Genomic DNA, 54673 nt, shown 5'->3' on the forward strand with positions numbered 1-54673 from the left:
CATTCACTAATCTATACTGGAGGCATCTGGAATACTATTGTCCTGATTTCTTTTTTTTGGGGGGGGGGAGTAATTCTAATACTGACTTATCCTGCAATCATTGCAGGGACTCCAGTGTACAATGTCTAGGATTTGTTAGATGACATATTATGTAATTCTGATTAAATAAAATACACCATAACCATCTAGAGCAAGGAGGTCATTGGAGCTGAATGAAGCATTTGTGCAAAGGATAGCAATGTACAATTTCCGCAGAAATGGGAAGTTCTGTTTATGTGAGCAGGACCTTTGCACGCTAAGTAACCGACTGGCATCAGCAAAAAATATCTGAGGAGTTGCCAAATCAAGTTTGCCCAGGCAGCATCATGGAAACTGCAAGGTGCATCTACGTACCTATTGCATTCATGCAAAATTTTACATAAATTAGGATGGAACAAAGATTGGCTAGGGCTTTCCAGTTCACAAAAAAAACCCCACATTTCTACTGTAGCTCTTGCTTTCCCTGTGATGCTCTAGCATGCATAATGACACTCACTTCACGGCATGCTTTTAATTCTTCAAACTCTCTAGTTGTCCAGTGCCTGTCCTTGAAAAACTTGGTGCTGTTCCTTTTGTAAAACAGATCCCAGTTCTTCTGTGCTTCCTTCTCTAGTTTCTGCTGTTTGAAGTCAGAGACAAAGACCTGTTCTTTGGCCAGTTTTTCGGCTTCTTCGGGGCTAAGAATTCTTGTTTTGTGCCCTCTCTTTTGGAATGCCCCGTCTTCACAAGCTGAGATGGTCACATCAAGCTGAGCAACAGGCGATTCACCTTGCTGAGGCCTGGAGTCGGTCATCTTAATTAAGGAGAACTCTGGAGATTCAGAGTTGCTTTATTCTTCAACTACAGCAATTCTCCATTCAGAAAAGAACTACTCTGAGAAGGACAATAAGGACAAGGTTAGCATTTTTCATCTTTCGCTGGACATGTTACAAAACGATAAAGGGGCCCTTGAAATGTGTTGTTTCCCTCTAACATCACCTTTGGAAAATGTAGTTGAATTCTTTTTTAGACAGAATGGACAAGCTCCGAAAACCCTACCAAGGTACAAGAAGAAATCAATCCCTAACAGGATAGATTGGTGTACAACTTTTAGAAGACATCTGAAGGCAGCCCTGTTTAGGGAAGTTTTTATTGTCTGACGTTTTATCATGTTTTTAATATTCTTTTGGGAGCTGCCCACAGTGGCTGGGGAGACCTGGCCAGATTGGCAGGGTATAAGTAATTTTAAAAAATTATTATTATTACTATTATTATTATTATGTTTGAAGGTTAATCCATGCCACAGACATATATATTGTAAACATTTTCCAGCTGCTTCCACCCTGAGCTGTTGTATGTTTGCATATGTCTGGATCCCACCACCAAACCTAATGCCAATTCTAAATGGGAAAGGACATCAAGGTCCCAGAATTCATTTCCAAATACCCATATAATCTCACTGTTTTCCTATCATCTGAATGTAGTTTCCCAACTTTCATGTGAAACTGAAGATCAAGGTGCTTGACACACCTGGAAGATGCTCTCTTTCCTACTACTACTACAACAACTAGCAGGCCATATGATAAAATATTTCCCCCCCTTGATCTAGGAATGCAAAGGGAAGAGTACATTGAAGGAGTCCATCAGAGCCACAAAGCAGTTATGGAAGCAAATGAGATAACAAGTTTTTAGGATTTGGTGGGTGGGCATGTGTATTTTACAGTAACACCAGAGGGAGCTGGCTAGCCACAGTGTGTTTAAAGATTTCTTTCCTTCAAAGAGGGTCTTTGCAAACCACTTAACAATTTCTCCGTCTGTTTGCTGCAGCAGCTGCACAGCACAGGGTGAGTTTTTTTTATTGTATTTTGATTGCTACTTTTACTCCTTGTAGTTATCTTGCATTTTATAGCATTGCAATTTGCATTCCACAAACTGTAGCACAATAAAATACAATGCAAAAAACAAAACAAAAGAAGCAATAAAAATAAAATAATTAAAAACCTGGATGTGTTTTTGATGCCGTGGATGTGCTGTTGCCTGTCTTCAACTGCAAAGTCATGGACCACCTGAATGAAACAGACCATAGCTTGGGAACCCCTGGTCTAGGATAGGGGTCTGAAACCTGTGGCCCTACAGATATTGCCAGACACCGATTCCCCACTGACAGGGCTGCTGGGAGGGAGCCGGAATCCAACAACATCTGGAGCCTTGCAGGTTCTCCATTCCCTTCCAGTATTTCTCAAACTTGGCTCTCCAGCTGTTGTCGGACTACAACTCCCATCATCTCTGACCACTGGTCCTGCTAGCTAGGGATGATGGGAGTTGTAGTCTGAAAAATAGCTGGAAACACAAAGCTAGGTGGATCCATGGTCCCGACTTGGCCCCGAACAACTGCCTACTGTTCCACTTCACAGGAAAACACATCCCTGTTGGTGGTGGGCACATGAAGCTCACTTGCGGAGCCTTCCCCACCCCCCAATTTCTTTTCTTTTTTTACAGTAATTTTTATTTGGTTTTGCAAGTATTAAGTTTATAGCAATCCAAATAGCATCCATATTTCAAGATTCCACCAAATCTCTTGACTTCCCACCTTCCACTCCATGGGTCCTATTGTACACCCTCTCAACTGCATTTTATTTCATAACGCCTAATTTGTATCTTTCCAAATTGTCCATGATATTCGCTACGTTACAAGTGTTGTTAAAATCCTGCTAATGTTTTCATCTGCTTACAGTGGTCTCCTAGACCCATTCCCCAATTACAGCCCACTTCACAGGAAAACACATCCCTATTTCAATCCCAAGCTGCTACGCTCGGCGCGGCTACCGAATCACTGAATCGTAGAGTTGGAAGGGACCCCGAAGGGTCATCTAGTCTGACCCGCAGCAAGGCAGGCATTTCAACTAAAGCACCCATGACAGGGGGTCCAATTAGGCAGATTCATTACAGTATTGCGTTTTTAACCCCCCCCCATCTCCTTGGGTGTTGAGTGCCACCCACCAACCTACCGTCAGGGGTCCAAATAACGCTGCGGGCGGTCCCCCCCAAAAAAGGACGCAGAGCTGTAAGGGCGCAATATAAGAATAATTTCCTAAGTCTGGGGCACTCTGGACATGCTCAGAGGCCGCGTTCCTCCCCAAGCCGTAAGGCGCAAAATAATAAGAATAATTTCTGAAGCCCGTGGCGCTCTGGACATGCTCAGAGGCCGCGTCCCTCCCCGAGCCGTAAGGGCGCAAAATAATAAGAATAATTTCCTAAGTCTGCGGCGCTCTGGACGTGCTCAGAGGCCGCGTTCCTCCCAAGTCGTAAGGGCGCAAAATAATAAGAATAATTTCCTAAGTCCGGGGCATTCTGGACATGCTCAGAGGCCGCGTCCCTCCCCGAGCCGTAAGGGCGCAAAATAATAAGAATAATTTCCTAAGTCTGGGGCACTCTGGACATGCTCAGAGGCCGCGTTCCTCCCCAAGTCGTAAGGCGCAAAATAATAAGAATAATTTCTGAAGCCCGTTGCGCTCTGGACATGCTCAGAGGCCGCGTTCTTCCCCAAGCCATAAGGGCGCAAAATAATAAGAATAATTTCCTAAGTCCGGGGCATTCTGGACATGCTCAGAGGCCGCGTTCCTCCCCAAGCCGTAAGGGCGCAAAATAATAAGAATAATTTCCTAAGTCTGGGGCACTCTGGACATGCTCAGAGGCCGCGTTCCTCCCCGGGCCGTAAGGGCGCAAAATAATAAGAATAATTTCCTAAGTCCGGGGCATTCTGGACATGCTCAGAGGCCGCATTCCTCCCCAAGCCGTAAGGGCACAAAATAATAAGAATAATTTCCTATGTCTGCGGCGCTCTGGACGTGCTCAGAGGCCGCGTTCCTCCCAAGTCGTAAGGGCGCAAAATAATAAGAATAATTTCCTATGTCTGCGGTGCTCTGGACGTGCTCAGAGGCCGCGTTCCTCCCCAAGCCATAAGGGCGCAAAATAATAAGAATAATTTCTGAAGCCCGTGGCGCTCTGGACATGCTCAGAGGCCGCGTCCCTCCCCGAGCCGCAAGGGCGCAAAATAATAAGAATAATTTCCTAAGTCTGCGGCGCTCTGGACATGCTCAGAGGCCGCGTTCCTCCCCAAGCTGTAAGGGCGCAAAATAATAAGAATAATTTCCTAAGTCCGGGGCATTCTGGACATGCTCAGAGGCCGCGTTCCTCCCAAGTCGTAAGGGCGCAAAATAATAAGAATAATTTCCTAAGTCCGGGGCATTCTGGACATGCTCAGAGGCCGCGTCCCTCCCCGAGCCGTAAGGGCGCAAAATAATAAGAATAATTTCCTAAGTCTGGGGCACTCTGGACATGCTCAGAGGCCGCGTTCCTCCCCAAGTCGTAAGGCGCAAAATAATAAGAATAATTTCTGAAGCCCGTTGCGCTCTGGACATGCTCAGAGGCCGCGTTCTTCCCCAAGCCGTAAGGGCGCAAAATAATAAGAATAATTTCCTAAGTCCGGGGCATTCTGGACATGCTCAGAGGCCGCGTTCCTCCCCAAGCCGTAAGGGCGCAAAATAATAAGAATAATTTCCTAAGTCCGGGGCACTCTGGACATGCTCAGAGGCCGCGTTCCTCCCCGGGCCGTAAGGGCGCAAAATAATAAGAATAATTTCCTAAGTCCGGGGCATTCTGGACATGCTCAGAGGCCGCGTTCCTCCCCAAGCCGTAAGGGCACAAAATAATAAGAATAATTTCCTATGTCTGCGGCGCTCTGGACGTGCTCAGAGGCCGCGTTACTCCCAAGTCGTAAGGGCGCAAAATAATAAGAATAATTTCCTATGTCTGCAGTGGACGTGCTCAGAGGCCGCGTTCCTCCCCAAGCCGTAAGGGCGCAAAATAATAAGAATAATTTCCTAAGTCTGGGGCACTCTGGACATGCTCAGAGGCCGCGTTCCTCCCCAAGCCGTAAGGGCGCAAAATAATAAGAATAATTTCCTAAATCCGGGGCATTCTGGACATGCTCAGAGGCCGCGTTCCTCCCCAAGTCGTAAGGCGCAAAATAATAAGAATAATTTCTGAAGCCCGTTGCGCTCTGGACATGCTCAGAGGCCGCGTTCTTCCCCAAGCCATAAGGGCGCAAAATAATAAGAATAATTTCCTAAGTCCGGGGCATTCTGGACATGCTCAGAGGCCGCGTTCCTCCCCAAGCCGTAAGGGCGCAAAATAATAAGAATAATTTCCTAAGTCTGGGGCACTCTGGACATGCTCAGAGGCCGCGTCCCTCCCCGGGCCGTAAGGGCGCAAAATAATAAGAATAATTTCCTAAGTCCGGGGCATTCTGGACATGCTCAGAGGCCGCATTCCTCCCCAAGCCGTAAGGGCACAAAATAATAAGAATAATTTCCTATGTCTGCGGCGCTCTGGACGTGCTCAGAGGCCGCGTTCCTCCCAAGTCGTAAGGGCGCAAAATAATAAGAATAATTTCCTATGTCTGCGGTGCTCTGGACGTGCTCAGAGGCCGCGTTCCTCCCCAAGCCATAAGGGCGCAAAATAATAAGAATAATTTCTGAAGCCCGTGGCGCTCTGGACATGCTCAGAGGCCGCGTCCCTCCCCGAGCCGCAAGGGCGCAAAATAATAAGAATAATTTCCTAAGTCTGCGGCGCTCTGGACATGCTCAGAGGCCGCGTTCCTCCCCAAGCTGTAAGGGCGCAAAATAATAAGAATAATTTCCTAAGTCCGGGGCATTCTGGACATGCTCAGAGGCCGCGTTCCTCCCAAGTCGTAAGGGCGCAAAATAATAAGAATAATTTCCTAAGTCCGGGGCATTCTGGACATGCTCAGAGGCCGCGTCCCTCCCCGAGCCGTAAGGGCGCAAAATAATAAGAATAATTTCCTAAGTCTGGGGCACTCTGGACATGCTCAGAGGCCGCGTTCCTCCCCAAGTCGTAAGGCGCAAAATAATAAGAATAATTTCTGAAGCCCGTTGCGCTCTGGACATGCTCAGAGGCCGCGTTCTTCCCCAAGCCGTAAGGGCGCAAAATAATAAGAATAATTTCCTAAGTCCGGGGCATTCTGGACATGCTCAGAGGCCGCGTTCCTCCCCAAGCCGTAAGGGCGCAAAATAATAAGAATAATTTCCTAAGTCCGGGGCACTCTGGACATGCTCAGAGGCCGCGTTCCTCCCCGGGCCGTAAGGGCGCAAAATAATAAGAATAATTTCCTAAGTCCGGGGCATTCTGGACATGCTCAGAGGCCGCGTTCCTCCCCAAGCCGTAAGGGCACAAAATAATAAGAATAATTTCCTATGTCTGCGGCGCTCTGGACGTGCTCAGAGGCCGCGTTACTCCCCAAGCCGTAAGGGCGCAAAATAATAAGAATAATTTCCTATGTCTGCAGTGGACGTGCTCAGAGGCCGCGTTCCTCCCCAAGCCGTAAGGGCGCAAAATAATAAGAATAATTTCCTAAGTCTGGGGCACTCTGGACATGCTCAGAGGCCGCGTTCCTCCCCGAGCCGTAAGGCGCAAAATAATAAGAATAATTTCCTAAGTCTGGGGCACTCTGGACATGCTCAGAGGCCGCGTTCCTCCCCGAGCCGTAAGGCGCAAAATAATAAGAATAATTTCCTAAGTCTGGGGCACTCTGGACATGCTCAGAGGCCGCGTTCCTCCCCGAGCCGCAAGGGCGCAAAATAATAAGAATAATTTCCTAAGTCCGGGGCATTCTGGACATGCTCAGAGGCCGCGTTCATCCCCAAGCCGTAAGGGCGCAAAATAATAAGAATAATTTCCTAAGTCTGCGGCGCTCTGGACGTGCTCAGAGGCCGCGTTTCTCCCCGGGCCGTAAGGGCGTAAAATAATAATTTCCGAAGTCCCCGGCACTCTGGACATGCTCAGAGGCCGCGTTCCTCCCTTTCCCCTCCCTGCTAAGCGTCTCTTCGGCGGCCACGAGGGAGCGCGGCCTGTGCTGGGCCTAGCGGCGGCTGAGGCCTACCTTCTCTCTCCCCTCAGGCGCGGAGCGCTTTCCCGGTCACACGCCGCCGCCGCCTCCTGGCAGCCCGGAAGAGGGAGAGCAGGAGGGGAAGAAGCGCAAGGGCCCGGGCGGGCCTTGGTCGTCGTTGTTGCCGGCGAAGGAGCCGCCGCGCTTGCTTTTCCGCTCGGCGGCCATGAACGGCTCGGCGAACCCGCTGCTGGACAAGGACGAGCACCCGCTGCAGCTGGGCGAGAGCTTCGAGAGGCACCCCAAGGCCTCCTTCCACACCATCCGCTGTGAGTAAGGGGGCGCCGGGGGGAGGGACGGACGGTCGCCCAAAGCCCCCCGGGCCCGAGGGAAGCGGCTTCTGAGGGGGAAAGGAGGCCTACTCGCGAGCAAGCGCCAACGGGGGAAGCGAGGGGGAGCCTGAGGGGGAATGGCAGCCCTTCCTTCCCTCAGGACGGGCCAGGGGGGCTTAGTCCTAGTGGAGGGGGCTGAGGGTCGAGGGTATAGGCCGGTATACTCAGTGCCATATTTACGTATAAGCTAAACAAGCTATAGCTTGGGGGGCCCTCTCTTGCGCGCCCCCAAAAAATTTAAAGGGAAAAAACACCCTGGATGTACATTTCCAAAATATAAGATAAAACCTACATACAGCAACAGTGTTTTGTGTTGTGTATTGTCCTATGATGTAAGTAATGAGCCCCGCCTGCTCCCTAAAACATCACTGGTTTGCTCATTTCTATATATAGGCCCCCCTATATATCCTGCACGGGCTGGTTGCATGGCAACATGTGCAAATGGCTTAATAATAATAATATTAATAATTTTTATTTATACCCCACCCTCCCCGGCCAGAGCCGGGCTCAGGGCTGCTAATACCAATAAAATTACAATGAAAATTTGAAATACTTTATTGTCACTTGTACAACTTGTGTACAGTGATATTACACTATTAATTAAGGGGGGGAAGCAACCCAATTGTGGAGGGGGCTGAGGGTCGAGGGTATAGGCCGGTATACTCAGTAATGAGCCCCGCCTGCTCCCTAAAACATCACTGGTTTGTTCATTTCTATATATAGGGTCCCCACATTTTGCATGGACTGGTTGCATGGCAACATGGGCAAATGGCTTTATGATGATGATGATAATACAGTGGTACCTTGGGATGCGAATGGGATCCGTTCTGGAGCCTCGTTTGCATCCAGAAGCAAACGTAACTAGCAACGGCACGTCTGTGCACGTGCGTGTCGCTTTTTGCCGCTTCTGCGCATGCACATGACGTCATTTTGAGTGCGCGAGCAGCGAAACCCAGAAGTAACGCGCTCCGTTACTTCCAGGTTGCCGCGGAGCGCAACTCGAATGCGCTCAACATGAAGCATATTCAACCCGAGGTATGACTGTAATAATAATATTTATACCCCGCTCTCCCTGGCCAGAGCCGGGCTCAGGGCGGCTAACACCAATAAAATTACAATAAAAACATAATTAAGGGGGGGGGACACACAACCCAATTTAAAATATGGGTTAAAATACAATTTAAAATGCAGCCTCATTTTAAAAGTAGCCCATAGATCAAAACCATAAGGGGAGGGAAACATAAGGGTCAGACTTGTGTCTTGGAGGCCCTGAGGAAAGATGTCAAGTCCCGCAGGGCCCTAGTCTCTTGTGACAGAGCGTTCCACCACGTTGGGGCCAGTACTGAAAAGGCCCTGGCCCTCGTTGAGACCAATCTAACCACTTTGCAACTTGAGACTTCCAAAGTGTTGTCATTTGTGGACCTTAAGGTCCTCCGCAGGGCATACCAGGAGAGGCTGTCCCGTAGGTACGTGGGTCCTAGGCCGCATAGGGCTTTAAAGATACCTTTTAGGTCCATAAATTACCACATAGCACATATTCAACACAAAAAACAGTGACAATTTATTGTTGACAGCTGGACATATAAAGGGCCCCATTACCGTCAGTAGCTTAGGGCCTCATCAAACCTAAATCCGGACCTCGGCATACTGATAATAATTATTCATAATTTTGTTATTTATATTGCTTTTCCCCAGCCACTCTGGGCGGCTTGCAACATATCTAAAAATGTAATAGAAACATCCATCCTTGAAAACTTCCCCAAACCGGGTTGCTTTTAGTTGTCTTCTAGAAGTCAGATAGTTGTTTCCTTGATATCAGAAGGGAGGGCGTTTCAAGGTGGTGTTGGTGGTAGTAGTAGTAGTAGTAGTAGTAGTTGTAGTTGTAGTTGTAGTAGTAATAGCAGCAATATAAATAATTCATTGAATCTGGTAGGATCAAACAACAACAACAATCCACTAAATTTGGTGGGGTCGTCCCAACAACAATCTAAATAATCCACTGAACTCGGTGAGGTCATACAACAACAACAACAACAACAACAATATAAATAATCCACTGAATTTGGTGGGGTTGACCTTCTCAGTACTAGGCATGTGCAGGATTGCTCCATAAAGTGGTTTTGGGAGTTCAGAAAAACAATCTCAGCATCTCCTCCTCCATCTCCCTGTTTTCAGTTGTCAGTATTTCTGTTCTGTTCTGTTTCTTAATTGGTCCGGGTCTTCCTGTGCCCTTAAGAGCAGTTGCTCAGCCAGAAAAGCATCAAGAGAAGCTTTTCTCCATAAGGAACTACATAACTTTAGAAGACATCTGTATCAGGAAGTTTTAATCAAAACAAAAAAATTTTTTCCTTCCAGTAGCACCTTAAAGACCAACTAAGTTAGTTCTTGGTATGAGCTTTCGTGTGCATGCACACTTCTTCAGATACACACGAAAGCTCATACCAAGAACTAACTTAGTTGGTCTTTAAGGTGCTACTGGAAGGAAAAAAAATTTTTTTGTTTTGACTATGGCAGACCAACACGGCTACCTATCTGTAACAGGAAGTTTTAATGTTTGATCTTTTACTATATATGCTGTAAGCCGCCCAGAGTGACTGGGGAAACCCAGCCAGGTGGTCAGAGTATAAATAATAAAATTATTATTAGTATTAAGGAGTTGCAGTTGCAGGAGAAATACTCGCCTGCTAAATTTCTGTATGTGTGTGTGTTAGGGTCACAGGCATCCAGGAAATAAATAAAAATTCTTAACTAAAAGTAGAAATTGTAGAAGGATTTTGGCAGCTTTTTCTTAGAGCACGTGGGGTCAAAAGAAAGTGATTTGCAACAACTGTTGTTGAGACATTTGGTTCCAAAGCTGCTAGACTAGTGTTTCCCAAACTTGGGTCTCCTGCTGTTTTTGAACTACAATTCCCACCATCCCTGACCACTGGTCCTGCTAGCTAGGGATAATGGGAGTTGTAGTCCAAAAACTGCTGGAGACCCAATTTGGGGAAACACTGCTAGACAAAGTTAGACAGAAGTTGATGACGGGTGGGTGTCCTGTCCCCCCAAAACATATATCCTGATTACGCCCATGGTCACAGGGGCAACCCCTACTTCTTGTTGGGGGGCAGAGTTAACTGTCCTTCTTACGCTTTTTACACATATTGTTTGTTGGCCATAGCATGGCCAGAAGAAATGCTTCCTATAACCTTTCCTTCAAAGTTTGAGATGCAGACATCAGGAGGGAAAGCTTCCTATATCCTGGAACTGAACACAATCCCTGACTAATTGCTATGGAATCAAACAGTTGTTAAATGGGCCGAGACAGGAGCAAGTTAAGAAGCTGGCAAACTTTTCTGTGCACAATCGGGGACAGATTCGGACTGGGCCATTTGCCTGTGGTCAAAGCCTATTTACTCTCCTCTGTGCCCCATGATGAATGCTTGGGAGGGTTGCCAGCTATTTCTGCAGACAATAGGGTGTGTGTCCTTAATAGGAGGCACAGCGAGCAACCAGGGGTTGCCAACTCTTTCTGCTGTTAACAGTAGGTTGCAAAAATCAGGGCATCGCGTTTTTTCCATACCGTGAAATGCTTCAGCTGATGATTTCTGCACATCAAGCTGTGTTAGAGGTACAGGCCAGGCCTTTGCCTTTCATTTAAGTTGGGAACCCTACAAGCAGATGTTAAAAAGCACAGAGCCTTTGTCAGTTAAAAAATACTATTTTTCTTAGCCAGAGGAATCTTGCTAGCAGGTTTTTAACAGCATTTCCAAAATAATGCAGAGATTGATAATGGATACATCTTTTTCCAGCCGTGAAACATGCAGCAGGTTGTAATTTGCCTGCTTGGTTTGGACCACTTGTTGGTTGCCCAAAGTAAGTAGGTAGTGCTATTCCCCCACTTTTTTTACTGGTTCTGTTACAGTAGCAACTTTTTTGACGTGAATAAATTAAGTAATTGAAGCTTCGTAGCATATCACATTACTGTTGAAAGAGACAAGAGGCAGGGACTATAAAACAGCCAGGGCTATTTTATTTCTTTAACAGCAGACAGGATGCTTGAAAAGCTACTTTTGAAGTTTGGAAGGTTTATTTAAAAGTGTGTTACAGCATGATTATTTGCTGCTGGGTGGGTGGAGAATTAAAAGTTTCTCGGGGCACCAGCAAAAGGGAGCTTTGTAGATTATGCAAAATGACTGGGGCGGGGGGGGGAAGCTTTTAACAACATAAAATATTCTGATGCAGTAACTGTTGGGGTTTTCTAAAGCTTTTAAGCTAACCTTCACGGTTCCCTTATTCCCTTTATATCCACCACAATAATACATTTCATCAGTAATAGCAAAGAGGGAGTGAATTTGTCCCAGATGGATGTTAATCAGGAAACCTTTAAAGTCCAATAGATATTTAATACTAACTATTGTTCTCTCTAGATGACTTCAAACCAGCATCTATTGATACATCTTGTGAAGGGGAGCTTCAAGTTGGCAAAGGAGACGAAGTCACAATTACATTACCACACATCCCAGTAAGTTTACTGTGTGTCCCATTTTTGCTCCTCCTTCCCCCAGCTATGCTTTTTTGCTCTGAACTATTGAATTTGTGGCCAAGCAGAAGACTGTATGCATTTTTCAAAAGAACCTGGTAACAGCTAGTGGTGATTTAATAGAAGATGCTAACTTTACCTGTTCTGTGTTGCCTTATCTAACACCAATAATGTAGTGTGTCTGGGATGTGAGTATATATTCTAAAATTTTGTGTGTGTGTGTGCGCGCACGTTTCTATTCCCCTCCCCTCCCCAGGTAGCCTCTTTCTATGTAGATTTTAGTTCTACAATTGTGGACCCCTTCTTTCATAGCCTATGTTTATTATTTTAGTTCTAGGTAAACTTCAGTGTATGCCTGGAACCTGCAATTGAAAGTCTCTTCTGACTGAGTTTTATAGAATGTTCTTTTACATATATAGTGGTACCTCGGGTTAAGAACTTAATTCGTTCTGGAGGTCTGTTCTTAACCTGAAACTGTTCTTAACCTGAGGTACCACTTTAGCTAATGGGGCCTCCTGCTGCCGCTGCGCTGCTGTGGCACGATTTCTGTTCTCATCCTGAAGCAAAGTTCTTAACCCAATGTAATATTTCTGGGTTAGCGGAGTCTGTAACCTGAAGCGTATGTAACCTGAGGTACCACTGTATGTGCTTAGGTCATTGCCTTTAAAAATGCAGATCACCATTGGATATAAAGGATATACTGATCTTATATATGAATTGCTTCAGGTGATAGTTTACCTATAGGCGTTGCTAGAGCTCTATTTTCTCTTTGACTCCTTACTGTACTACCAAGAAGTATCCTAAAACCTAAAACAAAAAATCTGCAAGACTGCACATTTTGCAAAGAAGCATAAAGAGGGAGATGTTAAATATGCAGGCATTTGTTTTTCCTTACATCTATACAGTGGTACCTTGGGTTACATACGCTTCAGGTTACAGACTCCGCTAACCCAGAAATAGTGCTTCAGGTTAAGAACTTTGCTTCAGGATAAGAACAGAAATCGGGCTCTGGCGGCGCGGCGGCAGCAGGAGGCCCCATTAGCCAAAGTGGTGCTTCAGGTTAAGAACGGACCTCCGGAACGAATTAAGTACTTAACCCGAGGTCCCACTGTAAAGGCAAACTGTTGGAGTGCAGTTCAGTGACCACGTATTCAGAGGTAGCCTATTAAAGCATCCAAATGCAGCCTTGAAGATGAGTGACTAGATATGGCATTTTAGTTAAGGAGTCAGTTTTTCTTGGCATGAGCTTGTGCACTTGTTCGGACTTCTGTGTATGTAATCTTCTTTTCTTGACAACCAGGGTTCTACTCCTCCAATGACGGTGTTCAAAGGAAATAAAAGACCATACCAGAAGGACTGTGTACTTATTATCAATCACGATACTGGGGAATATGTGCTTGAAAAGCTAAGCAGCAGCATTCAAGTCAAGAAGACAAGGTAAAAACGGTTGGCACAAACCCACAGGGCCGCTTCTAATTTGGAGAAAACAACACACAGCATAGCCCTATCTCACACTGCAGGTGGCATATTTCAAACCCTTGGCTATGATTTCTTTTCTTTTTTTAACATAATTTGATGAGTATATATGACAGTATATACATGGTGCTTGTTTGTTATTTAGTGGTATATAAATAAAATGCATATATAAATACAAACACCAGCATCTCAGACAGAAGGCAAGAACCCTGGTTTCTGACATGTACAAGGAAATTTTAAACCTGGAAAATACTCCTCTGCTCCAGAGGTAGGCAGTTTGTTAAGGGTGCTCCGAGTTGTTGTTGTTGTTTAGTCGTTTAGTTGTTTAGTCGTGTCCGACTCTTCATGATCCCATGGACCAGAGCACGCCAGGCACTCCTGTCTTCCACTGCCTCCCGCAGTTTGGTCAAACTCATGCTGGTAGCTTCGAGAACACTGCCCAACCATCTCGTCCTCTGTCGTCCCCTTCTCCTTGTGCCCTCCATCTTTCCCAACATCAGAGTCTTTTCCAGGGAGTCTTCTCATGAGGTGGCCAAAGTATTGGAGCCTCAGCTTCAGGATCTGTCCTTCCAGTGAGCACTCAGGGCTGATTTCCTTCAGAATGGAGAGGTTTGATCTTCTTGCAGTCCATGGGACTCTCAAGAGTCTCCTCCAGCACCATAATTCAAAAGCATCAATTCTCCGAGTTGTTAGGAGTTGTTAAGAGACCCCTATTCTCCTCACGGAGGTACAGCTCTCAAGGGTTCCCTGGGAAGATCGATTGACTGTGAAACCACTCTGGGAACTGTAGCTGTGTGAGGGGTATAGGGCTCTAACATCCGTCAGCACTCTTAACAAACTAGGATTCTTTGAGGAAAGCCTTGACTTTGAAGTGGTATGATACTGCTTTAAATGTATAGTCCATATGAGACCCAATGCAGTTACAGTGGTACCTCAGGTTAAGAACTTAATTCATTCCGGAGGTCCGTTCTTAACCTGAAACTGTTCTTAACCTGAAGCACCACTTTAGCTAATGGGGCCTCCCGCTGCTCCCGAACCGCCGGAGCACGATTTCTGTTCTCATCCTGAAGCAAAGTGCTTAACCTGAAGCACTATTTCTGGGTTAGCAGAGTGTATAACCTGAAGCGTATGTAACCTGAAGAGTATGTAACCCGACGTACCACTGTACTGTTCTGGAAAACAAATGAAAGTAATTCCTTTCTTACTTTAGTGTGACACACACACATGGCAGAAGCCTACCAATTAATAGACAGCCGTGGAAAAAGCTATTTTCCCCAAGGCGTACAACCAGGGAAAATGGGTTTTTTAAAATCAGTTTTTACTAATCAATTAAAAAAAACTGCAGCCTTGTTCTGAAATGAAATACTGTAGAAGGTAGGGAGCACACTTCAAAAGCCAAGAAAAGAGTAGGGAGGGAGGAATTCTGATCAGATACGGGAATTGATCAGCTTCAGGTGTTGAGGGCTGCAGAAAATGAAGTGTGGGCTGGAGCTCTATTTTTTAAAAAAACCAGTGCCATATTTATTGAGTTTATTAACAAACAACATACCCAAGGACAAAAGGAATATATTTTTGTATATAACCGCAGGCGCAAGAATACTTATGGCAAAATCTTGGAAAACAGAAAAAGTACCACAAATGACTGAATGGCAAGTTAAGATTTGTGAGTTTGCCGAGATGGCAAAAATGACTGCAGCAATCAGGGGCTGCTCCAATCAAAAATTCTATACAGAATGGGAATGCATAGGGGAATACATGAAGAAATATGGTGTTAAAGCAGAACTCTTAATAGGCAATTGTTAAGCATGTAAGGACAAAAGAAGTCATTATAATTTAACAGTTTTCTTGTTATTCTATTTTATTAAAGCAACTAGAAAAAAATGTTAGGATGGGAAGATCTCACACAGGTGAAGGGAAGCAGTGGGGGGGGGAGAGGGTTAGGTTGAATTTGGGAAATAAAATATGGGACAGCAAAGGATATAATAGATTCTTATAGAGTAGTAATATATTGTAACCAGAATAGAAGTTCAAAAGGGGTAGTAAATGTATTTTTAATATTTTCATTATTGTAATAGTTATTATTATTTCTTATCGGTAGAAGGCAATGTTAATTTAGGCTTCTTCGTTTTGCTGTCTGTATGATTTTCTTAAGTCAATTTTTAAAAAATGAAGCATGGGCTGCAAGTTGCCTACCTGTGATATATACAATCCTCAAAGTGATACAGTCTAAGAAAGAGCCATGTCATTTGCTATTGCTACATATTTGAATTTGGTCCACTCTGTAGATAGGGGGGCCTTTAGAAATTAGTAGATGCAAATGTTACATCCGGACAGTGTTTAGTTTTGTTTCTTCACTTTTTAAGGGACCATTTATTTCCTTGGTAGATTTGATCAAGCGCTTACGTCTCATTCTCTCCCTGAAAGTGCTGACATGTATACAGGTCTTAAATTTGCTTGGATCGTACAGTTACTGATTTTACACCATCCTGATAGAATTTGGGGTTTTTCAGACATTTTGGAAAGGATGGAAGAGGGGGAGGGGGAGAGAGGGAGTTGAGAAGATGCATAGGTGTTGTGTTTGAGGTGTCATTGTATCTGTGTGCTCAAAATCCTGTTTCAGAGCTGAAGGCAGCAGCAAAATTCAGGCGCGGATAGAACAGCAATCGGCCCGAGCCTCACAACCTTCTTCTACCCAGTTCAGAGCTCCTACAAAACCAGTAGCGGGTCCCAAGACCTCCCCACTGAAAGAAATTCCTTCCCCAGAGCCTCAGCTGGATGACATTAAGAGAGGTATGGTTTTGTAACTTCACGGTAAAAATACTTGAGAATTCTCAATGGATTTGCTGTGAATCCAGTTTTCCTTATTCTTTGTGTCCCATTTCAGACAGATTTGTGGAAATTGATTTGTTTCTCACTCTGAATAATGTGGCAGCATCCACAGTAGACCTTACAGCAGCAATTTCTTTTTAGCTAAAAATTGGCAGCAGGGGGCCTCGCTCCAAAGTGGCGAGGCCAAAGTTGCATTTCTCAGTCTACAGAACTTTGAAGTCCTTGCATAAAGTAGGTGAAGGTGGGTCCAGTGATTTCTCTTCTGTTTGTCGAGAGAATAATTGGGTTACATGTTCTGCGCTGGTTTAAAAATGATCACCTAGCTTTTTAAAATACGCTTCGTGTAAAGTTAATTCTGCAAAAAGTTGAAAAGGCACTGAACTTCAGTTGTGTCTGAAAGAAGGTATAAAAAGTCTTGCAAAACTCAAAAGCTTGGTAGAATATTGACAATAAAACGATCACTGTATGTTTGCCCCTAAATAGTAGCCTTCCAAATAAAATTTTATGCTGTTGTCATGATACATCACCTATATTTCACAGGTTTAAAAAAACAAATAAAAATGCTAATTTATTGTACTGGTTTCACCCAAAATATCTAGCTGCGCAATGAAGCTTCTGTTACTGATTTGCCTATCTAGGAACAAATATTGTCAGTGTGAAACTAGTGGCCAGGCCATGGTAAAATCTAAGTCTCATTAGTATTTCGGGTCAATCGACATTTCCTAAGACAAGCTCTTCTTAGTAAGCCAGTTTAAGTGCTCAGAGCAAAACAAAATGCAGTTCACTCTTATTTGAACTGCAGACAGTGGAAAAAGCATATAATCCTATTTTAGACTCCCCATTACATAAGAATTCAAATTCCCTGATACACTGGAGTATTTGTCAGAGTAAAACAATTAGGTAAGTAGACGACAGATCTATTAGAATCCTGTAGAAATGTGACTTGAAATACTTGCCTAGTCCATCTTTTTGCAGTGCAGGGAAAGAGCTATCATGTGTAATACATTTCTTTTCTAATATATTTTTTCTAATCAGTGGTTGGCAGACTACCATATTCTGGTATATCCCTACATTTTTTTTATTTAAAAAATTGCATTTTTTTGTTAACTGCTCTTCATTAAAAAGATTCCAAGGTAGTGTGCAAAGGTGTAAATAAAACCTTTACATATATACATAAATACAAAAATAAAGCTAATAAATAAGATTTGTATAAACAATTTACAGCACAAGCAGGTTAATTAAACATTATGACTAAGGCAGTAATCCTAAAGGCAGCAATCTTATAATAATAGTAATAACAATAATTTATTATTTATACCCCGCCCATCTGGCTGGGTTTCCCCAGCCACTCTGGGCGGCTTCCAACAAAATATTAAAATACAGTGGTCTGTTAAACATTAAAAGCTTCCCTAAACAGGGCTGCCTTCAGATGTCTTCTAAAAGTCTTGTAGTTGTTCTTCTCTTTGACATCTGATGGGAGGGCGTTCCACAGGGTGGGTGCCACTACCGAGAAGGCCCTCTGCCTGGTTCCCTGTAACTTGGCTTCTCGCAGCGAGAGAACCGCCAGAAGGCCCTCGGGCAGAACGATGGAGGTGGAAACGCTCCTTCAGGTATACTGGACCGAGGCCATTTAGGGCTTTAAAGGTCAGCACCAACACTTTGAATTGTGCTCGGAAACGTACTGAGAGCCAATGTAGGTCTTTCAAGACCGGTGTTACGTGGTCTTGGTGGCCGCTCCCAGTCACCAGTCTAGCTGCTGCATTCTGGATTAGTTGTAGTTTCCTGGGCACCTTCAAAGGTAGCCCCACATAGAGCGCATTGCAGTAGTCCAAGCGAGAGATAACTAGAGCATGCACCACTCTGGCGGGACAGTCCGCGGGCAGATAGGGTCTCAGCCCACGTACCAGATAGAGCTAGTAAACAGCTGCCCTGGACACAGAATTGACTCGCGCCTCCATGGACAGCTGTGAGTCCAAAATGACTCCCAGGCTGCGCACCTGGTCCTTCAGGGGCACAGTTACCCCATTCAGGACCAGGGAGTCCTCCACACCTGCCCGCCTCCTGTCCCTCAAAAACAGTACTTCAGTCTTGTCAGGATTCAACCTCAATCTGTTAGCTCCCATCCATCCTCCAACCGCCTCCAGACACACAGGACCTTCACCGCCTTCACTGGTTCTGATTTGAGAGAGAGGTAGAGCTGGGTATCATCCGCATACACCCAGCCCAAACCCCCTGATGATCTCTCCCAGCAGCTGCGTGTAGATGTTGAAAAGGATGGGGGAGAGGACAGAACCCTAAGGCACCCCATAAGTGAGAGCCCAGGGGTCTGAACACTCATTTCCCCCCGCCCCCACTTTCTGAACATGGCCCAGGAGGAAGGAGTGGAACCACTGTATAACAGTGCCCCCATTTCCCACCCCCTCTAGACAGTCCAGAAGGATGTTATGGTCGATGGTATCAAAATCCGCTGAGAGATCCAGCAGAACTAGCAAACAGCTCTCACCTTCGTCCCTAGCCTGCCGGAGATCATCGACCAGTGCGACCAAGGCAGTTTCTGTCCCATGAATCCCGACTGGAAGGGATCCAAATGGTCTTAGCCTCTCTTACCTGAGAGTAAGCCTCATGCGGTTCACTTGGACTTCTGCATATACGTGTCATCAAAAGTGCATGGGCAAACAGGAAACAGCTAGCATTGTGCTGAAAAAAATGCAATGTCTGTTTAGGGAGGGCATTCCAGAGTCAGGGAGTCACCACAGAAAAGGCCCTCTGTTAACTCATACCATATCTCTGCTAAAGTCAGTATTTGGAGAAAGGCCTTTACAGAAAATCTTCAGACAGGAGCTGCCTGATATGGGAAGAGGCACTCCCTCAGGTATTTGGTTCTTAAGGGCTTAAAGGTAAGATAAACATCTAAAATTGGGCTTGGAAGCAAATAGGCAGCAAACATACTGCTGAAATAATGGGTATGACATGTGTTAAGTCCTTCGGTGCAAGCCAAAATGCTGGCAACCACATTCTGCACTAAGATCTTCACAATATCTAAGATGCTTTTAGATTTTGGGGGGCAGATCTCAACATTCTGCTATGGTTTGGTTTGGCTGTCTGTGTCAACGGCCCGTGGAATCCTTTATTGACCTCCTTGCAAACGTCCCTTTGTTCCAGAGTTGAGAGCCGAGGTTGAAATAATTGAGCAGATGAGTAGCAGCAGCGGAAGCAGCTCGTCGGATTCAGAGAGCTCTTCTGGGAGCGATGATGAAACCTCGAGCAGCGATGGGGAGGACGCTGCACACCCTTCCCCTTCCCAGCCGGGTAACAACAAGAACTCTGTTGCCAACGGAACCGGCAGGCCACAAGGAAGCAATCAGCTCATGAGCACGCTCAGTAAGTTTCTTGTCTTCTGCATGTATTTATTACAGCACATGCACTTTCTATGGGTCTAAATACACATTAGACACACAGGTGTGTAACTGAGACGCAGTGCTGGCTTTTAAAAGCGGCTTTGAGAGAGAAGGGGATGTGGTACCCAGCCCCTTTCTTTCTCATAATTTCCTTCTTTCTTTTTAAATTGCTCTCTCCTGAAGCTAGCGTTTCTGTTTTTTAAATAAAACATGGTGTCTGGTTCAGTTACATGTATGGGTGTGTATTTAGCCCACAATTGAATGCAGATCATTCAGCAAGTGGTCAAGCATGATCTACACAGATGGAGGTCTTTGGGGTTTAACAAAATCAGGTTTGTTTCTGTTTCATTCATTCACATTCTAAAGAGGCTTAGTTCAGAAGTCCCCTGGCAACCCATTGACTTTACTGAGCTGCATATTAGGGGTGTGAGTGGATAGAAATAACCAGACTACTTCCTGCCTCTTTTATGGTGCCCAAGTGCTGCTTTAAAAAAAATAAATAAGGAAATGCTTAATAATAACTAAGAATTAACATAGATTTCATGGCCCCTCTCTGCAAATAGTGATATGATTTCACAACTTGGCCTCAAAGCAAACTCGGTCTAAATTCTTCCAGCTGTGAATGAAACTGGTGCCAGCAGTTGCTACAGAAAATGGGTGCTGCTGTTCCAGTCTGTCATCTGCTGGGCCAAGTCTGTGATGAGACAAATGAGCTTATTCTTTTTTAAATGTTAAACGCTACATGAAGCCAATAGGCAAGTAGATTGAAAGCTACCAGTTTGCAGGGCAGATGAGTCACTGCCACCTCCAGACTCCTAGTGAATCTTAAGCCAGTGAATGCTGAGCAGAGGTCAACGACAGTGGCAGTCCTGTACATAAATTTCATTAAAATAAATATATTTATGATCTAGAAATAGTGTGTTTCAGCCTCATGCCCTATTTTTCTCCCCAGTGTATTTGAGGTCAAATACAGCAATTTTTCAGTGTAGATCACAGCCAACAAGTAATTCTAACTTCCTCTTTTTAAATACAGGGAATGACTTGCAGCTGAGTGAATCTGGAAGTGACAGTGATGATTAGAATGAGGTTTCTCCATTGGTTTTCTGTTGCAAATACGTGAAGATGTAAATCTCCTGAGGAGTAAGAATGATGCAAGTATAGAAGCCGGCTCACAGGACACAGCTGTAAGTGGCATTTGAAGGTGAAGGTGAAGGGGGCAACAAATATTCCTGAAGCAAGGCTTATACTCTGTTTATTTATGTATAAATTGTGTATGTTGTGTATATCTTTTTGAAAGTTTTTTAATGGATGTGAATATACCAGTCTTAATTCAGTGACTTGTGCTCTTAACGTGCTGACGCTCTGTAATTTTGGTGTACTCCAGTATGATTCTTGCTGTTAGGAAAGGCTGTGTACCCCAATAAGATAAAGCAAAAGCTGTCTCTGGGGTAGATGTAACTCAGGTTTACCATTTTAAAAACAAAATAGCAAGCATTTGTATGCAAAGATGTCAAATAGCATTAAGGCAGGCGTTAATTGTCAGTAGTCTTGTCACCTGTAATGAATACAAATTTCACCCAGGCAAGGGAATTTAAAGAACTGGGATGTTTTTTCTTTGTTTTTTTTCCTTTTGAGGTTCTCAGTATGACACAAGTGATTGATAGAGGTATGTGTAGGCAGAGAGTTTAGTAGAACTATGCATAGGCTAATAACTTGTGGACTCACTTGTAAGGCTTTCTTACTACTGCTGAGAGATCGTATGCCGATTAAGTTTTTGCGACTGTACAAATAGGAAACCTAACAATGCCTTTTATTACTTCCCTGTAAGAAATTCCACATACCTGTGCCCCATCACACATAGGTCTGCTGGCCAATATGCACTGTAAAAACCCACACCACTCACCACTAAGAATGGAGGAATGGTTTTGAATGGTTTTATACACTGATTTGGGCAGTTCCAACCCCATTCAGTTTTGCTCGTCATGGACTGCCTCTTGCCTTGAGCACCCACTTATGCCCAAGCCAAGCCCAACTAATAATATGCCCAAAAAAAGGTATATCAAAGTATGATGTACATAAAAGCATCAATCTCTATGCTTCAGTATACTTATAATTATAATTTTACAAGTAAATTAATGCATTTGTATTTCATATGGTTATATGCATCATTGTATGTACTTGTTTATGTGCTGCTTGCCTTAGGAAATCTGGAGTGAATATACATATAATAATGCATATAATGGACAAGAATTGTTGGCATTTTTAGCAAGACAGGCGCAGGGGCAGGGGAACCTAACCCCATCAAGATTAAAGAGCAAGATGAAAATTAGAAGATGAAAAATCTGTGCACATAAACTTGATATTGAGATTTTAAGAAAATCCCATCCCTATCCAATGCTTTATGTTATGTGAGCATACTGTATAGCGCAACAGATGTGTACATGTGGGGGACTTTAATTCCCACTTGTAGAAGTGATACTCATGTTGGAAACTTACCTCATTTGGTGAGGTTCCTGGATTGTTGAGACCCATAACTTTTCAAAATGAGAAGCATAGAATCCCCCAGAACAAGAACTACCCATAGCATACCAGATTTAGCCTCTCCAAAGTTCCACCTGCCAGTCTGTGTGGTTTAACAGAGAACAGTGGACACAATCCTTTCTGTATTTGTTCCTAATAAGTGGCACGCATTGTGCAGAAGAGTTGCCTTGCAAATGGTACAACGGTTGCAGTGAAAAGCAGAAAACTAATTGTATAAAGCTTTTCAGATTTGTCCAGACTTAGCTTTGGCATTATCAGAAGCCAGGTGCCCAGTAGTCAATGGCTGTCTTCATTGTTGGAGGTAGCATACTTCTGAATCCCTGTTGCTAGAAATCACAGGTGGGGAGGGTGCTGTTGTGCTGAAGGTGTGCCTAGAGGCTGTTGCCATCTACACGAGAGGTGCACTTGGGGCTTGGGTTCCTTGTGAATTGCTGCTTGCCATATCTGGCAACCCTTGTTCTAGCTTGGCGATGCTACAACTCATTGAACTCAGTGGGGCTTACTCCTCAGTAGAACTATATCATGTAGGATTGCACTGTAAGCTATTTATACTTTTGAGGCTGCGTACCTGGGAGTAAGCTCTGCTCAAAGAATGGGTCTTCCTTTTGAGTTAACGTGCATAGGATTGCTGTTCGAATTTAATAAATGTGTCAAGCAGTACCATTTTAGATGCTAACTACCTTCTAAATGACACATTTTATCTTGTTAAAGCAGTAAAGTAAGTTTGGGTTTGATAGGAAAGTATCGTGTATGTTTCATTCCACATTCCTTCCATTTCTGCTTTTGCCCAGGGCCTCAAAATTTCCAGAAATGTTGCATCTCCAATTCAGCCACCTCCGTCTTTGAATAGGCGAGTCCCTAAACATTCTCTCAAAGCAAGGCAGGAAGCCCCTATTGTGAGAATCAGTAGGCTGATCATATTGCTAATAGGTAGGAGAAATTTTGAGAGACAAAGAGAGCAGAACCATCTAGGGTTGTCCTTCTTGCCTCGCGTGGAAAGACGCTATAACCTTTGTTGCAGCTACAACCAGGGGTGGGATTGGGTTGCAAGTTGTTCTTTTGAATGCCTTTCTTGTAATCTTTCAAATGTGATGTGAATTGGAGGAAGATGGATGCATCACTTTAAAATGTTACACAACTATAAAACAAATTAAATCCACTAGGAGGAAGATGAGCACTGTTCACACGTTTGGCTTTCTTATGCATTTGAGAAAAGAGGGCAGAAAAAAAGCATTCATATGTTTTTGGAATGAGGACTGTGCATGTACCACAATTTCTGCAGAAATTAGAAACTTAGGTACTAGAAGTGGAGTATGCTACGTGGCAGAACCTTGCTTTGCTAGTTTCTAGTTTGTGGCCTGCAAAAAGATAGACTTGAAAATATGCAGCCACTGCTTGAGATGAAACCTTAGGTGTACTTCAGAGTGTCTTGCAAAGCTTTTGTCCCTCTTTGTGACTAACAGAAGAAAAATAAAAAAGCAAACAAATTGAGGCTGCAGTCCTGTGTGCACTCACATGGAAGTAAGTAAGATTCAACTTGGCTGGGCTCGTGGCCGAGTTGGCTTAGATATGGATTCTGCTGCAAGGCGTAGGATTTGGTAATGGCATCTAGTAATCTGAAGGAATTGAAACGACTGTACTCCCAAAGCTGGAAAGACTGAGGGACTTCCAGAGATTTTATGGTCCACACCTTGTGCACAAAGGCTGTTGTACTGAATAGATCCCTAATGCTTCTCATAAGCCACGTGTTGGCCAACTGAGTTAGCAGGCAGGACTATGTAGAGAATTGAGAACTATTTCAAATGTTACTGGAATAAAATAGGAATGAGACTGAACTCAGATGTATGATCTAATATTTTTGATGCAGTTTGTGCCTCAGATTTATCTGCATCATTAGTTTAGACATAGTATGTTTACATTTATATGTAAATAATATATATATATATGCCTTGTAAAATTTTGTAGGGTTTTTTTTCTTTTTAAAGTGTTATTTAAATAAAAAATGAACTTCAGCCATGCAAGTTGTTTGCTTATTTCTGAGTAACAAGAAGCTTCCCCACTTGTCCATCCCAAACCAACAACTCGCATATTTCTAATATATTGCTGCATGCACACCACACTCCCAAGTGGCAAGGGATCTCAAGGGTGCCAGCCAACACATAACTGGATTTGGTTTTCATAGAATGAAGGCCACTGGTGTCAGTATATTTGTGATACATTGTTTTTAAGGACTCTGATCACTCCCAGAAATCTAGCTACCCCTCTCTCTGAGAGGAGATACCCACATAGCAGAAGTTGCCGCTCGTTCCAGTCACCAAACAGAGGCAGCTTAAGGTCCTAAATCGTTTACTGCTGCAGAAGATCAGGCTTCAGTAATACAGTTCTGGACACTGATTATATACATACAGCTTGTAGTCTTTGCAGATACAGATATATGCAAGTAGAAAGTTTTTTCTGTTGCTCCAGCAATTCAAAGACATAGCACAAACTCCCAACTCACTTCACAAGACTCAAAAGACTGACTAATGAGCTGTCATACATCGCTTACTTAAGAGGTTTTCAACCTTTTTGAGTCCACGGCTCCCTTGACCAACTACATTCTTTCTGCGGCTCCCGTGTGGGAAAAGGCACCCGCCATCAAAAATGGTAAATGGTATATTGATACAAAGAGTGCTGAATAAGGTTGAATGTGATTCTCCCCCCCCCCCCCGCCCATATCTATACCTCAGTAGTTGGAAAATAGATTGCAGCTATCATTCTTTTCAGTTTTCTTTGCTGCTAGAATTGGGTGCCAGTTCCTTATTCAAGAAAGAGCTGCATGAAAACCTGGATAGCTCAATCAGTAAAGCATGAGACTCTTAATCTCAAGATCATGGGTTCGAGCCCCACGTTGGGCAAGAAGATTCCTACTTTGCAGGGGGTTGGACTGGATGACCCTTATGGTCCCTTCCAACTCTATAAACTTTCTATGATTCTATGAATAGGCTAAATACACTAGTTTACCTGACCCTACACCTCAAAAATACAAATTATAATACCCTATTTCATACATCACCAAGTATGAGATGGGATACCATCATACTCTGGGTGTTGTTTTAGCGCAAAGCACATTACTGTGCAATGACCTCAGTCTGTAATTATGAATAAGGGAGTTGTGCACCATAAAATAAGCATTGGGTCACCCCAAATGACATCCATAGCACCAGGGGAACGTCCCCTACGATGCATCATCGAGTTGTCTGGCCCACTGCTTCCTTTTTGCACAAGGCACTGTCGGGCTCACTGCCCCGTGATGATAATGGCAACAGTTGCCATAAACGAATAAGGGAACTGTAGATGTGCCACACCAAATGGCGCATCCCCAGCAATGTGCAAATGCAAGGACTAAATGGCGAGAGAATCTTGTGGGATTTAAACTCGCAAAATGTGCAGCGAAGTGTGGAAATATAGGCTGCTGGCCTATATAGCCTTCCAAGTGAGTTATGCCCACCCCCCGCCCCAGGCAAAGTGATGCTTTAGTCTGCCATCTTGATTCAAAATGGCGGAGGGTGCCTGAGCATCAGCAAAGACCGCTGCCCCCACCTCAGGAACTCTTATTCCAAGTTAGCAGCAATATCTCTAGAGGCAGCCAAATCTGTAGAGAACTAATGGATGGACAGACAGAAAAATCCAATATATATAGCAGGTACAAACATACATATATACATAGTTTGAAGTTGCTAGCCCAGAGGTACCTTAGGTTGTTTCTGATGTGCCCATGAGAATCTGAATGTTGTGAAAAGGATGTTCAAAATAACTTTTATAAAAAAAAAACCAAACCCAGAAGCTTTTCCTTTGGGAATTACAGGGATAAGTAAAGGTAAAGGGACCCCTGACCATTAAGTCCAGTCATAACCGACTCTGAGGTTGTGGCGCTCATCTCGCTTTATTGGCCGACGGAGCAGGCGTACAGGTCATGTGGCCAGCATGACTAAGTCGCTTCTGGAGAACCAGAGCTGTGCACGGAAACACTGTTTACCTTCCCACCAGAGTGGTACCTATTTATCTACTTGCACTTTGACATGCTTTCAAACTGCTACGTTGGCAGGAGCAGGGATCGAGCAACGGGAGCTCACCCCGCTGCAGGGATTCAAACCGCCAACCTTCTGATCGGCAAGTCCTAGGCTCTGTGGTTTAACCCACAGCGCCACCCGCATCCTTTTTATTACAGGGATAGAACTACCTAAATTATATGGAAATTTCTTCATGTATGCGACTACAGCAGCAAGAATGTTCCTTGCCCCAAAACAGAAAGAAGCAAAAGTCCCAGTAAAGGAAGAATGGATACAAAAACGTATGGAATGTGCAGAAATGGTGAAACTTACCAGAAAAATAAGAAATCAAGATAACAAACTTTGTTATAAAAGAATGGAAATGGTTTATGGAACATTTACGGACAAATTGTAAACAGATAAGAAGATTGGCAGGATTTAAATTATTGAAATGTATAAACCTGAAAACCATAAATAAAATAATTTTTTTTAAAAAAAGACAATTGCAAGACTTGGAAAATGAGTGGGAGCAGGATCCAAACACCTTTCCTTTGGAAAGCTTCCCCCTGGGGCTAACACTGAAGGCAATGAGGAAAAAAGGATAAATTGTAAACAGGTGAAAACATTAGCAGGATTACTGTAACAACCTGCAGTTTTATAAGAGTATATATTTAAAGTTGATAATTAAATGAGTAAGTTAAATGAATTTGGATATGCAGAAGATATTAAAAAATAAATTTAAGGAGCTGCAGAAAGAGGGGGAAGAAAGTCAAATTTTGAAATATTAAATGGATGGTAAAACTAATGAAATGTATAGATAAAAAACTTTTAAAAAGAAAGAATCTGAACTCATGTATCGTTAGAGAGGTCCTGGTCAAAGAAACTATGGAAGCACAGAGAACTGATAGTCTGGACTGTGGAAGCTTCTAGGTTCCTGTGTCAGCTGAATATATTGTTGGGTCGTGCTGGCCCAAGCCGCTATAGGTCTCTGCACCGGTGCCTTTTGCATATCCCAGAAATATAATAGAATTTATCGTGCGTCAAGGTTGGACACAACTCACCGAATGAACTAGGAATAGTCTTTGTCATGAATCATGCCATGTCCTAAAAGCATGCTGGCTGTCCAGATTTTTCTTGAAAACTTCCAAGGAAGCCAATGCCAAATTAACCTAGTCAATTTATTCCTGAAGTGCTTTGCTTCCCAACCTGCTTGTCTGTAAATTGGCCCTTTCTCGGCCGAAATTTTGTGGGGGCAACTGAAAGCAACACTGCGCACTGGCGCCTAAATGGCTCCTTGTCAGCTGTAAGAGCAGTTTGGTGTTGGAGTAAATTGGCTAAGTGTCCTAACTAGCACATCTTACTACTTGAATTTTTATTTTAAGTTCTGCACACATGTGCACCAACACACTTCTAGAACTGTGAGGATCTTGGCCAGCCAACACGGGGCACTGCACATTTTAACACATTCTTTCAACAGGGCAGAGCTCATACTGCTTCCGGCAGAGGTAAAGGTAAAGGTAAAGGGACCCCTGACCATTAGGTCCAGTTGTGGCCAACTCTGGGGTTGTGGCGCTCGTTTATTGGCCAAGGGAGCCGGCGTACAGCTTCCGGGTCATGTGGCCAGCATGACTAAGCCACTTCTGGTGAACCAGAGCAGCACACAGAAACGCCGTTTACCTTCCTGCCGGAGCGGTACCTATTTATCTACTTGCACTTTGACCTGCCTTCGAACTGCTAGATTGGCAGGAGCTGGGACCGAGCAACGGGAGCTCACCCCGTCGCGGGGATTCAAACCGCCAACCTTCTGATCGGCAAGCCCTAGGCTCTGTGGTTTAACCCACAGCACCACCCACGTCCCTAATGTGTCATTAAGGTAAAGGTACCCCTGCCCGTATGGGCCAGTCGTGTCCGACTCTAGGGTTGTGCGCCCATCTCACTTAAGAGGCCGGGGGCCAGCGCTATCCGGAGACACTTCCGGGTCACGTGGCCAGCGTGACGAAGCTGCTCCGGCGAGTCAGCACCAGCGCAGCACACGGAAACGCCGTTTACCTCCCGCTAGAAAGCGGTACCTATTTATCTACTTGCACTTAGGGGTGCTTTCAAACTGCTAGGTGGGCAGGAGCTGGGACCGAACGACGGGAGCTCACCCTGCCGCGGGGATTCGAACCGCCGACCATACAATCGGCAAGTCCTAGGCACTGAGGTTTTACCCACAGCGCCACCCGCGTCCCTACTGTGTCCATATTTATTCCCTATTTATTCCCAGCTAATGTGTCATTAGCTGGGAATAAATATTATTCAACACAGAGGCAACTGATTCTGAGAAGACTGGGCGGGCTGCATATGTTCCACATATTTATACGTAAAATCATAGAATTGTAGAGTTGGAAGGCACCTCAAGGGTCATCCAGTCCAGCCCCCTGCAATGCCAGAATCTCAACTAAAGCATCTATGACAGATGGCCATCCAAGCTCTGCTTAAAAACCTCCAAGGAAAGAGTCTACAACCTCCTGAGGAAGGTGGTACAATGCACATATATTGCCAGAAATCAGTTCCAGGACCTTTCAGGTGGGCACCATTGCCATTATAAGAGAACAAGGTATTCATGGTGAGTTCCAGCACCTCTTTCTCTAGAAAAATAGCAGTGTGTGTGTATTACAGATTCTATTATATACAGTGCTGTCAGAGCTGCCCGAGATCCCAGCTCACAAAGGACCAACGCCGCTTCGTTGTTAAGTACGAAAGTCTTTATTGAAGTTCAGTTTCACTTCCAGAGCCGCAGCATGCAGCTCTACGTCTCAAACTCTAGACCGCTGAAGCTCCGTCTGAATCTCCTCCCCCCAGACACCAGTTTAAGACTCTAGCCTTACTCCACCTCTTCCTCTGCTCTTTCCTCCTCTGGTTCCGCCTGTCCGTCGGGGTCTCGCCCTTTCTAGACTCTTCTGACGCTGAATCCCCTGAGTCTTCCCCCTCCCTCCGGCGGGCTTTAGGAGCTGGTTCCCCATCCGGGTCTCCTGCTGTCCCCCGCGCCTGTACATTTGAACTTGGCGCGCGCGCCCAGCCAGCAACTTTCCTCCTGACCGTTTCACTGCTGCTGTCACTGCTTCCCCCTTCGGGGAGGCTAGCTGCAACTGACCTCCCCTCCGTTCCCCCACTCTCCGATGGAGGCGTGGTCAGCCCTGACTCACCTTCTCTCCCCGCTGGAGGAGACGCTGGCCCTGACACATGTGACTCTTCCCCCCCACTACGCTCTGGTGGGGAAACTGGTCCTGATCCCCCGCTGCTGCTTTGGGGGTCCCCACTGGCTCCTTGTTTCTGGTGCGTCCCCCCTGGGACCCCCCTTGCCCTGACCATCGGCGCCCCCTTCTGGGAATCCTCCGATTCGCTGGAGAAGCTCATGGAATCTCTCGGGTCACTGTCATACTCCCTTACGCTGCCCTCGGATTCTTCCTCTTCGCTCTCCATTTCCTCTCTCCCCTGTGCTCCTGCTCCCGAGCCCCTGACAAGTGCTTTTTTTCTTTTAAAAATGTTTAGGGGTACTGTCATTTTCCTACTCATTGAAATACTGCCCCTCAATGAGGCCAAACTTAGATTCAAAAAATGTTTAGCGGTATGCGTACCCCTGCGTCCCCCCAGAAAAGAGGACTGATATGTGCATATATTATATGTATATTATATAATATGTAATACACATATACACTGCTTTTTTCTGGAGAAAATATTTTAATCCCACACCTATATATATATATTTATATATATAGCTGTGGGATTAAAATACTGTTCTGTGTGTCTCTGTGTGTACACCCACACCCCATATGTGTGTGTGTGTGTGTGTGTGTGTGTGTGTATACACACACACACACACACACACAGTGGTACCTCGGGTTACAGACACTTCAGGCGACGTGATTTCTGGTTGCGCACCGTGCCGAATCTGGAAGTACCGGAACGGGTTACTTCCGGGTTTCAGTGCTTCTTGTGTATGTGCAGAAGTGCGCAGATGTGGTGCTGCGGGTTACGAACGTGCCTCCTTCACAGATCACGATCGCAACCCGAGGTTCCACTGTATATACACACCCACGCCACAAAAATCCCAGGCCTAGGTTACTTTTTGTTTCAGCTATATATATTGTTTCAGCCATGTGTGTATATATATATATATATATACACACACACACACACACACACATACATACATACTGTGCGCATATATATATATATATATATATGTATGTATATGTATGGCTGAAACAAATTGACCTATAGATCAATACACATATACACACACACACACACACACACACACACAATCTCTCTCTCTCTCTCTCTCTGTCTCTCTCTCTCTCTCTCTCTCTCTCTCTCTATATATATATATATACACACACACACACACACACGGCTGAAACAAAAAGTGACCTAGGCCTGGGATTTTTGCTGTTCCGCTCGCCTCTGGATTATTTCCAGCCCCTGCCTTAGCAGAATTCGGAGCGCGGCTTCAAAACCCCGCGGTGTTTCTGCAGGATCGCGGCTGCTCCGCCTTTGCCCGGATCCACCGGGCTGCCGCCCTGCGCGATATTCTGAGGGCGTCTCCCGTTTCAGGCGGCGAAAGACATCCGTCGAGTCTCGCGTCGCCGCCGAACGGCCGTTCGTTCCCGTTATTTCCCCCTATCTGCGCGTTTGCGCGTGCGCACCGCCAGGCTCCGAACCCGAAAGGGGCGAGCGGGGTGGCTCATTCTCCTCGAGATCCAGCAGGATCCGGCCGCATCCGGCCGAGGCGGAGCGACCGAGGAGCCCTTATGCCGGGCTGCTGAGGCGGGAAAGGAAGAGAGGAGGAAGAAGAAGAAGAAGAAGAAGAGGAGAGGGCGGGTGGCGGGGGGAAAGCGGCCGTCGTCCCCTCAGCATGTAAACCGGGAATGCGAAGCCCGGCGGCCGCAGCAGCAACAGCAGCAGCAGCGCCTGAGGGAGGAGCAGCTCCGGCCGAGTAAACCCCGAGGAGGAGGAGGAGGAAGCGGGTCCCGTCAGCCCCACACCCGGCCTGAGGCGGCGGCGGCGGCGGCCTGAGGCGATGGCTTTCCAGCAGCTGGCGGACGCGGCGGACAAATGGTGCTCGCGCACCCCCTTCGAGCTCATCGCCACCGAGGAGACGGAGCGCAGGATGGATTTCTACGCCGACCCGGGCGTCTCCTTCTACGTGCTGTGCCCGGACAACGGCTGCGGGGGGGACAGCTTCGTAAGTAGCCACCGGCGGCGACGACCCCCCTCAGGGGGTGTCCTTTCCCTCCCCCTCCCCCCCCCACAACTGGAATAAAATATTGAGGTGGGGGGGGGCAGGCCAGGCCAGCCCCGCCCCATCAGGTGACGCGACACGCTTTGAATGGCCACGGACGTCAACTTTTTTTTTTCCTTTTGGCCCCATGGAGTTGACCCCTAAGACGCACAAAAAATGGTGGGGGGGGGGGGAGAGAAAGACCAGGGAGCCCCTTTCTGTTTCTTTCCCTGCTGTGTCTCTTTTTTTTTCTTTAGGGGATATTTTTTCTAATACTACTACTAATAATAACAATAATAACAATTATTATTATTTTATTATTATTATTCTCCTCACCTTTTGGTGGGGATTCTTTCTTAAGAGTGGGCACAGGAGCCAAGACCTAGGGGCAGAGGCAACCTTTTTTGGGGCCATGCCCCACCTAAGCATCTCTAAAATCCTGATGCGTTCCCCCCCCCATATAATTCTTTTTATTCAAGAAGTGAATTGTTCACATGGAGGAAGCCTAAAAGGCCGTTCACTGTTAATAACTCATTCTCAAATTCCCCCCCCCCCAAAAAAACCCAAATCAAATTGTCCCCTCTGTGGGGCGTGTGCCCCATGTTGGAAACCATGGGGCTGAGGTGTCTTTGCTTGCCCCCCCCAAAAAAATCTGAAATATTGTTGATGGGCATTGCTATTAGAGTGGTGTCATGGGACCAGTTATGTGGGGCGGGGCTTCCCTGCGCCCCCAATATTTAATTCAAGTTGGCACCCCTGATAGTGAGTGGGGGGGCACAGAGAGAGAAAAGGGGGTCTTGGCCTTTCTGGGCCTTTCAGCCTTTTCAGCCTTCCTCATGGTTCCAGTCTGGCCATCCACACTCACAGCACTTGGGATTTCATCTGCTTTTGGAGGTGGGGGGGGGAGCTTAAGTCACCAAGTGCATTTGCGCCTCACATTCATCTTCGCCTGGGCCGGGAGGTTAACATTGGCTCCTTTGCCTGGGAGTGATGGATTTTCCCACCTGGAAGGAGTCTCAGAGCTGGCATCATCTGCCTCAAGGTGTGCATCCTTTTATTCTGGCAAGCACTGGCCCCTCGCTTAATTTATTTTCATATCTCATCCTTGCTCCCAAAGGAACCCCCCAGGCAGCAGAACAATTAAAACATTGAGGCTTCTTTTGACCCCTAGGCCTTATGTTTATTTATTTCAATTCCAGCCGGTATTTTTCTCCAAGGAGCTCAAGGAAACCTGCGTTGTTATTCTCCCCTCCTAGAATCATGGAATTGTAGCATTGGAAGGAACCCCAAGGGCTGTGTTAGAAATGGAGCTATGAAAACTAGGAGCCCAATGGCACCTGAAACCAAGGTTACGGGCGCAACAACGGAACGTCTAGGTGTGCTTTTTTAATAATAAGAATACAAAGCTGAAAATGAATGAAATGCAGCAAAAATACTGTGTTTGTTTTTCATATGGTCCAGTCCTTTCCCTGTCCACTCCTCTAATATTCTTAAGAGGGTCTCATCTCCAGTCTTCAGAGAGTAGCTGGAAGTGGGGAGGCAGAAAAAGGTCCTCCTTTCCTTCCACTCTGCAGTTTTAACCTGAAATGTTAGGCACAGGACTGTGCCCAGAGCTCAGAAACTGATCTTCTGTTGTAAACAAGAGAAGAGCATCTCAGAACTTGTGCAGAGTGTCTCTCCTCTCAGCAATGTGTAACCTCCTAGGTATGAGGTCAGGCGGTTCCCCTTTCATCTTAGACAATTCTGGAATTTACCTATAGGAACTGGTCGGCAAACCAGGAGTCTTGAGTCCCGTGGTTGGGCTGTGTTTGGCGGATCTCACGTGATCCATTGAGGGCATCTCCATCTTTCAGAGCGTTGAAGCTTCAGAGATCTGATAGTGAAGCTTAAGGTACTCCTTTTTCTGAAAATGTTGCACATCCTTCTCACCCCAGAAGAAACGCCAGGCCTTGAACGGTACAGTTCCCATGATGTTCCTGCCTTGCATTTACCCTGGGAGGGGCTGGTGGGAAATTGCAAGCGTCGCTCTGTGCATGGCTTGCTAGAGGAAAGGACCTCCTAGCAGGCCTGGGGTTGCAGCAATGTAAGCAAGGATGGGGTCACTTACTACTACTAAACAGGAAGAATAGAAACTGTGGGTGTGTGGGATGATGATGTAGGAGGGAAAGGGCAGAGAATGCAATCCTTAGGATTCCTATTGCTGGGAGCATCGTCCTTTCCAGATCATATGTAAAATGGAGTCTGCTTCCCGTGGTCACTGGCAGGTTGGCCAGAATTAAAAGGCAATAGGTAAAGGATCGCTGGACGGTCCAGACAAAGGAGACTGGGGTGCGGCGCTCAATCTTGCTTCAGGCTGAGAGAGCCGGTGTTTGTCCACAGAAGTAATAGAAAGGAGTAAGTTGAGTGATGTTGGTTTGAAATTAAGAGCCAGCCCTGTAGGTAGCATATTCAAAACCTCTTCCCAGAATCTGCTGTTTTTCTCTCAGAAGGCAGGTACCAAAGGATGGGGCAGCAAAGTGTAGGTCTGCCCTGTTTCACCTCCATCAGAAGTTTGGCTAATAGCATGGGTGAATTGCTATCACCCTATCCAGTGGAGAATGTGTTATGAAAAAATGGAGTCAGTAGGATAACTGCCCTCTCCCCAAGGGGCACCCTTGTATCATTTAGTTCCACGAGGGGCTTCCTGAGAGGAATATCTTAAATTTGTTACTCTGGAGGATCTAGAGAAAATTCTTTTCTGAGGGGATGCCGCTGCTTCTTCTTCCCTTTTGGCGGCCTCTTGGCTGCAGCAGAATCCAGGCAGGTGGTGGCTTCTTATGATTTTCCTGGCAGAAATAATGAATAGGCCTTCACTAGGACCACAATCACACCATACATTTAAAGCACTGTGATACTGTCAGGGCTCCCCCCAGAGAATTCTGGGAGCAGTAGCCAGTTATGAGTGCTGAACTTAGGACCCCCTATTCCCCTCACAGAACTACAGTTCTCCAAGTCATTTTACAATAAATCCCTCTTTACAGGGAACTCTGGGAGGAGACTAGGGGTCTCCTAACAACTCCCAGTGCCCTTAACAAATAACAGCTCCCAGAATTCATTGGGGGAAGCCATGACGGTTTAAAGTGGCGTCATAGTGCCTTAAATGTATGGCATGAACGTGGCCCTTTGAGTTGGTGGCGCCAGACTCAGTTGTGCATAGAAGAGACCCATTGAACTCACTAGGCCTTAATTTAGCAATGGCTAATGCAAGTCTCCTTGATTTCAATGGGTCTACTCGGAGCATGGCTTAAGTCTGCATCGAATCTATTAAGGGGAATTACTGGGTTTTTATTTCTAGCTCACCATCTCCCATGGGCTTAAGGTGGGCCACATCAATTTCACTGGAAAAGCTTTGCTGTCTTAAGTACATTCCTGTGGGGGAATAGGGCTTGCCACTCTGTAAGTATGCCCATGACTCAGAAGCCATGCTGCACCTCATTGCAATTTCTTTTCGCGACAAGCTGATCATTGAAAGCCCCTTTGTGGAAAAGGCCAAAATAATTAAAAGAGAGCTTGAGACTCAGAGAACTAGCATGGTGTAGTGTTGGTCTTGGGCCAGATCTGTGGAACATTGTACAGTACAGCACAGTTGGGGAAAGGTTGTAGCTCATGGTAGAGCATCTGTCTTGCATGCAGAAAGTCCCCGGTTCGATCTCTGGCATCTCCAGGTAGCTCTGGGAGAGTCCACGTGCCTGAAACCCTGGAAAGCCGCTGCCAGTCAGTGTGGACAATATGGGGCTAGATGGACCAATGATCTGATTTAGTATAAACTAACTTCCTATGTTCTTGTGACAGTCTGAGATGGGAGGTCTCTCGTGCGCCTGCCCTTGGCTTTTTAGTGTAATTGGAGACTTTGCCAATTATCACAGCCTAGTTTCTTGACCTCTTCTGAATTCCCAAAGAGAGGAATTACTCATAGATGAAAATGGATAATAAAATTTATTTTTTTGATAATAATAACTGGCCCCAGGACAGCGTTCTCAATGACACTAGGCACTTTGCCAGGGCTTTTGCAGGGTAAAAATGGAGAGCAGGCGAAAACGTTACTGCTATGATAATGCAGTTCTGTCTAGTGGGTTATGCTTTGTAAAGTTCATTTGAAAGTTTTGAAACATTGGATCTGCTTAACGGAAAGCAGCCTACAGTTGATTTCCTTAAGAACTAGGGCTCCATATTTGGCTAGGGTTGCCAGATTTTGATATAAAAAGTTGTGGTTCCTGGGAAGGTTCAACCACTAAGTGGACCTTTGGGATTAGGGGGCAGGGCCAAGTGTGGGCCTTGTTGGAGTTGGGTGAAAGCCTAATGGGAGTTTTGTGAATCCAAGGGTGATGTCGTGGTTTTGGAAGGTCCAAAGGAGTTCACACAAAACCTGTCTCTATCCTTTCCAAGTTATATAGTTTTGTTGTGTGTTTTTAACTGCCTGAAGGGTGGAAAACCAGCCTTGCCTGTTGCTTTTCTGGCAACTGGAAGCAAAAACAAACAAACAAACCCCACAACAGCAGCCAGGCCAAATAAATATTTGGTTGATTAACAGTCTTACAATAAAATAACCAACTGAGTGGCTAGAACGACATCTGGGCTGCTTTGTGCCTTGTTTCTTAAAGACATGGATTTGAAGGCTTATGTCTCGTTGCCAATTCACACAACCATTCTGTACATGTTGAAGCCATGAAGAGCTATTCCTCTTCGTCCCTGAAGCATTGTATGTGCCAAACTAGATCAGATGCTGTTTTTAGCACAAGTACCCTCTAAAACGATCGCATGGTCGGCGGTTCGAATCCCCGCGGCGGGGTGCGCTCCCGTCGTTCAGTCCCAGCGCCTGCCAACCTAGCAGTTCGAAAGCACCCCCGGGTGCAAGTAGATAAATAGGGACCGATTACCAGCGGGAAGGTAAACGGCGTTCCGTGTGCTGCGCTGGCTCGCCAGATGCAGCTTGTCACGCTGGCCACGTGACCCGGAAGTGTCTGCGGACAGCGCTGGCTCCCGGCCTATAGAGTGAGATGAGCGCACAACCCTAGAGTCTGTCAAGACTGCCCCGTACGGGCAGGGGTACCTTTACCTTTACCTTACCCTCTAAAACAGGGATGTCCAACCAGTAGACCCCGGGATCCTTATCGTGTACAAAAAGTTATGGGTGGAAAAGCTTAAAAACTCTGTACAATTCTCCTTAAAAAAAAGCTCAGCAACTCTGGGCAATCCACCCACCCCACCCACGATCCTCCTCCCTCCAGTGACAATGGGTAGATCACTGTCAGTTTTTTTAAAGACTTGGAGTAGATCGCAGTCTCTTGGGAACTGGACATGCCTGCTCTAAAACATTCCATTCTTGCAGCATCTTGGGTCCTGTAATGGCTTTAGGGGTTGCTTGTGCGTAAGTTGCCATCGCTCTGGGCTAGGTTGGCTGGTTAAACCATTTCTTGCTGGACAGCCATCCACTCCGTGGCTGTTCAGTCACTGGCAGAATCCGTCAGTGGGCGTTTCTTAAACCTTTTCCAACATAAAAGTTGTTTGACGCCCAGTCTCCTCCTACTCTCCCTGCGCGGAAATCTTCTGCGCAGGGAGGGCGTGGGTAGCGGAGGACCTGTGCTCTCCCCGCTGGTGTCCAGTGAAGAGTCCCGGAGCCTGCTCTCTGCTTCCCCCATTGGCCCCCCTCTATCCCTGGTGTTGCGCTGATTTTCTTCCCCAACAGGAGACCTGCCTCTCTCCCTGCTTGGCCCCTCTCCAGCATCGCTGTGGAGCCTCGCCTCCTCCTCTAGTTCCGATGGCAGTTCCCTGACAGGTCCTATGCACACTTGCATGTTTAGATCACTCATTCTCTCCATGCTAGATCTGTCTTCTTGCTCACTGGTGTCATTGGGACTTTGGCCCGCACTTTCATAAACCATGGCTTGTGAAAATGTAGACGGGTGTTGCTATTGACCCTCCCATCCCAAGTGTTTCCATTTGAGAATTTCATTCTTCCCCCTGCCAAGATGGGATAGTGATTGTTGCTGGCCCAACTCTGCTATTCCTGCCCTTGGCTGGGTAGTTAGCTGCATCACATTAGTGCTTCCAGACAACAACAGCAGAGTGTGGCTTTGTTTGTTTGCATTTTTAAGTGTGCATTTGCAACATGAGAGTTGATATAGAAACACTGCCTTGTGAATAATAATAAGTTTCAGTAGCTAAGTATACAAACAAAATATAAAACTAACAGGATCAAGCATAGAACACCAACCAAAAATATAAAGCAGTATAGAAATGAAATGAATAATAATAATAACCAAAAGAAAACACGGACTAGGTGTCTACCATCAAACGCCAGCATTGCAACAGAAGCAGGGGTGTTGGAAATCATTTTACAGATTCGCAATAAAAATTAAAAGCACATTGCAAGCCTCATGTGTTGCTTATGTCTTGGCAGCTGTAGTTTTCAAGCCAATGGCCAATAATGTTTGGAGTTCATATCCAGCCACACACATTTCTGAGAGGCAGGTGGAAGATTCTGACCCTGCTGTTGGGTCACATAAGTTATGAAAGGTTATCATGTACCACCCAATTTTCAGTTTGACTCCCCTCAAGTGTCTAGGCCCCCCCCTTACCATTTCCACTGGCAGTTAAAGCTTTTGTACAATATAGACTATACAGCTGAGTTATTGGCATTCATGAAAACACCAATTTTTATTTCACACAGCATTTTCTTTAACTTAAGTCCTGTTAATTTCAATAGCTGTGTTTCAAACATAAACTCTGTATCCAGCCCATGTTCTTTGTGCTGAACCACTGGTATCAGCATGTTCTTGCACAAATGCTCTAGGAACCATGAAGAGAACTCTGCTGTCTGCAAGCTGGATAGGTGGGCTTAAGAGAAATAAGTAATCAGATAAAGAACAGCACTCAGGAGTCCTGAATTGGTTGAGAAGAAACCTTTAAGCTGCCGGGTTGTCTTTAAGCTGTCTTGGTCTTGTTTTCAGAGAAGAAAAGGAAGATTTTCTATGGAACACAGGCATGCACCACTGATTATTTCAAATTTCAGGTCGGCTGAAGTTAACAAGACGTGTAGTCTTGCAGAGTACACTTCATCTGACAGCTTGTAAGAGGAAAAGCGATCTCATAAAGGACCAAAAGTTGTGTGTGTATTTTCTCACAACCCTCATTTTATTCTCACTTTGCTGTTGCAGTTGTGTTCAGTTTTCAGTGGGTTGCTTAGCAAAACTGCCTCCTGTTACATCCGTGTACGATTAAGTCTTTCTGACGCTGGGTTGACAGTTTTCCTTTGTGAATTGGACGTGAATGAAGCTAAACTCCCTTTGCACACGTCCCCCAGGTGATAGATGAGCCAGAGAGCTTAGACTGGGACATGCAATGGGCAAAGACTTCAACGTAGCATGAAGCTTGTCTGATTCAACATGTTAACAGAGTTCCCGCTTCTGTTGGCACTTTGGGATCCATTTTGTTTTCTAGCAGAGCTTCTGTGCCACAGGTGGTCAGGAAGCAAACAGCATGAAGAATTCTAACTATCTCTAGGTATTTCAGGGTACTTAATATGGGTCATTGTTAAGGCGTCTCATAAACTTTTTGTACAATAGAGAACCTAATTTGTTTACCTAATTTATTTCACCTTGGGCACAGTGTAGTGTGAGTCTTCTAATTGCCTAGCCATGGTTTGCAAAGCAGAGGTGGTCTGTGGGGTCTCATACCTCTCCACCTTCCGTCCTCCAACTTTGTGAATTCCCTTTCTTTCCGTTTTTAGAGCTAAGCATGGTTTAGCATTGCATAATTTGTAGACCCACTTCTAACCACGTTGCAAACTGTGGTTAGAGCAAACCATGGCTTGCAAAAATGCCATTGCAAATGCATAAGAATGTTAGCTCCAAAAAATAGGATGGAAATACTTTAGAGCAGAGGGAGAACAAAGAAATAAGACTACAGTAAAGGGCATTTCTTGACCTCCAAACCATGGTAATCTAGGGGTGGAGACTGAGTGGCATTTGTTGTATTTCATAGTTGTGTGGGTTTGTGTACTCTGCTAAATAATGTTTGCATATGATCTTGTATAACGTGCTTTCAGTTAGGTCTTTGATGTGATCCTTGTGTAATTTTCTTTCTGTTCTTTGGATTTTGCTTGAGACATGAAATTGATTTTGCTCGTATGTCGCAGCTGGCAAACTTAAATGTTCTAATATTCACAATGAAGTATTAATAAAAATAGCTTGACACCTATTTTTCCTTGTGAAAAACTGGAAACTGAAAAAGTACCTGGGGAGTGCCATATATTTAGACTGTAACGCTTACAGGAAGAGTAGGGGTAACCTGATTGGTCCCACTTTGAAATATTCTATGTGCAGATGCCCTGGACCTAAAATCTGGGGTTCTTGACATGTAAAAGTTAATATATTGACGTTGTTCAAAACATAGTCTTGAGATTTTTGTCTCGTTTTCACACATAATTGCTTGCTTTCCTCCTAGAGCCAGTTTATGCAATCAGCAGAACTGAGTGGTAAACATTTGCCAGTGATAAAGCCTTTTTCCAGATTGTACCAATGGAAATGGGGATGGTGCCTGGTGGGGTGGGTGGAGGAAATCTTAAAGAAACTGAAAATAGCACCTCAGGGAGACTTGTTCAGCATCATCCATGATGCAGCATTTTTCATGGAGGCAAATTCGGACATGCAATCTCCAAAGATTACATGAGATGTTCCAGTCTAGGAAAATCTCTGCTTCCCAATTCTTCTGCTGACTATATGAACTGTATAGAGCTGATACTGGCAATACAGGACAGATTTTATGTAATAGCTATTTATACCTATATGCTTTTATCATTGGGAATCTCATTGCAAATGTGCTTATGTAACAAACCTTTCGGAAACGACTTTGAAATTAATCCTCTTTAGATCTGTCTCCTTTTGGAGACAACATGCGACCTGGTTATGGTGGGCTGGCCACCCTGGTGCAGACGCAGTGCCAATATTTTCAGCTAACTTAGCTGACATCTGCCAACATCTGAGTTTGAACCCTAGAAAGATGGAGGCTCTGTGGACAGGTAGTTCACGTATCTGGAAGGTATGGTGGTTGCCTGTTCTGGATAGCGTTGCACTTCCTCTAAGGGAGCAGGTATTTACTTGGGGCTACTCCTGGATCCAGGAGGCTATTAGAGGTCGAGGTGACCTACATAAGACTGTTTCCAAGGGATGGATGGACACACACACACATGAGGGGTGTATGTGTAGATAGATAGATAGATGGATGGATGGATTGATAGATAGATAGATATTTCATAGACTGTATTAATTGCATTTTAGCCTTCTTCCAAGTGGTGCACATGTCTCTCAACTCCTGCTTTAAATTTACAACAACCCTGCAAAGTAGGTGAGGCTGAGAAACAGTGACTGGCTCAAGGTCACCCACTGAGCTTCACAGATGAGTTGGGATTTGAACTCTGGTTTCCAGAGTCCTGATCCAGCACTCTTATCCACTGAACCGCACTGGCTCTGATAAGCCCCTCTGCATTTTGAACCCTACCAGCAAGTCAGTTTGTAACCTAATTAAGTGCCTGCACTAATTAACATTCTGCTTCTTTGTTCTGAAAGACTGCAGGTGTGGCTAGATCAATGCTGTAGCTATGTGTTGTCCCAGACATACTGGATGTGAATTTATATCTGAAGTAGAGAGTTGCATAGGGAATAAAAGGGTGGTTGAGTGTGATAACTGGAAGGGACATTATAATGTGAGTAAAATGTTGTGTGTATAATCAAAAAGCTGGAGAAATCAAGATGATTCTTTGTGAGGGCGGAATCATTCCTGCCCAATCACATCCTGGTCATTTCCCAATGCTGCCTTCAAATTTTGGGGATCTTTCAGTGAGAAGACTTAAGGAGCTAGTTCCCGTCCACCACACCACTCCCCATTTGCTTGCCCTCTTTGTTGGAGGCCAGTCTGTATGGCAAGCAATGTTCTTCAACTTGGCTCCTCATATATAGCATTGAACTACAACTCCCACAGTCCCCAGCAGCCTGGGATGATGGGAGTCGTAGTCCAGCAACACCTAAGGACCAAAGGTTGAAGAGGCAAGTAGAACTTGCAGCTCATTCTCCTTGCCCCTGCCTTTGCTTGCTTGCTCGCAGAGGTCACGTGAGCAGTAACTGAGAGCAAGGTGGAGGTGCAGCAGGACTGCTGGTTCCATGGATGGGCAGTGGACCACATCCTGAGACTTGTGGCTCTCCTCATTATCTGCGTTGCTCACCAAGACACCTGGCTGCCAGTGCAGGAGGGAAGGCAGGTCCAGGACCGACGCAGGCGCTTCTGCATTGCACAGGGGAAGTGTGTGCAAATTCCTGCTTGCTGTGTTACCCCAGAGGTGCAGAAAAAGCTGCCACTGATCAGACTTGAAGTCACTGCCTGTCAGCGGATGGGCAGTGGCTTCATTGATCAATGGTGGCTTTTCCTGCACCTCTGGGGGTAACACAGCAAGCATGAAGAGGGTCAGGGAATTTCAACATGGGCTGGGGAAATGGGCCAAATTGGGATCCGGGCCAAGCCAATTTTGGGCAGTGGGTGAGAGATTCTGCACCCCTGTGCTAGGGTGACACAGCACTTTAATCCATTTTAGGTGCACAAACCTAAAATTCTGATATGCCCTTGACTCCTTCCTCCAAAATGCTGACAGTCTGGAGGCACCACCTAATATAACAATTCTGCTACTTTGACTTGGTGCTTGAGCTTGCTTTTCCCCCTCTCCCCTCCCTATCCCCTTTCCTTTTGTGTCATGAGCCTGAGGGCAGTGACCGTCTCACTGTTGCTCTTTGTAAGTCACCATGTGACTGGAGAGCAGAGTAAAAATCCTTCAAATATATGTGGCAACGCTGAGTCTATGGCAGAGGGAGGATTTGTATGCAACTACATAGCCACTGGACAGCAGAGAGTTAGATGCGGGATGCCATTGGGTTAAGGCCCCTGGGTTTTAACCTGTTCCTCCCCACAGCTCTCTATAGATCACTCTACAGCTCCAGAATCTCTCCATATCAGTTTTATTGCTTTTTAAACTTCACTGCCTGCCAGCATGATTAACCCCTGCTTTGTCATGGCTTGCCTTTGCAGCACGTCTGGAGTGAAAGCGAGGACTGCTTGCCTTTCCTGCAGTTGGCGCAGGACTACATCTCCTCCTGTGGTAAAAAGACACTGCATGAAATACTGGAAAAAGTCTTCAAATCATTCAGACCTGTAAGTGCCCATTTTTTTACCCTTTGGCTTTATTGCATTAAGAGGTTTTGTTTTCAACACGCCAGACCACAAACACCACACGCTTCCATGATCGTTTCCCATCATCACACATAAATGTGTATAAGCATAAGTTTATTTTTAAGAGCTTTATTTTTCTGTCTCCCGTTTTCCAAACAGACATTCCCAGCTGGGACGGAAAGCAACTCAAAAGGGCCCGTCCATCCCATATGAGAATTGATACACACTTTTTTTTTTATTTCAGCATGCAGCATCTAAAGAACTAGAGTAGTTGGCTGTGCTGGCAGACTCTGATGTGGAATTATTTCCTGGCACCTCTGTTGTGAAATTTCACAATCTACTGAAATTGAAAAGGGTGGAGAACTGAGCATGCTCTTTCCCCCTGAGAAAACATTACACTAAGAAGAATCAGGTGTGTTGCTCCTCCGTCCAAAGAATGAGGAAGCAGTGGCCCTCCAGAGACCGTAGGACTTCATCTCCCATCACCCCTGACCTTTGGGCATGGCAGCTGAGGCTGATGGGACTTGGTGTCCAACAACCACAGGTGGAGCTTCAGGTTCCCCAGTCTTTCTCTGCCTGCGCTGCTCCAGTACAGTGGTGCCTCGCAAGACGAAATTAATTCGTTCCGCGAGTCTTTTCGTCTTGCGATGTTTTTCGTCTTGCGAAGCACGGTCCGTCGCAACTGCGCCTCTTCAAGCGGCTTTAAGAAAAAAGCGAACAAACTCGCAAGACGTTTTCGTCTTGCAAAGCAAGCCCATAGGGAAAATCGTCTTGCGAAGCGATGCAAAAACCGAAAAATCCTTTCATCTTGCGCGTTTTTCGTTTTGCGAGGCATTCGTCTTGCGGGGCACCACTGTAATGCTAAACTAGGAACCTCAGGTCAGCGGGACAACTGTGGTTACTCTCCATAGGGGCATCTTCCCTAGGTGCACACAGCCACAGGAAGTGATTCTCTTGTCAGCCTCTGCCATGTGATCTCCCCTGCTTCTCATGTGTCTGGAGTAGCGCAGGATGGAAGCACAGAGGGAGCCATAGTTGCACCCATCCTGTATGACAGGGGTGCCCTGAAGATGTTGCTGACATGTTGTTGCACCTGATGGGAGATGGAGTCCAGCTTGGCCCCGAATGTGCATCTCTCAGTTATGGTTTAACCCTAGGCAATCTTGACATTGTAGGGCTTGCATTAGATGCTCTCCATAGGGCTGCTTCCAGCCTGGTGATCAAAATATCACAACCCCAAAACTCACTTACGTGGAAGTTAGTTTTGTTAAAAGTGAATGGGCAGCAGTGCCGTTTAAGGGCAGACGTCACATTCACCTTTTATCCTGCTCTGAACACAACCTTGCCTTTAACAACTTACCTGGTAGCTACAGGCAACCAGGAATTCCACACGGAACAAGTGAACAGGCTGGTGGCGGCGTCGGCAAAGGGATTTCTCTTCCTCTTCCTCCAGTCCACTTGGTTTCCTGGTTGTCTGTTGATCCAACCCTCTGTTCTGTCCTCTCTCCACCAGCCCTTGAAAGATGTCATCTTTCTTTTTCACTACATTGTTAAGTGTGCTGCGTTTCCTTGCTGTATGCAGAAGAGGGGGCTTCCTGGCTAACTTCCCAGCAGGTGAGTCAGTGTTTCTTGCTGGGATGGGGAGCAAGGCGGCAGGGAGGTCAGCACAGTGCAAGAGCTCTACAGGAAGCAATATAGTGTATTTGCACTGTGCTAACTGCTTCACCTGTCTCCCTCCTCGTAAGCAACAGCGAACTCACCTGCTAGGAAGCTAGCATAACAGTTCCTCCTCCTACTTCTGCTGGAGACACAGCCTAGCACCTAGCAGGCTAGTAATGTCTGCAGGCTTATTTACAAGGCTGCATGAATGCATTAGAGTCAGACTAATGGCCCAGTATTATCATCAGATCTCCAGGTTTGCAGAGCTAACTCTGGTATCTAAAGCTTTTGAAGGAAAGATTTCCCTCAACAAGTATGGCAGCCCCCATTGCTGTGAAGAAAGGAGGTTTATGTGCCTGGGTTTCTTTACACATTTTTAATTATTATTAACACCAAAGATGTGTGAAAACTAAATGAACCAGAGGTGTCTACAAACTTCAGCATCCTACAGGTGTGCTCATTCAGGGAGCTGGAGCTGGCCTCATTTTATTGATAAGTATCTTAGGAACAAACCAAGTCAACTGCTGCCTAAGGTGTGAATTGGCCCTCTCTGGCCCACGAGTCACTGAGCTACTACACTCTTTCCCCCAATTTTAAATGCTTTTATGTGGTGCTGCAAATAACCACATCCTCAGTTTGTTCTTGGACTTAGAACATCAGTGCTGTTGCCTGGTTGTTTTGCCCTTTTGTATTACACTCACAATTTTATTTCTGTCGTCTTTATAAATAGCTATTGGGGCTTCCAGATGTAGACGATGATGCGTTTGAAGAATATAATGCAGATGTGGAAGAAGAAGAGGCGGAAGCCGATCACCAGCAAATGGGTGTCAGTCAGCAGTAATTTTCAGAGGAATTGAAATATATTTTATCCTACCAGGTGGGATCGCTATGCTTCCGCATTAGCATTTTTGAATGACGCATCACACTGGAAAATCTGACTCCCAAACCCAAAGTTTAAAGAAAACAACAATATTTTTCAAAGTCTGTGATGAGCTTTGCTAAGAAGTGGCCTGAATTTAACTCCTGCTTCAGTGAGGTTTCTATGGTGTTGTCTCAGTAGCGTTCTGCCATTGTTAACTTAGAACTAGGGTTTTTCTTTTCTTCCTGCTGACTTGTCTTTTGTTTTGTTTTGTTTTAATTATTATCATTTTTTTATTTGTTTGTATAGAATTAACATTTCACTGACGTGAATGTGATTTGAATGTAGGAACTATTTGGTTGGTGTGTTAAGTACTTGCGTGACCTTACAGAGGACCATCCATGCAGAGAATAAATGCAATCTGCACTTTCAGTCTTAGAGATCTCTCTTTTTATTATATATATATATATTAAAAACAGAACTAGACTATTAGTTAATGTACTGAATGGTTAATGTTCCAGCAAAGGGCGCAACCGAGCCAAAATGAAGCATTTTAAAATCTCCTTGCTTTCAGTGGGAAAGATTTAAACATGTACTTTTAACTATGATATCGTTGAGGCCCGGTGCAAGTGGAATGAGAGTCATCCACTACTTATCCTACTCTTATTCCTCTTCAGCCTGGATACCACCCTCTTTCCCATTGTTTGGTTTAACACTGGTGTAGTATTATATCTGGCTGTGTGCTGACCATGGTTTGGCTTTAAACCAGGGTTGGAGGCTGGCTTGCCAACCCTGGTTAAAATTTACCCTGGTAAATTCATCATGGCTAGTTCTTATCCAGCAAAAGGATGCACCATGGTTAAGACTACCATAGGAAGGGAGAAGAGAATTTGTGAAGGAGAATGACCACTACTCTTATCTTCTAGCCATAAATACAAGATTGGGAATGTTACATCTGCACTGGGCTTGAGACTCTTAAGTGCATAGCTTCATCTCAATCACATCTCTAAATTCGTGCTGTTTTAGCAGTGATAAATGCAGAAGAACCCCTAAAGTTTGAACAAAGATAATTGGATTAGGTGGAAATTCCTTGCAAAACACATCAGTCTTGATCTAATAATAATAATTCAACAATAATAGGTTTCCTAAGTGCCTGAAGCACTTTATTTACAGATGTTGGTCAGAATAGAGATTTATATTAAGGCTTTCAGATATTATGGTTATGAATTTTATTATCAGCAGATGCTGAGCCAAATACTGCTTTATCAAAAAATTAATATAAATTAAAAATACATGTTGGACATGTTGGTCACAAATCCACATTTATCAGTACAATAAATCAGCAATGAGAGGAATTCCCTAATCATTTGCCTGCACAGGAAATGGTTAGTCAGATAACTAGTATCCCCTAAATTCTTTAAAAATTTACCTTATGTTCATAAATACCTAATTTATCCTTTTAATCAAATGAGCAACGATTAACAGCCAAAGTTAACTGGAAGTCACGGGAGATAGAAACAGCATCTGTACATTTCTACCGTTTCTTTCCATTACGTGCAAAATGATTGTGGCATGCTGTCTATTCAGAACAGTGGTTCATTACACTCAGTTAAGTTCACACTTGGAAGTTCTTCACTTGATAACTGCATTTATCACTTCGGTGGAAGTGTATAGCCATCAGTCTGTAAGATGATTGGCCACCGCAGATCATTGTATCTAATTGCCATAGGCAATTGATCACCAATGGGAGCCAGGCTGTGAGATAACAAACCCATCACTGAATGAGTTTCGCTTAGAACAGCTTATTTGGTTTTGAAGACACTCTGTTTTCCAGGCAGTGGTCTGGGGACCATGCCACACAACCTTATCCTTTCACATGTGACCAGGCTGCAAAATAGTGAGCAATAAAGGCTTCGCAATTAAGATGCACAGATGCTGTCTTGGGCTGCGTTCACACAGCAGTTTATTCCATCTCCCTGTTAATTTCCAAATTATATTTGAGCTTTCACACAATGCAAAAGCCACTTTCAGAAAACTTAACAGAATACAGTGCATGTTTCACACACATTTCTGCGTTGCTTGATTCCAGAGAAAAATCCTTTGCAGCCCCCTTGACCTGAAAAGTGATGAAATTTGGGGCTGTTTGGAATCAGGGAAACTAATGCACTATTCCCCATGTCTGAATGCTCCTCCATAATATGGAGTAGATGTGTGGTCAGTTCGCCAGTTGGGCTGGAATTGCAGGGCCGGGGTTATCTTTCATCCGACAAAAGTGCTTTGACATTATTAATATTATTATTATTATTTATTAAATTTGTATACCACCCTATACCCATAGATCTTGGGGTGGTTCACAACCTAACAAAACCTCCAACTAAACCAAATCCTTTTACCCATTCCAAGTTCCAACCCCTTTCTGACAAGTGACAAGCTCTTAAAAGCAGCCTGAAGCTGCTTCTTCACTTATTCAGTGGCCTCTCATTCACTCCCAACTTGTGCCCCACCTGGTATAAAAAGGGGGTTGGTTTTTCCGGGGACTTGTATCTCAAGAGACGATGCATCTAGGGGTCCCAGTTCAGGGTACTGTGGTGCAAGAGTTCCCCTCTGCATGGCAGTCACGCAGTAATGTTGGGGAAGTATCCCAGAACAACTAATAAAACATAATTATGTGTGAGCATTCCAGTCTAAATCAACCACTAATGCCCTGTTATTACATCATGGCATGCCGCAGAATACACCCTTTAAAAAATGGCCTGGAGATGACTTTCACCTAATTCCCTTCATGGTGTTGCCCAAAGTGGGTCACTTCCTCCTGCTATATGACAGAGCTGAGCCCATATACATAGAACAGGCATGGCCAAACTTGGTCCTCCAGCTGTTTTGGGACTACAACTCCCATCATTCCTAGCTAACAGGACCAGTGGTCAGGGGTGATGGGAACTGTTGTCCCAAAATAGCTGGAGGGCCAAGTTTGGCCATGCCTGACGTAGAAGGATAAAGTTGGGAAGTGGGGGTGCATAGTCTTCTACTTCAACTCCATATCTGATGCAAAGATGACTGCCCATTATCTCCTCCAGCAAGGGAGAGCCTAGTCTTCTCTTGTCCTTGATTATTACACATTGGATGATTGACAGTTGAACTCCTGGATAGCTGCCCCCATTGGAAAGCATTCATTTCATTTCAGCCGACATTGTTCACACATGCAGGTCATATGGAGTCTGCAGGGACATGTGTGGCGCTGTGGTCTAAACCACTGAGCCTCTTGGGCTTGCTGATCGGAAGGTTGGTGGTTCGAGTCCCCACGATGGAGTGAGCTCCCGTTGCTCTGTCAGTTGGAAAGCACACCAGTGCAAGTAGATAAATAGGTACCGCTGTGTTAGGAAGGTAAACGGCGTTTCCGTGCACTCTGGTTTCCATCACGGTGTCCCGTTGTGCCAGAAGCGGTTTAGTCATGCTGGCCACATGACCCAGAAAGCTGTCTGTGGACAAACACCGGTTCCCTCGGCCTGAAAGCGAGATGAGCACTGGAACCCCTTAGTCGCCTTTGACTGGACTTAACCGTCCAGGGGTCCTTTACCTTTACCATATGGAGTCATCAAGTAACAGCCGAGGAGGTGAGAAAGGGCCCCGAGTGAGGGGCTTTCTGAACACAGATCAGGACTACTTGCGTCTAGGAGCAAATAATTTTGTTTTGTGAATTCACCCTCAGAAACAGATGGTTCCTAATCGCCCATGGCTTGCAGAGCAGAGCCCATCCTTAATAAAAACCTTTTTTAAAAAAATAGCAAAACCAGCTGCCCTGAAATTGATCAGATAGTTCTATTGATGCAAAACATATGTCACAGGTGCCTGCTGGTCCATTATAGGGCTAGGCTGGAGGCTGGCCTTTGCTGCAGACTCCAGATGCTGTTCTTGGGAGTCAGTTGGGCTGCACTGACTCCATCAGCCACCCTGTGGTCTGCAAAGATAGCATGCCTAATCTCATCTGCAAGGGTCCCCAAAGAGCATTCAGGTTGCCAGCAGCAACCAGAAATTTAATTCTGGTGACTCTCGCAGAAAGCTGCCGGCATACACAGGAGTGACAAAAGTTTTTAAACCGTTGGCAACACACAGAGGTGGAGCTGATCTCTTTCAAATGGTGTTAGGGGATGGGAAGAGGCTGCCATAAACGCACCCCTACTCAGGGCCGGTCCTATCATTAGGCAACATGAGATACCATGCAGCCTGCCCAGCATCTCCTAAATTAGTTTGCTGCCTTCTGGATTGAATTAAGAGTTAATTGCCAGTTCACTCACCGTTAAAAAGGGGGTGGCACCTCTTGCCCTTTGCCTCAAGAAGCAAAATGTCTTTTAAAAAAGTATTTTATTAGAAGAATTTCATTTATAAAAGAATGAGAAAAAAGAAAAATGTAAATGAGCAAGACTAAAAGAAAATAACTGTTACATGACCATATGTTAATACAGTGATACCTTGGTTTCCAAAGTAATCCATTCCGGAAGACAGTTTGACTTCCAAAACGTTTGAAAACCAAAGAATTTACTTTCAGAAGCATTTACTTATGGAAAACTCAATACGGAAGCTCAATAGCACGTTCAACTTCCGAAAAGCGTTCAAAAACTGAATCAGTTACTTCTGGGTTTTTGGTGTTCGAAAACCAAAACATTCGACTTCCGAGATGTTCGAAAACCAAGGTGTCACTCTATACAGATGTGTGTATTCTTTTCGTCAATAACCTAATATATTCTGTGTAAACTAATAATAATAATAATTAATTTATACCCCGCCCATCTGGCTGGGTTTCCCCAGCCACTCTGGGCAGCTCCCAACAGAATATTAAAAATATGATAAAACATCAAACATTAAAAACTTCCCTAAACAGGGCTGCCTTCAGATGTCTGCCTTTTTTGGAAGAAGCAAAATGTCCTGCATCGGCCTGCCCCTACGCACTGCTTCAAGTGCAGCTCACCTGACGAAGAGGAGCCACAACCCTAGGCACCTGGCAGCGTCATCAATGATTTTCAGGAGGGACAAGGCCAGGGCTGGCCAGGAAATCAGTCTGGCGCTGCTGGTACATTTGCGTAGCCCCACCTTTGCTCCCACCTCGCCTTCCCCCTCCTGGTAGGCCATTCCTGTGGCTCTACCCTAGTGAACCATTCCTGGCCTGTACAACTCCGCAAGTACAGAAAGGTATGTAATTACAGTGGTACCTCGGGTTACAGACGCTTCAGGTTACAGACGCTTCAGGTTACAGGCTCCGCTAACCCAGAAATAGTACCTTGGGTTAAGAACTTTGCTTCAGGATGAGAACAGAAATCGCGCGGTGGCAGCGGGAGCCCCCATTACCTAAAGTGGTACCTCAGGTTAACAGTTTCAGGTTAGGAACGGACCTCCAGAACGAATTAAGTTCTTAACCCGAGGTACCACTGTCCTTGGCATCTGCAGCAAGGAAACTTGGAAATGGGCCTTTGGTTTTGTTGTTTAGTCGCGTCCGACTCTTCGTGACCCCATGGACCAGAGCACGCCAGGCACTCCTGTCTTCCACTGCCTCCCGCAGTTTGGTCAAACTCATGCTGGTAGCTTCGAGAACACTATCCAACCATCTCGTCCTCTGTCGTCCCCTTCTCCTTGTGCCCTCCATCTTTCCCAACATCAGGGTCTTTTCCAGGGAGTCTTCTCTTCTCATGAGGTGGCCAAAGTATTGGAGTCTCAGCTGTAGGATCTGTCCTTCCAGTGAGCACTCACTCCTTCGGTAGCTACTAGTAGAAACAGCTGGCCGGCCTTTGCCATCCTTTGCCAATGCCCAACTTAAGCCTGGATAGCATTCTCACCGGCCAAAGCCCAGGGGCTAAGCAGAACGAAACAGTCGGCTATATCCCCCGGACGGTGGTGCTTAAAAGCTGCCCCACCAGACAGGGCTAGCCCAATGGGTTGCCTGCAGTCTCTGGTGAAACAGAGACCAGTACCTTGCCAGTTTGAAACTACTGGGACAAGGGCCAAAGGAGAGGCAGTGTAACTCCATAAATGGTTAGACCAAAGCGTTAGAAGCACCGTGCGGTGTGTTTTTCAGCAACCAGCATGCATTTAAGTGGCCATCTGTTCTCAGCCAGTGGATCTTATGGAAGACATTTGTCCGTCTGTGTGTGAAAAATGGCTTGATGTTCATAGCACCAAATGGAAGGCGGCAGAAATGCCATATAAAATTATCGGCTGGAGTTTCCCGAAATTCCCTTTGTGTCTTGTGACGGGACGATGATGTAAAGACACCGCTGCCTGTCAAAGGCCTTTCACTCCTCGGCTCTGCAATTAGGCCGTAAAAGTCTCGTTTTAAAAAAATCCAAAAGATTTCATATTTAACTTGGTTAATGCAGATATTGATCCAAGCACCATGGCATGTGAAAACGGCAACAGCACCTCTCTTGCTAGGAGAGAGAACCATTTGCCACGCTGAAAGTAGGGCATCTGTTGGCGCTTGTGTTTCCTTCTTCAAAGACGCGTTTCTTTTTGGGGTTATAAATCTGAAAGATTGCCTCCCCAGAATGGTAACTTGAATAAAAGATGTGCCCTTTTGATTGATGCATTCGTACCCATTATTGCCTTCTCCCTGCTGCCTGGCCCTCAAATCAAAAAAAGTAGCTCAATATCAAAAACTTGCCATCAAAGTGCTTGTCACATTCTTCATGCTACAGTTCCCCTCTCCACCTCCGAGAATTCAAAGCCATCTCTGTGCGTTGCACTTTTTCCTATGCAGTGATAATCTCTGCATAGGAAACACTTTCGGCAGACATGCCAAAGCATGCTTCATTTTCATATTTTTTAGTGGCGCTAAATGGCCAAGGTTCAAGTTGGGAGGGATAAGCTCTTGAGACCAACATCAAACAGTGTTTTTCCCCATGTACAAATTTATACAGTTTGAGAAAGGTCCTACCTATAGCTACTGTTATACAGAGGCACTGAGTTCGGCATAGTATTGAAGCGGCTCGTTGAATGTGTGTGACATCACACGTGTGATGTCATGCATGTCGGAAGGAGGTCACAAGGCCCAACAAGGCTCTCTGCCACAGCGGGGAGGCCAGCAAGGCCCTCCGCTATCGTGGGGAAACCCAGCAGTGCCCACTGTCATAGCGGGGAGGCCCTCCGCTACCACGGGGAGGCCCAGCAGGCCCCTCAGCCAGAGTGGGGAGGCTCAGTGGGGCCTGCTGCTGCTGTGCGTAGGCCTGGTAGGGCCGGTCCCTCAAGATTGGGGACCTCTAAAGAATCATGGCAAGAAAAATTGACGGACTATGCAGAACTGGCAAAACTGACATATAAGCTACGGGACAAGGATAACTGTGACTTTAAAGATGAATGGGGACCCTTTACAAAGTATCTGAAGACTCAACAAAGTGAACTGGACTCCTTGGCAGGTTTTGAATAAACATTCACAGACTTTTGATTGATAATAATCAGCTAAATAGTTTGAGGATCTATACAACTTTGTAACATGCAGAAAACAGCAGTCTCAGAGAAACCAAAGCCTGGAACTGATGGAAGTTGGGGGGTGGGGGTGGGTGGGTTTTTGTGTGGGAGGGTGGCGGGGAGGAAAAATGGGGGGGGGAAACAAAGATGATATGTTTTTGGATAATACGTTTTGTTTTAATTTTGAATAAAAAAACTTTTTTACAAAAGAAAGATTGGGGACCTCAGCCCTATCCCTGCATGCTTTGTGGGGGCTGAGCTGTCCTCAGCCCCATAGAGTTGCCGTGTAAATTTTCACGGACTGGGCAGAGGAGGAATGGTGGAGATCGTCTCCCCAGCTTGACCCTTCCCGGGAGGAGGAAGACAGTTACAACAGGGGGTTGAAGGAGGTCACAGCTCAGAGGCAGATCTGGAGGAAAGTTGAGAAAGAAGAGGAGGAGTGTCAGGTGTGCGTGCAGGAGCCAGGCCCTGTGACCATTAGGACTTTGCAGGACTGGGGCCTTCCTAAGTTTGTTCTGAAGAGGCAAGGCGCGGCCGCACAGGTGAGGCCGATTGGTAACTCATAGCACCTGGTGGCAAGAGCCGGGAAGGGATATAAGGTCAGCATTTCCCTCCAGCTCTTTGCCACAGCAACACGTTCCCTGCCCTGCTGTGTTTGACTCCTTGCTTCTTGATCCTCGGACCCCTGGCTTCGTGACTCCTTGCTTCCTGACCCTCGGACCCTTGGCTTCTTGACTCCCGGCTCTCTGACCCTCGGACTCTTGGCTTCCTGGCTTCTGGACCCCCATTCCTGCTCCCACCCCGCCATCTTGCCCCTGGTCCTGACATCCCCTGCCAGGACTTCGATCGCCCATGAAATGGACCGTGACAACGAGGAAGCACGGGGGGGAGGGTGCGACAGCTGACGGACACAGTGCCTTTAGAAAGCTTTCTAGACCCCACCTCTCCCAGAACCTGGTGAGCCTTGAAAGTAGGAGAGCAAAGAGCTCAAAGACAGAGGGCACTTAGCAGCACCCGTAGAAGTGACAAGGAAGTGGGAGAGACAGGGGTGGTGGAGATTCACCAGGGTAGACCAGCAGTGGGGAACCGCCAGCCCATGGCACAAATAGATCTGCCAGGCTTCCTCATTTGGCCAACGAGGCCATTTCCCCCAAGCTGCACCTGCCTGTCATATAGCAAGCAGGGAGGGGCTGGCCCAAAAGGCGCTTCAGCAGCACTCGTAAAGTGATGTGCACAGATTGCCGGTGCTTGCAGAGATTGAAGCCTCGATGACCAGCTCATTGTCGAAGCTTCAAAACACCCCGCAGGGAACCTCACCAAAATGCTGGAGAGGGTGCACCTCCACAGTCACATACCTCCACATGTGGTGGGAGTGCCCCAAAATCCAACTATTCTGGACAACAGTCATACGAGAAATATGTAAACTAACTAAGCAAGTATTAGACATCACCCCAGAACTGGCCCTACTAAACATCTTCCAAGACAACAATGCCCATTTACACCACAAAGAACACATAACCCACCTACTTTCAGCAGCCAGAAACACCATAACCAGACACTGGAGAGACCTGTCAGGAGTAAGCATGGACCAATGGTACCAAATAGTATGGGAAACAGCCCTACTAGAAAAATTAACCAATAAATCAAAACTGAAACAGGGACAAATAGAAGAAGACACCTTCACCCCGGTATGGCTCCCCTTTATCACATACACAGCCCAACAAGACAATGACAAGAATCCACCAACAGCATACAAATCAATATGGTGAACCTGATCCAAAACACCCACCCACCCCACTCACACACGAAAACAAAGATCACCACAGCCAATCACAAACAAACAACCACACCCTAGGCCAACCCCAACCTCTCTCACCACCAAAGAAACACAAATGAACAGCAGAGAACCTGCACAAGCAACGCTGACACCAAACCCTACATACATTAAGCAAAATAGAAACATCGCCACCCGACCCCCCCATCTTCCTCCCTCCACACCTCCCCCCCCCATGTCTCAACAAATGAAACTGATTTGTAAAAATGTTACATGGAAAAAATACGAGA

At 45.5% G+C, this 54673-nt stretch overlaps 2 protein-coding genes across 2 annotated transcripts; both read left to right on the forward strand.

The window, feature by feature from the left end:
* Positions 1 to 6921: 6921 nt before the first annotated feature.
* On the forward strand, positions 6922 to 24104 carry EAF1 (ELL associated factor 1). The gene is made up of 6 exons (XM_083578284.1): positions 6922 to 7254; positions 11730 to 11824; positions 13143 to 13279; positions 15939 to 16108; positions 19310 to 19528; positions 20579 to 24104. Exons 1-6 carry the CDS (start codon positions 7152 to 7154, stop codon positions 20623 to 20625), a joined length of 771 nt encoding a protein of 256 aa, XP_083434410.1. The 5' UTR covers positions 6922 to 7151; the 3' UTR covers positions 20626 to 24104.
* Positions 24105 to 30696: 6592 nt separating this feature from the next.
* On the forward strand, positions 30697 to 45586 carry MTURN (maturin, neural progenitor differentiation regulator homolog). Its single transcript, XM_083577505.1, has 3 exons — positions 30697 to 31347; positions 42496 to 42618; positions 45026 to 45586. Exons 1-3 carry the CDS (start codon positions 31183 to 31185, stop codon positions 45134 to 45136), a joined length of 399 nt encoding a protein of 132 aa, XP_083433631.1. The 5' UTR covers positions 30697 to 31182; the 3' UTR covers positions 45137 to 45586.
* Positions 45587 to 54673: the final 9087 nt, after the last annotated feature.

The sequence above is a fragment of the Podarcis filfolensis genome (genome assembly GCF_964270895.1).
Source record: "Podarcis filfolensis genome assembly, chromosome: 12".
Taxonomy (NCBI): Eukaryota; Metazoa; Chordata; class Lepidosauria; order Squamata; family Lacertidae; genus Podarcis; species Podarcis filfolensis.

Bases quoted from the DNA above. Each gene is read 5' to 3' on its own strand.
- EAF1 (XM_083578284.1), top strand. From the start codon at position 7,152: ATGAACGGCTCGGCGAACCCGCTGCTGGACAAGGACGAGCACCCGCTG. The intron at 7,255-11,729 runs GTGAGTAAGGGG...TGTTCTCTCTAG, and splicing joins CTCCTTCCACACCATCCGCT to ATGACTTCAAACCAGCATCT. The intron at 16,109-19,309 runs GTATGGTTTTGT...CCTTTGTTCCAG, and splicing joins GCTGGATGACATTAAGAGAG to AGTTGAGAGCCGAGGTTGAA.
- MTURN (XM_083577505.1), top strand. From the start codon at position 31,183: ATGGCTTTCCAGCAGCTGGCGGACGCGGCGGACAAATGGTGCTCGCGC. The intron at 31,348-42,495 runs GTAAGTAGCCAC...TTGCCTTTGCAG, and splicing joins GCTGCGGGGGGGACAGCTTC to CACGTCTGGAGTGAAAGCGA. The intron at 42,619-45,025 runs GTAAGTGCCCAT...CTTTATAAATAG, and splicing joins TCTTCAAATCATTCAGACCT to CTATTGGGGCTTCCAGATGT.